The sequence below is a fragment of the Notolepis coatsorum genome (genome assembly GCF_963971535.1).
Source record: "Notolepis coatsorum genome assembly, chromosome: 6".
NCBI classification, from domain to species: Eukaryota; Metazoa; Chordata; class Actinopteri; order Aulopiformes; family Paralepididae; genus Notolepis; species Notolepis coatsorum.
In genome coordinates this window covers 83,654,823-83,726,911 of record NC_140170.1, presented here as the reverse complement: position 1 = coordinate 83,726,911, position 72,089 = coordinate 83,654,823, and the positions used below count along the sequence as shown (strand labels likewise).

Genomic DNA, 72,089 nt, shown 5'->3' with positions numbered 1-72,089 from the left:
GCTGGTGGCCTGGCTGGGCTGTGTGTCTGCTGTCTGCCTGGACTCGGAGCTGACCGGGGGAGTTGCTAGCGGTGGCCGGGCTGGGTGAAGAGCTTACTGCCGATGCATCTTCAGTAACGTTAGAGTCAGTCTACCTTTGCTGCCTGCTGGAACAATGATGTTCTTTTTGGTAGCTTTGCCGTCTCCTGTTCGGCTTTCGCTCTCATCTTGTTTTTCTGAGCACGGCGCTTCCCGCTTTGTTTTGAACGCTGCCCAGCCTGCCAATGAACATTAGTTATCAGCCGGCTAGCCCTATCGCAGGTGAGCAAATAATTATAATGATACACTGTTGTACTACAGCTTACACATAGCAGGGAGGGGGGGGGGGGGGGGGGGGGGCCCGCCCTCTGCGCCCTGTTCCCGCGTTACGAAATCTAAGAGGATAGACTACAGTGGGGGCGGGGCTCCCCCGCACCGCCTCCCCTACGCCACTGGGTTTTATCCAAAGCGCTTTACAACTTGTGCCTCACATTCACCCATTCACTCACACATTTACACACAGACAGCGGAGGCAACCATGCAAGGTGGCAACCCGCTCATCAGGAGCAGTTAGGGCGTTAAGTGTCCTGCTCAAGGACACTTCGACACGCTGCCAGGCGGAACTGGAATCGAACCGGGAACCTTCCGATTACCAGATGACCGCTCTACAGTACCTCCTGAGCCACTGTTGTGGAGCTGTAATTAACACAACACAAGGATTCAATGTCCCCCGTTTCATTTTTGGTGAAGTTCCATTTTAATAGATAAATACAAAAAAAATTTAAGGAGTGTCCACCTGTATTACTCAAACACATACACCTGCAACACTGGCCCTTCATGGCACATTTCAGCCTCATAGGGTGAAAACTGTGGCAGCTTAAAAAAAAGTTATAGCCAAAACGTTCTAGACTCCTACGTGTCACAATTTTTTTTTTTTGTATACCTGATTTGTGCAGGTCAGGTAGACGACAGCAGTATCACTAGAGGTACAGGTGTGCCCAGATGCAGAAAACATTTAGAATTGGTGACCCCTAGAGGCGACTGTGTAGTACTACACCTTTAACCCTGCAGCTAGCATCACGAAACCCACCTTTTGTGTGTTGTGTTGTGTTGTGTGATAAAGACAGAGCAGAGGTCTATGTAATATAGGCCTATAACCAGGGGTCGGTTGCACGAAACACCTTACGTACAAGATTTTCCTTAAAATGTTCACTTAAGTATCTAAGGTTTTCTCCTTAGATACTTAACATAGAGATTGAGTCCTGTGATCAATAGATCACTAAAGCAACACAATAAATGGTTTAGTCTTAAAGCAACATTATAGAGGTTTTGAGTCCTGTGATCAATAGATCACTAAAGCAACACAATAAATGGTTTAGTCTTAAAGCAACATAATAGAGGTTGAGTCCTGTGATCAATAGATCACTAAAGCAACACAATTGGTCCATTCCATTTAGCTTTTTATAGCACTGCACTGTTGCATAATTTTACTGTCTATTATATTCTTTTTTTGTATTTTATTTTTTAATTATTTTTTAAACAAACACATAAACAAACATGACAACACACGATAAGATATACAAGCATTAGTTGACAGTGCACATCCAATGAAATCACCATTTAGTTAATTGTCTTATACAGGATATACCCCTAATACCTGTTATCTAAAAACCTATACACATATGCTCTAGCTCGTACCCCCCCCCTCCCGGACCCCCCATTGGATAATCCAACCATTATAACTTGTTCCTAACCATACACTACCATTATATGCTAGCTTTTATTCTCTCCACCACTTCTAACCACATTGTCATTTTGGATTCATTGAGACCCAAAATTCTTGCTGTAGATATTTCTTGATAAATCACATCGAGATATGTAAGAATCCAGACCTTCCGGCAAATTTTTTCCGGTTGAAACCATCGTGATGCTATCAGCTTTTTAGCCACTGTGATACCAGATAAAACCAATCTCTTTCGCTGTGGATGTTCTGCATACTCAAAAACAGCATTCAGCAGTAATACAGAGGGGTGTACAGGTATATTCAGAATTAAGAGATTTGATAATTGCTGGGTCACTTCTTTCCAGAATATCTTAACTGGTGGGCAGTCCCAGTACATGTGCATAAATGTCCCCTCGTCCCCATTTGTACATAAGGAGCATTTGGAGTCTTGTTTAAGACCCATTCTGTTCAGTCTTATAGGAGTCAAGTATGTCCTATGGATATAGTTAAGATTGATTTGTTGATGGTCCGGGTTCCTTGATGCAAGTCGAACATTTGCCCAGGCTTCTTGCCACTCAAAGTCTATTTCCAGGTCTGGTATATCCCTCCTCCAAATAGAGTCTAGGTGGAGGGTTTCATACGAGGCCGTTAGTAATTGATGATAAAAATCTGATACAAAACCTCTCGATGTCTCTCTTTCATAGATACATTTGTGGTATCTGTGGTGTGCAATTGGTATCGTTAATGGAACACCGTGAGCCTTCAAACATGCCAATAACTGCGCGTAAAAATAATATGTGGACTTGGTGAGATTACATTTTTTGCGTATTTCATCGAAACTACAAAAACCCTGTTTGTTGAAAACGTCTCCTAATGAGTGTATGCCTTGCTTTTCCCATCTAGGGAATCTTATGGGTTGTTTTCAAATCAAGAGTGCATTGTTATTGAATAAAGGAGTATGATTATGCCATTTATGTGGGATAGAATCTTTTTTTTGTGTTTCACGCCATATCCGGATCGCATGAGTGATTATGGGGCCAAATTTCCGTTCGCATCGCATTGATAATTTGGTGTATACTATGTCCTTCAGCCTATATGGAGCTACTATATTTTCTTCTAAATTTCTCCAGGATACTGATGCTTGGGGATCAAACCATGTTGTTAGTGGTCTTAAAGTGTACGCCTTAAAATAGTGGTAGAAATCTGGAAATGCCATACCACCGTCTGCTTTGTTTCTCTGTGCGGTGGATCTTTTTATACGTGGTGGTTTGTAATTCCAAATAAATTTGTATGTGGAGGAGTGTAATTCTTTCCAGTAACCCTTTGGAGGGGGTAACGGTAGCATTGAGCTGAAGAAGTTGATTCTAGGTAGGATGTCCATCTTAACTATTGATATCCGAGCCTGTACTGAGTTTTTAAGTTTTGACCACCTGACAAGGTCGTATTTGATTTTGTTTTGGATTTTTTTTTTTTTTTTTTTTTAACTTAATTTTTTAGCGTTTATCGCTTTTCTGGTCAAGCATGACCGACAGAAACAGGTTGAAATGGGATGTAGAGCAGGGGAAGACATTCTGAGAAATGACGGCGGGTCCGGGAATCGAACTCGTGTCCCCCAGATCCGTGACGAGCACGGTTTTCCCCGACGCAGAAATAGCGCCGAGATATGCGGTGAGCTACGGGAGCTCCCCCTTGTTTTGGATTTTTATGTAATTGTGCTTCACCGTTTGGCTTATGGTAGGAAATATTTCAACTCCCAAACATCTAAAGTGTTTTACCATCGGTATCTTTTCTGGGAGGGTTATATTTCTTTTTGCAGGGGCGTTAAGTGGGAGGAAGGCCGACTTCAGCCAATTTATCCTAAATCCCAACAAATCTCCAAAGTCCTCAATCAACTTGAGAAGATGAGGCAATCCGGTGTTGGGGTTTTGCATGAACAGTATTACGTCGTCCGCATATAAACTAATTTTGTGTTGTGTGCCCTTGATTATGATTGGTTCTATGGATTGGGATTGTCTTATATATTGTGCTAAAGGCTCTAATGATAGATCGAATAGTCCGGGACTAAGAGGGCAACCCTGTCTGGAAGAACGTGATACCGGAAAGATTTCGGAGGTGATTGTGCCTGTTGTAATCATGGCCGATGGGTCTTTGTATAATACTTTAATCATATCAATGAATCCTTTTCCTAACCCCATCCTTTCTAATACTGCCCATAGATACGACCATTCCAACCTGTCAAAAGCTTTCATTGCATCCAGGGACAGCATCGCCTTAGGTGTGTTGTCTTCCTTGTTAGCATCTAGTACGTGTAGTAATCGTCTTATGTTATCAGTGATCAAGCGGCCTCTTATGAAGCCAGTTTGGTCCGGATGAATTAAAGACGTCATATGCTTTTGTAGTCTGATGGCTAATACCTTAGAGTACAGTTTGATATCGGTTCCGAGGAGGCTTAAAGGTCTGTAACTATAATATAATTTAGGACCTGCTCAGAGGTCATCATTCGGCACGCATGCGATGCATGAATGCGATTCGTATCTGCGATTAACCCATCCCGTCGTCCTTCCCCCCCAAGGGCGGCCGGGAGCAGACAGGCGTCAATGTGAGCCGCGCCAGGGGACCAATCCAAGTGCTCCTGTCCGTCTTCGTCAAGGACGCCACAGCGTTAGCGATCTATTGTTGTTGTGCATGTTTTTCCATTGGGTTTATCTTATCGGGGGGGGGAAACCCTTGCGAGCACGGGGAGAACATGCAAACTCCACACAGAAAGGCCTGGGAGATACCCCACCGGGAATTGAACCCTGGACCTTCTTGCTGTGAGGCGACAGTGTTAACCACTACACCACCGGCACTACCTCACTCGGTGGGGTCTTTGTCTTTTTTAAGGAGGACTGTTATGAGTGCAATATTGTCATTCTTATGGAAGTTCCCCTCCTTGACTGAGTATAAAATCATATTTAGTAATAAGGGACCAATTATGTCCCAACAGGAGAGGTACATTTCTGGTGGGATACCGTCTCTTCCAGGAGCCCTGCCACTTTGCATTTCAGATATGGCCTCCCTAAGTTCATCTAGTGTGATCGGTGTTTCTAACTGTTTAGCGTCATCCTCTGAAAGTTTAGGAAGGTTAATTTGATTAAGATATGTGTCCATTTTGTTTTGATCGAAGGTCGTTTCTGATTTGTATAAGTAGGAGTAGAATTCTTTGAATGTCGTGTTTATTTCTTTGGGTTCTGTAACAAGTCCTTGTTGTGCTCTAATGGTAGTTATATCTGCAAATTTTGCGTTGACTCTTAATCGCATAGCTAATAGGTGACTTGGTTTGGAACCTTGGGAGTACTGCTGTTGTCTTGTGCTACGTATTTGCATTTCAGATTGTTGTCTGTATATGGCGTTAATCTCTTTTTTTAGTATATTGACTTGATTTTCCAGTCGAACCGAGTTGTTGTATTGTAAAGAATTAAATAACATTGAGTAAAGCGTTTCCAGTTCACCCAGTTTTGAGTCTATTATATTCTACTATTGTATTGCACTGCACTATTTTACTCTGTCTATTCTTATTTTTATACATTTTTCCATTCTATTTAATTTTGTATTACAGGTTCTAAACTGTTAAACTGTGTGGGTATCAAGCAAGAAATACTGTCAGGCTTTCCCTATAGGAGGACCCTGCTTTTCTTTATCATAAATCGATCAATAGAGACCGTATTAGATCCCCAATTATCATATCATGGGGTATCATTGGAAAGCCACATTCATTGGCTACAACCCTGTGCAAAGATTTTCGAGACCGCCAAATGATTGACGGAGCTAGAGCCCCGGGAGTCGGGGGTGGTAATGTGTACTTTTTCGTACTTTGGGGCACGCCTCACATATCGGCATGTAACTCGAGAACCGCTGAACGGATTTTGTCACCTGAAAGGGCAATCGACAGGCAACAAATAGGGCTTTAATTCAATCTATATATTGTATTAAAAGAAATGCACACCCGAGCCACTAGAGGTCGGCAAAGAATCGTCCACATGTGGGCCCTTGGATGTTAAGAGGTCAATGTTTTTTAATATTTTTTTTGTAGCCAAGAGTAAAGACCATAACCATATCAAAAACAGTAGTCAAAGTGTATATTTTCATTTTTACCGATGTTTTATATGTTTTATCGGAAATACAAATTTATCGGAAAATGCTAATTATCGTAAAAAACGCAAGAAATGACTAAATCCAGATTCAACCCTGCCATTGGAAAGAGGAGCATTTTCCCTATCCATAGATGTATGATTTGGCCATAATAAGGTCAAGGTCAAATATGAATTTATAATTAAAGTCTATTATCATTAATTACTGTATCTACAAATCCTTCCGTTTAATCATCTTCCCGCGGTTCATTTGCTTAGATTTTTTGTACACATGATCTCAATAAGGTGGTGAATGAGCTCAGTGAGCATTTTCTCCTACCCGTATCAATTAATCATAATTAATTTATTCATTACAATTTACTAGTAACAGACACAATATTTCTGACACTGGAAATACATACCCCCAGGTCCCTAGATGTTCCTAGATACCAAGAACATGCAAATTGCAGAAGTGGAGCAATCTTCCATTTACTTAGGCATGTACCTTTAGGCGAAAACGGTCTACAGATTAACAGGTTAAAATGGTAGGAGACCCAGGCCTAGAACTGCACCCTGAGAGGGAGGTTTGCCCTGAGAGGGAGGTTCGAAGGGTCAAAGTGGGTATCAAACAGGAGGGAAGACTGTCAGGTTTTAAACTGTGGATACCAATCAGAAACTATTAAACAGTAATCATTCATACCATTCATACCAATCATTCATACCAGCGGCCATCAGGCTCCACAACAGTGGGCAGCGACTAGCAGCCTCCAGGCCCCACAACAGGGGGCAGCGACAGCGACTGCTACCAGACATTGACCTGGGACTTATAGGAACCCAAGGGGGACAAAGTAGACTACCCTGGTACTTTGATTAATGTATACTCAGTAGATAGTAGACACTGTGAATAATGTGAATATTCCTCAGCTAGTCAGATAGTAAATTATATTGACCATATTGATCAAATTGTTTACACTGCCTGTGTTGTCTTTTACTACCTGTATACTGTGTTGTTTTACTACCTGTACCCCTCCCCCCTCCCCCCCATGCTGCTATGATGCCTGAATTTCCCCAAGGGGATCAATAAAGGAATATCTTATCTTATCTTATCTTATCTTAATCCAGAACTATTTTATTGCACTGTAAAAACTGGGATTTTATATGCCTGCACTGTGCTCCTTTTGTGCCTGTCTTGTTTCTGTTGTGAAGGACTTTGAGCTGCAACTTTTATATAAAAGGTGCTATACAAATAACGTTTATTATTATTATTATCTTGGTCTTAACTCATTGGGCGCCAATAACGAGTATACTCGTGTTTCGCCGCCAACGCTTGAAGACAGATGAGGGCTACCTAACGTTATATGTATTGATCCTGTTCTGATTCAAGACACTTTTGGACTCAAAGTGAGAAATGGAGTACCTCTAAACCAAAGGTAACGTCTATTTTACGTGTACTTTACCGAAACTCCATCATAAAACATGCGTTGTGATCATTATATGATATTCTGTTCCCGCAAAAAGCCAAAGCAAAAGGCTGGCTGTCACAAAATGGTCACATCTAGAGACCTCAAAACGTACTCTAGCGAGGCCTTTAACCTTGAACTGAAGAGCCTGGACTGGTCAGATGAACTCAATGGTACACTGGTTGAAGAAACCTGGCTTGGCTTCAAAACCAAATTCTCAACAATACTAAACAACATGGCCCCCCTAAGAACCACCAGGGTAAAAAATCGCGCTGAGCCGTGGATGCACACTGAAATACTGACCGCTATGAAAGCCAGAGACAAAAAATGCTCTGAATTTCATAAAAGTCAGTCAAAGCTTACCAAAAGCACGAGCAGTGAACTCCAAGCCCACGTGACTGAACTCAAACTAGAAAGAAACAGACTAAGAAATGACGTGAACTCCATGATAAAAACTGCAAAAAAAGATTTCATCAATGACAAAACTGAGGAAAACAAAAATAAACCACGTGAACTTTGGAAATTACTCAATAATCAACTAGGCTGCAGTAAAAAACTTAAAACCAGGTTCTCAAACATAAACATAAAGACGGACAACACGCTCATAACAGACAAACTGGATGTAGCCAATTACTTAAACACTTTCTTCACAAACATAGCCACAACACTGGTAAACAAACTACCCTCCCACTCAGGGCAGTATGGGGTAGAACACATAGTAGCATACTACAAGAACCTAGGCGTCCACAAAGACGATTTCAAACTGGAAATGGTAACTACAGATGAGGTACTCGATAAACTGAGCGCCCTCCAACCGAACAAGGCCACTGGCCATGACAACATCCCCTCCAAATTCCTCAGAGACTCAGCAGCCGCCATCACCCCAGTCATCACACACATAATAAACCTCTCCATAAAACAGGGACACTTCCCCAAGGACTTCAAAATTGCGAGAGTAACACCCCTGCACAAAAAGGGCAGCAAATTAGACCCAGGCAACTACCGCCCTGTTTCTATCCTTACATCCATCTCGAAAGTCATGGAAAAAATAGTATACGAACAGGTCGAAAATTACCTTACGGATAAAAATCTAATCTACGAATTCCAATCTGGCTTCAGAACATCCCACTCCACTGACACATGCCTTCTCTATTTGAACAACCACATCAAGCAAGAGGTGGACGCGGGCAAATACTGCGGCATGGTCATGCTAGACCTACAAAAGGCCTTCGACACTGTCAATCACACCATTCTGATTGACAAGCTAAAAGCAATTGGTTTTGATAGTTTATCAGTGAGCTGGATACAATCCTACCTGGAGGGGAGAGAACAGATGGTGGAGGTAAACGGTACCCTATCCCCCCCCCCTCACAGTGAACTGTGGTGTTCCACAAGGAAGCATACTAGGACCACTACTGTTCCTAATTTATGCAAATGACATGTCGTCAGCTTGTGACTGCAACTTGTTCCTGTTTGCGGACGACTCAGCCCTGCTGGTCTCTGACAAGAACAAGTTACAGGTTGAAAAAACCCTCAGCTCGGAACTAGGCAAAATCTGCATATGGCTCGCCGACAACAAACTATCATTACACATGGGCAAAACAGAGTCCATTCTCTTCGGTTCAAATAACAAACTCAGCAAAACAGACGGCTTCTCAGTTACAGTGGGTGACAATATTGTCACAAGGAAAGATGAAATTACCTACCTGGGTTCCATCCTAGAGGCTAATCTTTCCTGTGACAAAATGGCATCCAATGTAATAAAAAAAGTCAATCAACGAACTCGATTCTTGTACCGGATCTCCTCCCTGGTAAACAAGAATACCCTGAAGACTCTGGCAGGAGCACTCATTCAAGGGTACTACGACTATGCTTGCACCTCATGGTACCAAAGCACCTCAAAGGCACTAAAAACCAAATTACAAACATCTCAAAACAAACTAGTCAGACTACTGCTTGACCTGACTCCTAGAACTCACCTCACCCCTGCACACTTTGCCAACCTAGGATGGCTTAGAGTAGACAACAGAGTACAGCAACTTGCAATGGGCCTGGTCTACAAGATACACTACACGACCAAGGTACCCATGTACATGTCAAAATACTTCCCAAAGGTCAGTGAATACCACGATCACAACACCAGAGGGAGCTCCACAAATCATGTAAAACCCAGATTCGGCTCAAACAAGGGACTAAACACGTTTCGCAATTATGCCACAACAATGTGGAACGCCCTACCCAAAGCTGTAGAGGAATGTAAATCACTACCCACCTTCAAAAACACTCTCAAAGAACACCTACGGGAGACTGCAATTCAAAACTGGCCCCTACAAATGTCCTAACCCAGTTGTACAATAAAGACCAAGCATGGCTTTGTCAGTATTCCAATGTACAGCCCCACCCAACCCCACCTACCCAACCTCCTCCAATGTACAGTTTCCATGTCAAATGTATGTCAGTATTCCAATGTACAGTGTCCCCCCCCCCACCTCCAATGTACAGCCCCACCCCACCTACCCAACCTCCCCCAATGCACAGTTTCTATGTCAAATGTATATACTCTTCTTCTGGATTTTTTTTGTATCACAAACAGTACTGTATTTGAAAATCTGGTATGTCATAAATGTATAGATGTAGCAGTACTGTCTATCTGTATGTCATGTGTGTCATATGATGAATTGAAAATGGGGGACCCTGATGGAAACAAGACGAAAGTCTTTCTCAGGTCTGCATCCTCTTAACAATTGTATGTATCGAGCTGTACTGTACTGTACCCATTCTGCAATCTGTTAATAAACTTTTCAATCAATCGTTTATATGATTGCAGCTTCGGATAAACGACCCCCCCCCCCCCCCCCCCCGACTTTGTGAAGAAACAAGGTCATGTGTTTACCTTTGACCTGGCAATAATATAGGTTTCAAGCAAGCAGCCGCAAGATTTGCGCATACGCTGCACAAAACACACTTTATCTCATGATCTAGAAAACCAGCCTGGATTATTTTGAAATAGGGCAATGTTTATCTTGGGATTGTGAACGAGCGAGGGTATGTAGAAACAAACGCTTTTTTACATGTTGGACTATTAATAGTGTTTGTCAAATGAGCCATATTATTGTTTCCATAACTATAATATAGAATATACAATAGCTCCGCAAAGATCGTGAAATATTGTGAAAATGGTAAAAAAAACTAAAAAACGCTGGTGCCAGGCAGTACAGACAGGGAAAGGGCGTGGCGCTCAATGAGTTAAGGAGTCCCTTAAAATGTGTTAAACCATTACACCATAGCAAAGTAAGACCGAGCTAAGGTGAAATTAATGTCACAATAAAGGTGTTTTGTGCAACCGGCCCCAGGGGTATAACACATGAACAGACTAATGACAAACTTAAATAATACTCTAATTTGAGATGCACAAAGTACCAACAGTACAAAGATTACATTCATGTTGTAGGCCTTACCTTACTCTCTCCACGTGTGAATAGGGCCAGGCCTGCATCCTTAAAACAAGGCTCACAAATGCCACTGCACTTGCTACTTGAGTAATATTTAGTCCAATGTCGGATTCTTCTTTTATTAGTGTTATATTACAGCGGCATTTGATGGGTTCTGCCAGGACATTCTTAAGCAACGCGTGGAGCCCGTGACAGTTTAGCCAAAGCTCCATCATCCCACCTACACTGATTTGACGTCTATTTAAAGACCTCCCCATTCACACGGTGTTAACCTGCAACAAGTAAGGTTCTCACCCGCCGCCACCGCAGCAGTCACCTCTCGAGTCGTCCCCTAGCTGTGGGGGATTCGTTGGTGGAGGTAAACGGTACCCTACCCCCCCCCCCCCCCCCCCCCCCCCCTCACAGTGAGCTGTGGTGTTCCACAAGGAAGCATACTAGGACCGCTACTATTCCTAATTTATGCAAATGACATGTCGTCAGCTTGTGACTGCAACTTGTTCCTGTTTGCGGACGACTCAGCCCTGCTGGTCTCTGACAAGAACAAGTTACAGGTTGAAAAAGCCCTCAGCTCGGAACTAGGCAAAATCTGCATATGGCTCGCCGACAACAAACTATCATTACACATGGGCAAAACAGAGTCCATTCTCTTTGGATCAAATAACAAACTCAGCAAGGCCAACGGCTTCTCTGTTACAGTGGGTGACAATATCGTCACAAGGAAAGATGAAATTACATACCTGCTCCATCCTAGAGGAAAATCTTTCCTGTGACAAAATGGCATCCAATGTAATAAAAAAAAAAAAAGTCAACCAACGAACAAGATTCTTGTACAGGATCTCCTCTCTGGTAAGCAAGAATACCCTGAAGACTAACAGGAGCACTCATTCAAGGGTACTACGACTATGCTTGCACCTCATGGTACCAAAGCACCTCAAAGGCACTAAAAACAAAGACTACAAACATCACAAAACAGTGTTATATTACAGCTGCATTTGATGGGTTCTGCCAGGACATTCTTAAGCAACGCGTGGAGCCCGTGACAGTTTAGCCAAAGCTCCATCATCCCACCTACACTGATTTGACGTCTATTTAAAGACCTCCCCATTCACACGGTGTTAACCTGCAACAAGTAAGGTTCTCACCCGCCGCCACCGCAGCAGTCACCTCTCGAGTCGTCCCCTAGCTGTGGGGGATTCGTTGGTGGAGGTAAACGGTACCCTACCCCCCCCCCCCCCCCCCCTCACAGTGAGCTGTGGTGTTCCACAAGGAAGCATACTAGGACCGCTACTATTCCTAATTTATGCAAATGACATGTCGTCAGCTTGTGACTGCAACTTGTTCCTGTTTGCGGACGACTCAGCCCTGCTGGTCTCTGACAAGAACAAGTTACAGGTTGAAAAAGCCCTCAGCTCGGAACTAGGCAAAATCTGCATATGGCTCGCCGACAACAAACTATCATTACACATGGGCAAAACAGAGTCCATTCTCTTTGGATCAAATAACAAACTCAGCAAGGCCAACGGCTTCTCTGTTACAGTGGGTGACAATATCGTCACAAGGAAAGATGAAATTACATACCTGCTCCATCCTAGAGGAAAATCTTTCCTGTGACGAAATGGCATCCAATGTAATAAAAAAAAAAAAAGTCAACCAACGAACAAGATTCTTGTACAGGATCTCCTCTCTGGTAAGCAAGAATACCCTGAAGACTAACAGGAGCACTCATTCAAGGGTACTACGACTATGCTTGCACCTCATGGTACCAAAGCACCTCAAAGGCACTAAAAACAAAGACTACAAACATCACAAAACAGTGTTATATTACAGCGGCATTTGATGGGTTCTGCCAGGACATTCTTAAGCAACGCGTGGAGCCCGTGACAGTTTAGCCAAAGCTCCATCATCCCACCTACACTGATTTGACGTCTATTTAAAGACCTCCCCATTCACACGGTGTTAACCTGCAACAAGTAAGGTTCTCACCCGCCGCCACCGCAGCAGTCACCTCTCGAGTCGTCCCCTAGCTGTGGGGGATTCGTTGGTGGAGGTAAACGGTACCCTACCCCCCCCCCCCCCCCCCCTCACAGTGAGCTGTGGTGTTCCACAAGGAAGCATACTAGGACCGCTACTATTCCTAATTTATGCAAATGACATGTCGTCAGCTTGTGACTGCAACTTGTTCCTGTTTGCGGACGACTCAGCCCTGCTGGTCTCTGACAAGAACAAGTTACAGGTTGAAAAAGCCCTCAGCTCGGAACTAGGCAAAATCTGCATATGGCTCGCCGACAACAAACTATCATTACACATGGGCAAAACAGAGTCCATTCTCTTTGGATCAAATAACAAACTCAGCAAGGCCAACGGCTTCTCTGTTACAGTGGGTGACAATATCGTCACAAGGAAAGATGAAATTACATACCTGCTCCATCCTAGAGGAAAATCTTTCCTGTGACAAAATGGCATCCAATGTAATAAAAAAAAAAAAAGTCAACCAACGAACAAGATTCTTGTACAGGATCTCCTCTCTGGTAAGCAAGAATACCCTGAAGACTAACAGGAGCACTCATTCAAGGGTACTACGACTATGCTTGCACCTCATGGTACCAAAGCACCTCAAAGGCACTAAAAACAAAGACTACAAACATCACAAAACAAACTGGTCAGACTACTGCTTGACCTTACTCCTAAAACCCACCTCGCCCCTGGCCATTTTGACATCCTAGGATGGCTTAGACTAGACAAGGCCCATTGCAAGCTGCTGTACTCTTTTTACATTTTACATACTTAGTCATTTACAAGATACACTACACCACTAAGATACCCATGTACATGTCAAAATACTTCCCAAAGGTCAGTGAATTCCACGACCACAACACCAGAGGGAGTTCCACAAATCATGTTCAACCCAGATTCGGCTCAAACAAGGGACTAAACACGTTTAGCAATTATGCCACAACAATGTGGAACACCCTACCCGCAGCCGTAAATCCCTACCCACCTTCAAAGAGCACCTACAGGAGGCTACAGGAAACCCCCCACCCAATGTAGTTTCCTCCCCCTCGAATGTATATAATTTCTGTTAGGATCTCTGTTAAACAGTACTGTATATCTGTATGTTGTGTATGTCATAAATGTCATTATGAATTGAAAATGGGGGAGCCTGATGTAAACAAGACGAAAGTATTTCTCTGGTCTGCATCCCCATAACAATTGTGTGTATTAAGCCGTACTGTATTGTACCCATTCTGCAATCTGTTAATACAATTTTCAATCACTCAATCAGACGGGGGTCCCCAGGGCTCGGTCCTTGGAGCCCTTCTCTTCTCCCTCTACACTAAATCTCTCCGTCTAAACGTCTCCGAGCGGATCTCGGCCCGTCTGTCCGACATCTCCGCCTGGATGATGACCAACCACCTCAAACTGAACCTAAGCAAAACAGAATTGCTTCACCTGCCGGCCAAATCCTCCCCCCTGACCGACCTTTCAATCAGTCGAGAATGCAACTCTGACCGCGTCCTTGACCGCCAAGAATCTTGGTGTTGTCCTTGACGACCAGTTGAACTTCTCCGCTCATATCGCAGCAACAACCAGAACCTGCAGCTTCCTCCTGAGCAACATCAGAAGGATCCGCCCCTTCCTGACAAAAGAAGCCACACAACTCCTCGTCCAATCAAGTCATCTCCCGCCTCGACTACTGCAACGCACTGCTTTCTGGCCTTCCGACCACTGCCACAAAGCCTCTTCAACTCATTGAGAACACAGTGGGCCTGATCTCAAACCTACCAAAGTCGGCCCATGTCACCCCACTTCTCAGGGACACTGGCTCCCCATTGCCGCACAAATCCGCTTCAAGGCCCTTGACCTGGCATATCGTGCGGCGAAGGGAACGCCTACCTTCGGTCAATGGTCTCCAACTACACACCCTCAAGACCCCTACGCTCTGCATCTTCTGGCCGCCTCAGACCTACAGCCGAAACCCGTCCAATCTTTCGCCGTCGATTAAGACGTACTTCTTCAATCATTATCTAAAAAATAATAACCCTAACTAACCTTACGGTCATGCACTTGTCCTAATATACTAACCTACACTGTAGCACACAACACTTGAACATCGTTACTCAGCTGATAAGAGTTGTACAAAACATGTAAGTCGCTTTGGATAAAAGCGTCAGCTAAATGTAAATGGATGCTTATTAGCTTTGCGTTTAAAGTATGAAAAAAATTACTAATTCGAAAGCAAATGTACAGAAAATACTGAATAGACAAGATACAGGAACCCAATGGATTGAGAAGGCATGTTTACTATCAGACATAGTAAAGACACAGTCAGTGTTTTGATATGCAGGTCCCATGTCAATTCTGGCTTGATACAAGTTCACCTTTCATCATCTTCAGCCATGTTTACAATTGCATCGTTTGGCAGGTGTTCTTGCAGGCCAGGTGGGGTGAGGACAGTGAAAACCACCCTTCTGGACCAACACTAAATCTCAGCGGAGCCCCAGAGCACAAGTCTTTAGGATGACATCACAAAGGTGTCAGTATAGACCGTTTTACCATTTGTAAACAATGATGGAAGTTTGGGCTTTGCACATCTCCATGGACAGTATGGATGAAAACTCTATACGCAGAGAATTGGATGACATTTCAATGTCAAACTTAATAATTTTTCCTTAATATAAATATAATATTAATCCCCCGCCACCCATATCTTTGAATCTACATTACAAATAGAAACAGAAAAGGATTGAAAAAAGTTAAATAACTTCACTGCGTCCATGGAAAGGACAATGAGTGCAGCAATAAAGGTATGGTTTCCTTACACAGAAAATAACCGGTTTATGTTTCTGATAACTATATCTGCATAACTATGTATACATGAAATTCAAAGTTATGTTTTCTTTTCAAACAAAAATTTGGTTTGTGGAGGTCAGTAATTGTTAGTTATGAAGGCACTTGAAGCAGAACCTCTTCACAGGTGTGTTTGGTTACCGTTGCCTAGTAAAGTGATTTCACCCAGAAGATTTAATGCAGCAGAGAAAGCCATGGAGATTAACCCATCTCAAACCCTGCCCTCTTTTCTTGATCCACCAATCACAATTGTTGCTTGTTGTGATTGGAAGATCAAGAAAAGGGGGCATGGCTTGAGAAAGATGCACACTTGAGTAGAGTTGAGTTTTGCCTACAAGATGACATTGATGGAAAAATTGTCTATACAAAATTACACAATCCATCCCTTCAGCGAGATAAACAAATGTTCTATAAAAAAAACAAAATATATGTAAAGACTTAATTTATAAAGTGAAATCCCATTCCGCAATTCTCTATTCTCCAGTCTCCGCTTCTTCCTCCTGAGGGGTGGCCTCTTCCTCCTGAGGCGTGGCTTCTTCCTCCAGAGGCGTGGCTTCTTCCTCCAGAGGCGTGGCTTCTTCCTCCAGAGGCGTGGCTTCTTCCTCCAGAGCCGTGGCTTCTTCCTCCAGAGCCGTGGCTTCTTCCTCCAGAGGCGTGGCTTCTTCCTCCAGAGGCGTGGCTTCTTCCTCCAGAGGCGTGGCTTCTTCCTCCAGAGGCGTGGCTTCTTCCTCCAGAGGCGTGGCTTCTTCCTCCAGAGGCGTGGCTTCTTCCTCCTGAGCCGTGGCTTCTTCCTCCAGAGCCGTGGCTTCTTCCTCCTGAGGCGTGGCTTCTTCCTCCTGAGGGGTGGCTTCTTCGTGCTGAGGGGTTTGTCTTTTTAAAGGAATAATGTAGAGTCCATTCTTAGCCTCTTTTAGCCTCCACCAACGACCCAGCCTGGAAGAAAAACAAAGAGAAACCAGTCTTAACCCTCTAAAGCAGAGTGTTGCGCCCATGCGACATGTTTTGCACAACATTAACAATTTGGGTGCCAAAAACTACTTAATACGTTTCTGGGCCCCGACCGTAGAGTGCCAAAAGCGTTTTTTTTTTGCGTTTCTGGGTCGTTTACCTTTTTTTCCGATATTTTTATTCATTATCCATCCAGGGAGCCTGGTGTTACCATAGGGAATGAGTCTGAGATAGCCAAAGTGCAATACCGGCCGCATCCAGCTAGACGGCGGTATCAAGCACCCTTTGAAACCTTGTATCTTGGCCTGTGCGTCGATCTAATGTCTCCGGTAGTTTTAAATTTGTTGGGGCAAGGGGAGAAGAATTCTTCGGATTGAGAAGAATCAAATGCTCCCGATGCATGATGTGTGGTGGATTATATTGGCGACACGATGGACATAAATACTTGGAATCGCGATCAGATAATTGGAATATTCTTTTTGGGGTACATCCTAGTCAAGGGAAGGTATATGATATCAATCTTGCGTTGATCCAAACATGTCTTCACCTCGATCCAAACCTGTATGTGTAACATTAGTCCACAACGTATGCCGTTGGGTGACGATCCAAGCATAAAAAAACACGGGTCCAGGCAAGAAACAGCAACTGTTATAGTATAATACACGCATAAGGCTATTCCTCAGCATTTCGGGAATTACCCCAGACCGATCTAAAAACACTTATATTCACCATGGTATAACGCGAAAATGTATGCATGAAAAAATTCTCTTTTTTGCATCTTGACCGGAAGAAAGGCACTGTCAAATTACTATAGTATTGTATCCATAGCTATAATATAGAATATAGTTATAGCTCTACAAACAAGGTGACAGACTCCTATCTTTTAAAGCGTGGCAGTGCATAGATGGGGGCCGAAAAAGGTGCAGCACCCAATGTGTTAAATATCTTTGGACAGTTTGTGACTCGCTTTAACTCATTGAGCGCCAAAAACAAGATCTTGTTTTTAAAAGCCAGCGGTTGAGTGCCAAAAACGAGACATCGTTTCCCCCCCCCTCTTTTTTTGATTTTTATTATTCTAAACAGTCAGACCTTTGTGAGCCTTCCTGGGACCTCTGAGTAACTTAGAATTGAAATGACAATTGAATCCCGATAGGTGGCAGTATCGCCTACCTTTTGAACTGAGCTAGTTTAGTGTGTGTGGGGGGGGGGGGGGGGTTGATCATTCACTGCTGGGCACAATAATAATAATAGTAGCCACTAGCCTGCAAACTGCAATGCAATGGTGAGCGAACTATTGGAGATTATGAAGAAGAAGATAAAACGATCACACTTATGGATGTTAACATGCGTTTTCACCAGACTACATTGGACTCAGCACTTCTGGTAAATCATAAAAATTCTATAGTCAAACCGGCCGAGGAGGTAACCTATTCTGTATATATCTATATATGGTCATGTTTACCTTTGACCAGGAAATAATATAGGTTTCAGGCGAGCAACCTGCACGATTTGCACACAAAACACTCCAGAAAACCAGCCTGGATTATTGTGAAACGGGGCAATTTTTAGCATGGGATAGCGCATGAACGAAGGTATGTAGAAATAAACAGTTTTTCCCTGTTGGAGTATAAATAGTGCCGGTCAAATGAACCATACTATTGTCTCCATAGCTATAATATAGAATTTACGATGGGTCCGCAAACATCATGAAAATGGTCAATAATGCTGGCGCCAGGGAGTACAGATAGAAAAACAGCGTGCCAGTCAATGAGTTACATTTTTCATCTATGTTATTTGGATAAGATGTAGAGAGGGACATTGATAGGAGCCCACAACAGAAAATGAGGAGAGCTATATGATGGAGGGGCCTTTTTGAGTGAGTGTGTGTGTGTGGAGGGGGGGGCGGCAGCGTTTCCATTAGCCGGTAATTACCGGTATTTGACCAGCAAAATCTGTTGAAGTCCGACATATTTAATCTCTCCGGTCTTAATGTCCGGTGAAAATAATTCCCTGAGTCTAAGCACAATTTGATTATTTGAATTGTATTAAAATAGGCTAAAATTAAATAGCCTATGCGATGAACGAAACAATCATTACATTTGTTTCATCGTTGCTTCTAATAATGACAACGACGTTGTCAGCGAGAGCTTAGTGCTGGGTGTGCAAACTTTTGTGAAGCTGCAGAGCCGGAGCAGCAGCAGCACAATGCAGTACTCCAGCAGTACTCCAATTCAGCCATTTTCAATTCAATGTTGGGTGGGGGGCGCTGCTGTGCGGTCCCCAGAAAAGAGCCAATAACAGCTGAATCTGCTGCTCTGCATCGACATACTCTCGCAAATAAGTCATTGGGAGGTGGAGAGAGAGTCGTCACGCAAACCCACGATAATGTTGCCGTCTCTCTGCCAAATTTCTCAGTTCTTCACTTGATATAATTAATACAAATGTCCAATATAACGGAATTCGTTAGCTCATAAAAATGTGATTATAACAGACTGTTGTTTATTAATGTCGGGCGACTGCCCACAGACACAGGTCTATTTGATTTAAAGTCGGCAGCAGCACGAGTCTCGGGACTTATTTTATTTGGAATATAATGACTTTATACGCAAAAGTAGCCTAGTTTTAAGTAAAAATATTATAAATCTACATGCCTTGATGATGTCATTCTTTTGTTTTGTTGTCATTCTTTTGCCTATCAATTGTTTTTAAGCTCAATAAACTCTGACCGGAATTTCTCTCATTTGACCGGTAGATTGAAATCTACCGGACACTGAGGCCGGCAACAATTTTTTCTAACGGAAACCCTGGGGGGCGGGGTAAATAGCAGGGATATATTCGTCCAAATATATGTATTTTCACATTGGCTGTCACTCACTGAGGAAAAGGTGTATTTGCATCATATTCCACATGGAGGTTCAAAACACCTAAAGAGAACTGTCAACAATAATTCCCTGGTAAACTATGGTGCAAAACACAAGGATTTCTCACTGGGCATAATATGTCAAATATTGTATGCTCACACAAAGGTAATGTATGATGGTGAGTGATTTTACACTGCACCAGAAATAAAGGGTAGGTTCCCCTGAATCATAAAAGGTAGGTATAACACTCGATACAGACTAAAAAAATTATATATATATAAAATAACTATGTGCAGGTGAACCATTGTCCATGTAGGCTTTAGAGGGTTAACAAAAAAACAAAGGTTATCCTATAGCCATATGAAATCAGTTTTATTATTTTCCAAATTCCATTTAATTTTTTCCCAAATTCCGTTTTTTTCCCCGTTTTAATATTTCAGAATTCTGTATTTAGCTTTTTATGCTCATTTTACCATCAGAAATAGTGTCCAATAAGTGGGAATGAATAAATGTCCACAATTGAATAAGATATAACAGTCCATTTAATGTTTTTAAGTGCTGCAACTCAGAAATACAGTTCAATTTTACACAATATTTTTCAAATATTATTGTGACAAAAAAAAAAATGCACAAAATAAAAATACACATTTCAAGTAGGGCTGCAACTAATGACTATTTTGGTAGTCGACTAATCTGTCGATTATTTTTTCGATTAGTCGACTAATCGAAAAACAATTATATTTATAAAATAAAATAAAAAAATATTAATTTTTTTACTACCTATCTTTGTGAAAGTGGCTTCTCAGCTCTGGTCCAGCTGAAGACCGAGCAGAGGAACAGATTGGACATTGAGCATGACCTCAGAGTTGTTGTATATTTCCAGAGCTGTATTCCTTGTTGCACCATACAGCATGAACAGGAAGTACTAAATATCTGTTTACAAGCAGAGGTGGTATTGACTGTGCCATCTAGTGGTAAGGTAAAAGTACTGTATTACAACACTCCCACTTAATTTTACAATGGCATTCAAGTCCCTTTAAATAATATTACAACACTCCCACTTAATTTTACAATGGCATTAAGTGCCTTTAAATAATATTACAGAGCCATGCTCTCCTTCATAAAAAGAAACGTCAAGAAAAAATATCTTTAAACAAAAAAAAAAAAACTTTTTCTTTTTACAATGCTTTTACTGGAACTCTTTTTCACATTTTTTCAGACTTGCTTTGACCAGGCAGCGTTCGGCGTTCACCTGTCAAGCACAAATAACCACTCTATTTAAATAGGAAAAAGTCCAATCTCTCCCCTAAGGTACTCAAACTTCTGTTTAGTCAGTGGCTTGATAAAGATGTCTGCTTTCATGTCATTTGTTGGACAATATTGCAGTTCTATTTGCCCATTCTGCACACATTCACGGATGTAGTGGTAGCGAATGTCTATGTGTTTTGTCCTGGAGTGGTTCATGGGATTCTTCGCGATTGCGATGGCTCCTTGGTTGTCTTCCAGGATCACTGTGGACGTAGCCTCCACTCCGAGATCGCTCAGTAGTCGTCTCAGCCAGACACCTTCTTGAGCAGCTTGACTGAGTGCGATGTATTCAGCTTCTGCTGTTGAAAGAGCAACTGTTGCCTGTTTCTTGCTAAGCCAGCTCACCGCTCCCCCACACAGTAGAAAGATGTTGCCTGTTGTTGAGCGGCGGTCATCCTGATCACCAGCCCAGTCAGCATCTGAGAATCCAATCAAAGTTCCAGAGTCTGACTGCTCATACTTGAGAGCAAGGTTCACTGTCCCTTTCAAGTATTGAAGTATCCTCTTCACAGCAGTCAGATGTGAAGCATCTGGATTTGCATTGAACTTTGACACAGCACTCACTGCTTGAGCTATGTCTGGTCGTGTGGCCATTGCAGCATACAGCAGACTTCCTACCATTGACTGATAGGTATGTTGGTGCACTGGCTTACTGACACCATCACTTTTCCTCAATTTGACATTGCCATCAGCAGGAGTTGCTACAGGATTCGCATTATCCATTCGATATTTCTGAAGAATGGTTTCAATGTACTGCTTTTGATGAAGAAATACACTGTTCTTATTTCGGATCACTGAGACGTCCAGGATGAGATCATCAACGTAAACTGCGAGTATTTCAAGCTGTTGTCTTGATCTCACAAACACACAGGGGTCTGATGTGCTCTGTTTGAATCCAATTTCCATCATGAACTGTGTGAAAGCCTTGCTCCAGCAGCGAGGAGACTGCTTCAGTCCATAGATCGATTTATTCAGTTTGCATACCAGGTGTTCCTCCCCTGGTTTGATGTAGCCCTCTGGTTGCTCCATGTAGATTTCCTCTTCCAGGTGTCCATTAAGGAATGCAGTTACGACGTCCATCTGGTGCACCTGTAGATTGTTTTGAATAGCAAAGGACAGTAGTGTACGAATAGAGCTGAATCGTACCACAGGTGAAAACGTTTCATCATAGTCAGCACCATACAACTGTGAGTAGCCCTTGGCGACGAGTCTGCATTTGTATCTCTCCACTCGTCCATCACTGTGATGCTTGACTTTTAACACCCATCTTGAGCCTACCGTCTTTCTTTCTCTTGGTAAATCCACTAAGTCCCATGTCTCATTTTCCAGCAGCGACTCATATTCCAAATCAGCCACCTCCTGCCATTCCTTTGCATTAGGACTCACCATTGCTTCTTTCAGTGTGATTGGCTCTGTCACACGACGCATATTGGCATGATGATCAACAGTCACTGTATCAGCAAAGTCATCATATCCATATCTCCTTGGAGCATTTCTGATTCTGCCGCTTGTTCTGACAGTGCTATCGACCTCATCATCTTGTGTTTCACACTCCTCTGTTTTAATGGTTATTTCGTTCTTCACTTCTCGTGTTTCACTCTCACCTGTTTTAATCGTCATCTCGCTCTTTACTTCCTGTTTACAGTTGAAGTTTGATTCATCAAAGATGACATCTCGACGGATTAGAATTCTCCTTTTCTCTTCATCATACAGGCGATAACCCTTGGCATTGTTTGCATATCCCACAAAACGAAGCTTCACAGCCTTTTTGTCCAGTTTCCTTCTCTCTGAATCTGGGATATGTGCATAAGCAACACAGCCAAACACCTTCATGTGACTCATGTCAGGTTTCTTTCCATACCATCTCTCATAGGGAGTCTCTTGCTTCAGGACAGATGTGGGCAGCCTGTTCTGTATGTAAGCTGCGGTGGCTACAGCCTCTGCCCAGTGCATCTTCTGCAACTTAGCATGTGACGGCATGCTTCTAGCTGCTTCAACTAATGTCCTATTTTTTCTTTCTGCAACACCATTTTGCTGTGGTGAGTGAGGTACAGTCATTTCATGGTGGATGCCTTGAGCTTTCAAATATTCTTGAAACTCCTTTGATGTGTACTCGCCACCATTGTCTGTTCTCAGCCTCATGACACTCTGCCCACACTCATTTGAGAATGTTTTCTCAAATTCCTTGAATTTGTGTAACACCTCATTCTTCTGTTTCAGAAAGTATACCTTGCAGCATCTAGAGTAATCATCAATGAAAGTCACAAAATATTTTGCTCCACTTACAGATTCAGTCTGCATGGGACCACAGACATCACTGTGAATCAGCTGCATCTTGCGTTTGGAACGGATTCCTCCAATCGACTTGTATGGCTTTTTAGCCAGCTTGCCTTCCACACATCCTTCACAGAAGGGAACCTCTTTCTCTGCAGAGAAGTCCACTCCATTCACCAGATACTTTAGTTCCTTCAGCTTGTTGGTGTGACCAAGGCGCTGGTGCCACAGGCTGGCTGCTACTGATGCACTATGACAGACAGATGAACTTCCTTCAACATCCAGCTGATAAGAGCCCGTCAGCTCTTTGTGTTCCCATTCCATGAAGAGTTCTATCTTTTCCACGTATGTAGCAGCGAGACTTCCTGAACTGCACTGTATTTCCTTTCTTGGTAGCAGCTCCCACTGAGAATAGATTCCCAGATAGCTTTGGAACATACAGCACGTCATACATTGTGACATTTTTTACATCAGTTGATTTAAAAGTCATTTTCATGTTGACATGTCCAATTCCTAGGGCTTCAACCACCCTGTCGTCACAGTCTCACAGACTGTGCTTTTGAGAATTGCTGGTATCCTTGAAGAACTTTTTTATCACATGTCATGTGCTTTGATGCTCCAGAATCAATTAACCACTCAGCATGTTGTGGTCCGTCAGTCGGGGTTGCCTCTCTGGCGACAAAGGCACTTTCAGATTAATCTTCATCATCGTAATACATCATGTTTTTGGCCTTGTGGGTTTTCTTCTTCGTTTTGTATTTCAAGCTTGGACAGTCACGCTTAATATGTCCTTCTTTTCCACACTTGTAGCATCTCCATGCGTTTGCTCTTTCTACTCCCATTGACTGACCACCACTGGAGTTATTCTGCACATTTCCTCGAAATCGTGAAGACATGGCTGATGCACCATCTGATGTAGCACTACTTGAGTTAACATTAGCATTCACTTGCTTTTGCTCTTCATTTGTTAATGATTGCTGAACAAACTGCAGTGTCAGACTGTCAATCTTTGTTTCTAGTGCAGTGACAATTGTAGCATAACATGGTGGCAAACTACCCAAAAGTGTTACAATTTGGTCTTCCTCTTCAATTACAGCTCCTATTGCCGATAGCTGGTCAGTCAGCTCCTTCATCCGTTTTAAATGTTCAGTTAAACCATCTCCTTCCTTCATTTCACATCGAAAATACTTTTTCTTCAGAAACAGTTTATTTGCCAAAGTATCTCTCTCAAAATGGCCTTTCAGCGTGGTCCACGCCTCTTTGGGAGTCTGGCAGCTTGTTATCAGGTACAACTGGGGTGTACTTACATTCAGCACTAACATAGAGAATGCCTTCTCTCTCCGTTTATCAAACTCAGCCCGTGCTTGAGCATTAGCATCTGCAGCTAATGTATCCGTCTCAATTAGCATACCCCATAGTCCTTTAGCTTTTAGCAAGTGCTCCATCTGAAACGTCCATGTTGCCCAGTTCTCTGGTCCGCTCAGCCGGTCAATAAACAGCTCGTCATCCATTGTGAAATCCCACAACACTGTTCATCTCACACACAACTCTGTGTAGCTTCTTAGCGATGTTCTGGGCCCATAACCTGTTGTATATTTCCAGAGCTTTATTCCTTGTTGCACCATACACCATACTGAGACACAACATACAGCATGAACAGGAAGTACTAAATATCTGTTTACAAGCAGAGGTGGTATTGACTGTGCCATCTAGTGGTAAGGTAAAAGTACTGTATTACAACAAGAGTTGCTTTGAGACTCTTGTCAGGACCAAACAACATCCCCAGTTATCCCATTAGTTCCCCCAAACTTACTGTCGGTCTGTTATGTTAAGCTAAGAAGTCTTCAGCTGGCTGGACCAGAGCTGAGAAGCCACTTTCACAAAGATAGGTAGTGCAAAAAGAAAATATATATATATATATATATATATATATATATTAGAGGTGGGCATAGATTATTTTTTTTAATCTAGATTAATCTATCTGCAATCCTGGATTTAATCTAGATTAATATAGATTAAAATGGCTCAAAAAAAAAAAAAAAAAAAAAAAAAAAAAACTGCCGAAGGCATTCAAAATATGTGTGTTCTACCCAAATAATGACCAGAAGTAAGTCCTTACTTTTTCTTTCCTCCTTATGTTTCTCAGGCCAGGTGGCCCATTACACCATGAGCCCATCTCACGTTTCCAAAATGCATTACAGACTGTTTGAAAAAGCTGTTTTGCTATGATAATTGGTAATGAAATATCAAAATAATGTTCAATAATATGTACTTGTGTTTAATAAGTTGTTTTATTCAGAAGTTAACACAAATAAATAATATTACCAGTACAGTACAGTATCTAGCACACTCTCAGGAGCAAAACAGAAAGAATCATTTCAAACTTGAACTATGTGACATGGCTTGAATCAACTGCTCCAGTGGAGTTGCTCAGTGGCCAATGGTGTCAACTGTGGTTGTACTGGGCAGCTCCCAGGTGTGAATGGAACTGTATGAATGTGAAGCAGGGCGTTCCTGAAAAAGAGCATCTGTGCTCAGCGAACCTACCCTGGGTAAATAAAAGTAAAAAAAAAAAAATCTAAAATATTTTTTTAGATTAATGCGTTAATTATATTATCGCGCGATACTAGTATAGCGTTAACGCAGCACGTTAACGCCGTTAACGGCCCAGCTCTAATATATATATATATTAAGGCTGTCAAATATATCGCGTTAATATCGCGTTAACTCCCGATTCTATTAATGCCACTAATTTTTTTAACTCAAGATTAACTAAAAAAAAAAAAAAAAAATTTTTTTTTACTATGAATGAATGAATGAATGAATGAATGAATGAAAACTTTATTTAACAGATTGCAGAATGGGTACAATACAGTACGGCTCAATACATACAATTGTTAAGGGGATGCAGACCTGAGAAAGACGTTTGTCTTGTTTCCATCAGGGTCCCCCATTTTCAATTCATATAGACATTTATGACATACACAACATACATGACATTTATGGCATAGGGACATATAGGTATTTAGTACGGATACATTTGTGACATAACGGTATTCAAATATACAGTACTGTTACCCCTAGATCCTGACAGAGTATATACATATGATGGGGAGGGGACTGTACATTAGGAGGGGGTGGGTGGGTGGGAGGGAAATATACATACGGCGGGGAGGGAATATATACATGCGGTGGTGAGGAGACTGTCTATTAGGAGGTGGTGGGGGTTTTGGGCATTTACGGTGGCCAGTTTAGAATTGCAGCCTCCCGTAGGTGCTCTTTAAGAGCGGTTTTGAATGTGGGCAGGGATTCACATTCCTTTACAGCTTTGGGTAGGGCGTTCCACATTGTTGTGGCATAATTGCGAAACGTGTTTAGTCCCTTGTTTGAGCCGAATCTGGGTTTAACATGATTTGTTGAGCTTCCTCTGGTGTAGTGGTTGTGGTATTCACTGACCTTTGGGAAGTATTTTGACATGTACATGGGCACCCCGGTCGTATAGTGTATCTTGTAGACCAGGCCCATTGCAAGTTGCTGTACTCTGTCGTCTACTCTAAGCCATCCTAGGTTGGCAAAGTGGGCAGGGGTGAGGTGGGTTCTGGGGTTCAGGTCAAGTAGTAGTCTGACCTGAGTAGACTTCACTCAGGTGTATTATTGATGCTCTCATTGATACTATGTTTGTTTCTGAAGTGTGTGTGTGTGTGTGTGTGTGTGTGTGAGATATAGAGAGAGAGGGGGGTGAGAGAGATGAGGAAGGGGCAAAAGAGAAAAAGAGCTGAGAGAGTGTGTGTGTGAGGGAGAGAGGGGTGTGTGATTAATCAGCCCTTGTGTGTGTGAATGTAACAAGTTCCTAACGTTTTCTTTCCCCTATTATTTCATGCACACTTTATTCATTGTTTTAAATTATTATTTTCTTTTAAGTTATTTTGTGCATCACTCTGTTTTGAATTTGATGCAAATTTGCAATGCATGAGGGTCATCCTTTTGTGTTAAATGGCTGCACAAAGCAAGCATTTGTTGACTCGCATGTTGATAAGAGTATTAAAACTTGGAACTTGAAAAAGATCTGTTTAAGGTAAAAAATAAAAATAAAAATTCGATTAATTTGCGATTAATCGCGAGTTAACTATGGACAATCATGCGATTAATCGAGTTAAATATTTTAATCGTTTGACAGCACTAATATATATATATATATAATAATAATTTTTTAATGACTAATCGACGCAACAATATCTCGTCGGCGATTTTTCATAATCCATTATGCGACTAATCGTTGCAGCCCTAATTTCAAGTGTAAACAATAGATACAGCTACTACTGACATTATCACAATGACAATGTCAGTAGCCTAGCTATATCTATTATATTGTGATGAAATATAGTAGTGCATAATTTAGGCACCTTTAGTTTAGTTTATTTCGTTTATAAAGGACAGTGTGTACTGACAATCATTTGCATTAAACAAATGGATGGGTGCACTAGATTTAGCTAGAAGCTATCATTTCCATCTATAGTCCTATGTACTGTAACGTTACATAGCCATTTAATCACAATAGTGTCGCACGTGTTTTTGCGGGTCCAGTCCATGGAACGTTGACATAATTAGCAAAACACCTTATCGCCGGAGGCATAAAAGTCATTAGGATACTGCTCTGCTCTGAATTTAGGGCTTATTGCGGAATTTCTTAGCTTCTTGACGGCGCTAACACCGAAGCAGCGAGACGCTTGGACACTGCTGTGTTGTGTGTAACACGCAGCGGTCCCCGCCTCCCCGGTCATGTTTGCTTTGCAACAAACGTTCCACCCAAAAACGGAATTTCAGTCCAGATTAGGCCAAATTCTGCAATATTCCACGTTTTGCAGTTGATTCCATTTTTATTGGTCAATTCAGTGAACGCGGATTTCATATGGCTCTACCTATAACCCTATTTATATGATTACTCGCAAAGCATCTTGCTTCGCCTATTGGACAATACTTGCACCTGTGCGTGCTTGTTGAAATAATGTTTCATGCACCCATCATTCACCTAGCCACACCCACATAGGGATGGGAATTGATAGGATTTTATCGATACGATCCCATTATCGATTCTGCTTATCGATTCGATTCTTTATCGATTCTCTTATCGATACCTGATCAATTTATAATTTAAATAAATAAATTGGAAATGCAACAGAACTAAGCTGGTTAGAATAACAACATGCAACTTGACATTTCTGATTGTCATTTATTGTTGAGCCCCCATGTCAGGGGCGACAGTGGCTCGGGAGGTAGAGCAGTCGTCTGGCAATCCGGAGGTTCCCGGTTCGATTCCCGCTCCTCCCGGGCAGCGTGTCGATGTGTCCTTGAGCAAGACACTTAACCCCTAACTGCTCCCGATGAGCAGGTTGGCACCTTGCATGGTTGCCTGCGCCGTCGTTGTGTGAATGTGTGAGTGATTGGGTAAAATGTAAGGAACAAATTGTAAAGCGCTTTGGATAAAAGCGCTATATAAAAAAGCAGCCATTTACCATGTCAGAAAAATACAAAAACTGTAAAAAATAAAACATTAACTATAGCCTACACTTAAATAAAATAATGTATTTGAGATTCTCTTAAAATGTATTTATTTTTTTATTCTTAAACTAATTTAATCTATTGAATAACAGTCGTTATTCCTCTGACTTCTGTCTCAGACACACACACACAGACACACAGAGCTCCCTCCCCGGGCCCCTGTCCTGTAGGTATTGGCTTGTGTTGCTACACGGACACATTTGTATGTTGCACCATGGTACTTCCTGTCTGACGGACTTAGTAAATAAACAATCCGGCTCTTATTATATGTGAACTAAAGAGTACAATGTTTACAGAACAGTCCCCACCCGCTGTTTTATTGTATTTGTACCTGTACTATCCGCTGTCAGCTGTTTATCTCTCTTTGTGAGCTTGATTAAATAGCGTTAGCTCACGTTAGCTAGCGATAGCTCCGCGGCTAATTTTAGCTCACCCTAAACTAAATCAATGAAAGCATTCAAGTAGTTTTCACTGCACATAGAAGTAGCCAAACAGCGGGAGCATTTCGGGAGCATATGACCAAAAGCCAGGCAATTTCGAGCCCTTAAGGAATCAAATAGAGTCTGCCATGGCTACATGCTAACGCGCGCAACTGTAGGAAAAACCTGGCAGCGTTAAGGGAATCGAAAGTCACAGGAGCCACACGGTTCCAGGCATCGGCCAATTAGGAACCGGTTCCCAACGGGAACCGGTTTTCGATTCCCATCCCTACACCCACACCCCTAGTATATAACCGAATGGAACGTATGTTTGAGTCTTTCATCTCTCTTCAGAGAGGAGGACACACCAGGGTAGTGAGACGGCATCTTTAACTGGTTCTGCGCCAAAAACCAGTTTACTCGTTATTAGAGCTGCCGCGATTACCGCATTACCGCGGTATCGCTGTTACATCACGGCCACCGCAGAGTAGGCTGAATACCGCATCACCGCTGTTTTTTATAATAATAATAATAATAAAGTACCCTCCTCTCGTTGGGCTTGCGGCTCTGCAGATATACCCTACTCCTCTATCGAGGTTCCAAGCGACCCTATTGGGTACCAGAAAAGTCACGTGAAACATTGCAGACCACTGATTGGTCAGAAGAGAGACGCGTCACACGTTCATCACAATACGGCTAATAACGTTAGCTTTAGCTCCCCGCCGGAGTGGACTACCATCGCTCCTCAGGAGTACTAAACGAGACATAATGATTTTACTGTCTGCAACGAATGTTATAATAAAAGCCCTTCATTCTATACACTTGTCTGATTGAAAACTTTATTAACAGACCGCAGAATGGGACAACTCAGCACGCTCTGAGCAAAGAAAGGAACTGAGATATGTATTGCTTGCCTTGCTATGGTCCGGTAAATACGCTGATGTTATTGAACGTATAACTATATAATGTTAATGCCACAAAACGAATGCCTTTATTATAAAGTAGTAACTTTATAGTAATAATAATAAGAAAGGGTCGGGGGGGTAACCACCCCTGCCCGCGACACCGAGTGAACGGCGCACGACCAGAGGGGAAACTTCGAATCCGTGTTTCACTTTCAATAACTAATGCGTGCTTGCCGAATCCCAAACAATATTCATGCTGCAAAGTCATCCTCTAAAGATAGACATTTAGACTAGAGGCAGGCTATATGCTATAAAGAGTAGACTACTACTAAAAAAAAAAAATGCATTCAAACTTTTATTTTTTATTTTGTGTGCGTGCGGTAATAACCGCGGCGGTAGGAAATATTTAGCAAATTTGTGCGGTAAGGAAAACATCAATACCGCGGCAGCTCTACTCGTTATTGCCCGCCAATCTAATAACGCCAACAACGAGTAAACTCGTTTTTATGATCGTTATTTCTTTTATTCGCTATTGGCATTCATAATTCATCCAGGAAGGCTCCGTGAGCCAGCTGGACCCTGTCTGATATTGCAACGCCTCAATACCTCCGCCTGGTGGATTTCGGGCGAGTTACACTCCACTCTAAACCGGAAGTGGCGATCGGGGAAAAAGCTCCGCCAAAGCTATCTTGTAACGTGGATCAATATACACACCTCGAGTGCATGGGATCGCTTTCGAGACGCAAGAATCAATATGCTTTCGGCGTTTATTGCGTCATACAAACGGAAAATGGATCTAGCAGATCAACATCAAATAATTGGAAAACATTTTCTCCAGACGCATCGGCCAGAGGTAAGAGGAATCTAACGTTATTTCCAGCTCCATTTATTTCATTGCAATCCATCTGATCAACGTACGGTGTCTTACTAAAGAAAGCCGTTACTGACAATCAAGGAATCATAAACGACCCCCCCCCCCCTTTCCTTCACGCATGATTGAGCATAATGTATAGCGATCATATGCATTAGACATTTTTAATATAGCGCGTATAGGGACGAAACGCCAATTGATAATGTATAATACGCATCGTGGCCTATAACGCGCGTTCTAGGAATTACTGCTATACAGTCTAAAAACACTTATATTCTCGACGGTACTAACACGACAATGTATGAATGGAAAAATATAACGTTCCCACATCCGGAACGATAGATACCCGATGTTGAATGGGCCATAGTAATGTCGATATAGCTATAATATTTAAAAAGTTATAGCCCTGCAAAGAAGGTGAGACACTCCATAGGGTTACAGCACTGGCAGAGTGGTATAAGATGGGCAAACTGCATGGCACAGAATGTGTTAAAGATGCCTTTGAGCCAAAGTTCCACTGCAATTCGCTTTCAGAGAGCACAGTTCCTTGTGAGATACCAGATGATCTTCAGTTCATTTCACTTTTATATAATACATTTTCTCAAAAGTCCAATTTAATAAATTATTTAAATAAAATTGATAAACCCCACATTGGACGTTTTGAATATCCATATTTTCAGAAAATGTGCCTAAAAATACATCTTCTACAAGGACCATTTGCATGTTCTTGGTATTTAGGGACATCTATATATATATATATATATATTTTTTTTTTTATCTTTGATGGTGAATAACACCATGCTAACATTGACCAAAAGTGAAGAATTGCCACCGAGCTCATTCAGCACCTTCTTGAGATCAAGTACACAAATTCTTTTGTCATTATGCCAAATCCCTTCCTGGTCGTTGCGCGCATTTCCCCCTACTTGCCGGCCTAGGGAGTTTGAAGACTATCACATGTCTCCTCCGATACATGTGGAGTCAGCCAGCCGCTTCTTTTCACCTGACAGCGAGGACTCTCACTGGGGGAGTGTAACGCGTGGGAGGATCACACTACCTCCCCTAGATCCCTTCCCTGCTGAACAGGCGCCCCGACCGACCAGTAGGAGTCACTGTTTACAACGACCAGGATACATACCCCACCGGCTTCCCACCTGCTAACACTGCCAATTGTGTTAGTAGGGACGACTTACCAAGCCGGAGGTACCGCCGACAGCTGGATTCGAACCCAGTGTCTCTGCGGTGGTAGGCGAGCGCTTAGTCTGCTGCGCTACCCAGCCGCCCGATTTTTTTGTAGATACAGTACAGAATTTTGCCATCCGGATACGCAATATGAATATAGAATATCAGGCCTATAAATGACCTTATTATGGCCAAGTCATAAATCTATGCATTGGCCCAAATCTCCTCTTTTCATTGGCAGAGTGCATGAGACATGAGTGCATGCTTACCAACTGTCCCGTCTGCAACACTACTATCACCGACATCTAAGAAGGGAGATCCCCCCTTGAATGGCCCTTCTAAGGTTTCTCTCCTCCACACTGCCTGTGGTGCATTTTTTCCTATTGCTAGGTTTTAGTGAGTTTTTCCTTACCTTCGCGTGGGGTATGTCTGGGAGAGTTTGCATTCATTCATTTATTTTGCATTTATTTTAAATTTGTTGGACCTTATGGTAGGGCTGACCTTCAAAGCTTTTTTTGGCAATCGAAGCTTCGGGGCCGAGCTTCGATTTTAATCCGAAGCTTCGTATAAAAAAAAATTAAAAAAAATTATGTTGTGGGACTTGTACAGCACTTGGTAAACTTTGTTGTTTTTAAATGTGCTCTATAAATAAAGTGGATTGGATTAATTAATTAAGTAGCCCCTTTCGTGACTGACGCAGCCAACAAGGTTTCACACGCTGTGTGATTTAATTCAAGGTGGATCGCTGTTGTCGTTTGAACAACTTCAGATTTCATGGGAACTACCAATCCCCCAAATCAAGAATGTTTAAGATGAATGAAGTAAGATTTTGATTATTTGAAATATGGCCTGTGTAGACTAAACTATGCACAGAATTATGTCAGTCTACAAGGTCCGGATTCTACATGGTCCGGCAATGTAGACCTTGTAGACTCCACTACAGACCAATTATCAGTGAATGTTCATGAATTTTTAAGAAGGGCTACTTCTAAAAAACAAAGAACTCACCAAAACATCTCAGTAGCACCTTATCTAAATGTTCCATTTCATATATGGAGATTCATATTTATTTATGTATTGCATGCATTTCTACATTTTATTTCCTATTTTGTTTATTCATCCCAGTATATTTCTTTCTTATGTGTGGAATTCTACAAGGCATGTAGGTGTATACCGTAATTCCTCTAATAGTAACCGGGTCTCAAATACAAGCCGGGTCTCTATTAATGGCCGGGTGCGCTCTTGAGCTAAGCAATTATAAGCCGGCCTCCTAATACAAGCCGGGTTACTAATATACTGAGCTGCATACTGAGCTAGTTACTTGATTTCACTTTGAAAACGTTGAAATGACCAATGACCACCTGTAATTGCACTGTTTACTATTTCATACAGTACTTGGTTTCAATAAATGAACCCAGTACATTTTACTGGGTTCAAACTGACACAAAATGTTGATTTATTCATTATGATCCGTTTGAAAATTTGAAATATAGGCCTCCCTCTTATACAGGCCTCCTCCTAATACAAGCCTGGTACCCGCTACAGTTGAAACAAATACAAGCCGGGGTTACTATTAGAGGAATTACGGTATGTGTTTGAGGATAATATCCTTCAAACAGGCAATAGTGATGATATAATTTGGGCAGTGCTGAGCTGGGTTACTTTCCTCCAGTGGATTTGTCCCCCGGCACCACCCAATGGCCCCATGCGCGCGCATTTTTTTATTTTTTTTTTAACATCGATTGTTTTTTTAATGTTCGAAGCTTGTGCCATCGAACGAAGCTTCGAAGCTTCAAAGTATTTAAGACAGCCCTACCTTATGGTGTTCTTGTTTTGTTCTTGACTTATTGTTATGTTTCTTCGTGACTTGTTTAAAGAAGACGTGTCCGTGGACAGCGACTCCTACAGGTCGGTTGGTGCGCCTGCGCAGTAGAATCAGGAAGTGTCGGGGGCAGCGTGAGCCTCCCACGAGTTACTCCTTGCCACTGAGAGATCGAGCTGCGCAGGTGAAAAGATGCAACTGCTGTTACCTCAAGTACCGGAGAAGACTTGTGCTATGTATGACTTAGTCCACATTGCAGCCGGCTTGTGGGAGGCAAGAAACAGCGTCCGTGACAGGGGAGGGTTGAATTGGATGATACGAAATTGGGATGGGAGAAAATATAGAAAATGGGAGAAAAAGTGGATAAAAAAAAAAATAAAAAAAAAAAGAAGACGTGTCCGGCCCATGGGGACATTAACGTGTGTTGCCGGGCCTTACAAATAAATTTGATTTGATTCAGAGTTAAATCTGGATTTTGTACCACCACCAGGCGCCCAGTACAGGGCAGCAAAGACCGTGAATTAAATCTACTGTAAGTACAGATTGCGAAGCAGTTTTTTCCTAGACGTTCACAGAAAGGTAAAGAAACAATTATTTATTTATATTAAGGTTGTATTTTATGGCAATAATGTTGAGGTTTGTTCGGCCAGTGAGATATAATCACGACATTCACGCCAATATTTGTAAAAGAAAAATAGTTAGGCTTCCTATGTCTGCAGCTGGTGTGATATGGGTAGTGTAGTTTTATGACATTTCGACATCCATCGAAAGCCCTGGGTCTCCTCTTTCTTAGGACTACAACGATTTCATGACTGCGTCATGTCCTTGCGTCTAAATCATCCGGTTTCCGATACAATGCGCAGAGAGGTTTATGAGCTCATATTTAGCTAATAACACTTAAAATCATTGCTAAACAAACGTAGTGCTGAAAATATACACTTTGACTGCCGTTTTGATTTGATAGGGTTAGGGTCTTTTACTCGACTACATTTGAAAAATAAACACATCACTTAATACGTATTGATCCGATTTGTGACGTGAAAATCCCGGCGTGGTACCATCGGTCAAAAAACTAAAAATGTATTACTCTGTCTATAGACCCATAGATTTCTCTGAAAAGTGGGACCAGCGGCACATCACCAAACTGAGCGGGACAGCGGAGCTCTATGGTCCTGCCTGGGGAGCATCCGGCTAAGTTTGTTTGGTTGAATTTCACTTTTATTTATTAATTTCAGACATCAGACTCAAGGCAACGGCAGCAGCCTCTCCGCATCTCCATGAGCTTTGTAGTAGTCATCAGATTTAGATATCTTCCTGGTGGCGTGGACTACAATGTTAATGCAATGTGAAGGGGTACTAAAACCCACTGCAAGCACATTGGCCTTAAACCCTATTGCCTTAAAACTATACTGCCACCAGACGCCCCCTGCCCGCCTTTAGACCTCTGGGGGGAAATTGCAAATGAGAGTCACACAGACCACATCTACATGTCGGCTGTAATAGGATTATATCTGCCCTGCCCAATGAAAAGTGGCGAGTGTCAAGCCAGTGGGAATCGGCTTTGGGCACAATATGCAGTCCTGTCTTTTGATTGCCAGGCGCTAGACTACTTACTATTAATTGGTGCATGAATGCAACCTCTGCAGTGGAGCACAACCGCTGGTGATGGGCTTCCATTACAAACTTTATGTCTATCGAGACAACTAATCAGCATAAACTATTGTGATTTTAGTAAGCTAGCTATGCAGATTATCAATGATTAAAAAGGGGAAATAGAATTTACATTAATACTATTCCAATGATCTTGGATAGTTAACCCTTTCTCCGCCGATGACGTGTTAAGACGTCATTCCTCGCCATGCGTAATCTGCCAATGATGTTTTACAGCGTCTTTGAGATCAATATTTCAAATTTCTGTCATGGTATTCATATTTCACCCACGGATCCTTGACTGGTGCTGTAGGACTCCGCTCAACTCTCCAACGCTTCAATACCGCCACCTGGTGGCCAATCGGCGAGTTGCAACCGGATGTTGATAATTGTGACGCCGGTGTGTCTCCCTATTCCCTCCGGCCACTCGCTATCGCTTGCGGGACTCAATCTTGACACACTAGATAATCGATCCGTTGCCATAACTCAATAAACAACATTATTTGGACGTATATAGTACGGTATTATACAACCTGGAAATGGATCGCATAGATCAACATCCCATAATAGCAATCTTTTTGCTCCACGCTCATCACCCAGCGGTAAGAGGAGACTGGGGTGAGTTTCAGCGTTTTTGATTATTATTATCCATACAAACTGTTCTGATCTATATATCACCCATACTACATGAATGATTTAACGTCGGCCACGGACTTATAAACGACCCCCCCCCCCCCCCCCCCTCCGGTCAACCGCGCATGATGAGTCATAACGTCTGGGACCTTTTTTAATCTGGCGTCAATTGGTATCAAACTGCATTTGATGATCTAATATAGCATTTATGGCTATAACTCACGTTCTATGAAATACTGCAGAAAACGATAAAAACATATTTATACTCTAGACCGTATTTTTGTATGAATGTGTGAATGAAAAAGTTAAACGTTCCTACATCCTGAACGATAGCTAATCGATGTTGAATGGACCATAGTAATGTCAATTTAGCAATACAATTTAAAAAGTTATAGCCCTGCAAAGTAGGTGAACATCTCCATAGACAAATAGAGCTGGCAGACTGGCTACAAGGATGGATATAAGCGTGGCAGAGAAAGGGTGAAGGTAGAATCTGTAATTCTGTCAAACAGCGACCTCTAGGAAAAACAGCCCTGCTTGGTATCGCACTTTTGTTTTAGTCTGATGTCTGGAGTTTAGCAACTTCTTATACTGTGAACTCTTGGTAGAGCCTGAGGTGTGGCCAGCAGTAGCAACCCCTACCCTACACCCACTGAAATCAAATATCAGACAAAAACTACATATTTAAACAAAGCGCAGTATCTACCTGTTAAGTGAATATCTAGAAACCTAGACAACAGGCTCCCTAAGCTGGAAATCAGAGCATCAAGACATTAATTTGTTACGCTACCTCCGCAAACCCAGCCACCACAACCAGCACGGCTACAACAGTTAGCCTGGCTAACGCAACCATGGCTAGCCCATCTTTTTTGGGGGGTGCCAATATCTTATCTTGGCAATTATTTTTAGTTTCTTAGTTGAAAGTTATATTCTACGATGTTGAGAATCAGAATAACAAAGCTGGGAAGATTAAAAGAAAATGCAGTGTATATTTATTTGTATATATATACATAGACAATGGTTGGAGATCAAGGTTTTAAACTCTGTTGTACATGTTTTAATTGATTGTTATCCTTACCCGTCTTATTGTTGTGATTTTATATGCCGTGCGATATTAACTCTGTATGTACACTTGACGTGACTGTAAATGAGGGAAACCTCAGTTGCCTTTCGAGTTGAAATAAAGGTTTGAAATGTATATATAAAAAATAAAAACATAACACAACTGTCCAGCACTGTAATCTAGAACGTATATAGTCTACCATGAAAAAGGTTCATGTTTTCATTCTAGTGGAATAGCAAGTAGGAGCACAGATCAATGATGCCATCTAGTGGGTTTCCTCAATTACTGGAGTCAGAGTGTGGAGGGAGGTCATCAATCATTAAAGGCCACGTCACACTCATGCCATGCTCTCTCTCTCTCTTTCTCTCTCTCTCCAACGTATGAGCACTGAGCAGAGCACACTGCATGAATTTCATTTATTTAAACTCGAAAGGCAACTGAGGGTTCCCTCGTTTACGGTCATGTCGAGTGTACATACAGAAATTTGTTTGCTATCGGAGCATCAACTTTGCGAATTGAAACGTTAAAATAGCACAGCGTAAAAAAAAAAACACATAATGTGCCGTGACAGGTGTGCAACATAATGCGCCAGAAAGCAGCAAACCGAAGAAGCGATGAGGTCGAAATGATAATATAATAATAATAGATAAGAGTAATAGATATAAAACCTGGATTTAGGCTACTGGAGCTGAGCTGAATGTGTTAAAATAGACAAACATTTATTATGTGCTGGTGCACCTAAATGAAAAAGTTAGGCGCACTGGTGCAACCAATGTAAAAAGTTAGTCTGGAGCCCTGAAGTCTGTTGCGTCGAGTGCAATTTACCTGTGCTCTTGTCCCACTCCTGCTACAAGAAACTGTCCGGCACTAGAAAACTTCAGGCTGTTGATGAACCCCGTCTACAGACAGACAAGACGGAGACAAAACAGAGGCTTTTAATTTTACCCAGTCTGAATGGAAACTGTGGCTGTAAACCCCCAAACACGATCCAAATTGAATGTTCTGGATGTCAAGACTAGAGAACAAATTGGCCCCCAGTGTGTGCAGATCGTTACCCAGTAAGTACTTCCCTTCTGAGTGGAGACAGGGTAGGACACACACGCTCCTGACTTGAACCAATTAAGCACAGAGTTGCCACCTCAGTGACCTTTTCAATTTCAGTACGCTCCGACAGGGACGTGACAAACTAGGAGAATAACTATGGCTACATGTCAACCTGAGGATGGCCTACTTAGGAGTGATCATGATGAGATTAACATTTGAAATACATTCAGCCACAGTCTATTCATACCACAAATTCTACGTGATCCAAGGTGAAATTACCTGCTTCGATGTCTTTCATAAAAAACATCCTCTTAGCAAAGAGAAAAACAGTGCGTTTTTAGACTTGTGGACAAGGCCATTGGTTATGACGTTAAGTGTTTTCCATAAACTCTGTTTTAGCTGTGTTTGGTATAGTTTGGCAAAACATTTAAAAAAAATCTACACCTTGGAAGGTGAAAAGCTCCATTTTCAGTGACCTATAACTAACATTTTCGAGGAGGCCAAAATGCAGAGTAAATACTGTGTGTGGGACAGAGAGTGTAGCAGGTTGAGGCTCACCACTGGCACACTGAAGAGACGCTGTAGGCCGCGGTACCCCTGGCCACACTTCCACAGCTGCACCTTAGAGTCGTGGGAACCTGTGTAGAGGAAAGAGCATTAAGCTTTAGTTCATCGTAGACCTCTTTTTCAGCTGGCGATGTTTCAGCAAAGTACTCAGTTTAGTTTCTTGCAAGTTTTTCCTAGCACCAACCAGTTAGGTACAAGCCAACATTATCGGAAATGCACTTACCGCCTTCTCCAGAATCAGACAAGAAGATAGATACCAATTTCCTCTATCCGGCTACAAACTAACCTAGCTTAGCACAAATGAATGGAAACATATACCTCTCCCAGAGTTTTAAGCTAGGCTAGCTGATCCGCATTTGCTTCCATTCGTTTGTGCTAAGCTAGGGTAGCTTGCACCCGGATAGCTTTCTACTGAACGCATAAAGGGGAAATTTGTATCCCTCTTCTTGTCTGCCTCTGGAGAAGACGATAGGTGCATTTCCCATAATTGTGGGCGTGTTCCTTTAAACAGGTCTGCGCTTCTTATCGCAACTCTTGCCCACAGTGAGTATTCAAAGTGTTTAGAGAAGCTGCCGAAGAGGTTTCTCACAGCTGGAGGCACCTGAGGCGACGGTGTCAGAGTTCTGAAGCGCGGCTACAGACGAGATCCAGTGAGGCTGCTCCAACCCAGGGTCGCCATGGCAACCGTGAGCCTTCTTCACCGTACTCATGGGCTTCTTCTTGTTGACACTCCAGAGGCACACGGAGCTGAGACAGAGGGAGTTTAGAGAACAAAAAAAAGAGAAAATAATCTATGAACAAAAAGAGCAGGTGTGGCAGTGGATGAGTAAAAGTACAAGGCGTCTTTGAGTGAAGACAGCCCAGCTGTCGTCTTACCCGTCATCAGCTCCTGTGACCATGTGCTCCTCGTTAATAAGCTGGACACAGTCGATGGAGCCCCTAGAGATTACCAGAAAAAACAACAAACTGTTACAATAGCCAACAGGCCAGTTAGAAGACACAGGAAGAAGCATGCACTCTTCTTGGAGACTGGATACACATAAATCATCAACAAGGTGCACACAGTGTAGATGAATAGTTTATCATGACGTTAAAAAGGCGAAGGCTACTATGATGTCTTCACGACTGTCTAGACTGTGCAAAGGCAGGCTTGTGCAAGGCAATCCAGTAGTGTTGGCTGCATTTCAGCTGAAATCAGAATTCAATCCCAAACATTCCAAATCCTTCACCCATAAACATAAAACAGCTTCACAAGCACAGTGTTGTGTAAACCAAGATATTCACTTGGGGGAAAAAGATATTTTCATCCATATATTGATCAAGGTACTGGCATTACAACTGGAGTTGTACCCCGGCCACTGCACTATGAGTGGCTGCCCAGTGCCCACTGTTCCTAAAATAGTTAGAATGGGTCAAATGTAGAGGTAGGGCTGGGCGATTAATCGATATTTCGATTAATTCGATTTTTGCTGTTTGGTGAAAGTTAGATTTGCACTTTATTAATCCCAATAGGGACATTCATCTTTGTTTGATCAAGAGTAACCTTTTATATTATATATATATATATATATATATATATATATATATATATATATATATATATAGCCCTATGTAGAGGATGAATTTCCCCAATGGGACTAAATAAAGGTTCAACTTCACACTTTTGTAAGCTCCTATCCAGCGCAGCAATTGCTTGAATGCATTGATCTGATCTTAAAGGGGAACTCCAACATTTTGGGTAATTAGCTTATTTAACATCTTCCCTGGAGTTAGACAAGAAGATACATACCTTTTTTGTCTCTGTGCGTGCATTTTAGCTTTGGGAATAGACGCTCCGTTAGCATAGCTTAGCTTCATCACTGGAAGTGAGGCAGGACAGTAGCCTTACAGTGCCTTACAGTGTATTGCAAGGTCTGACATTGACCAAATTTGATATGCATGACATTGGTGGGCTCTAGGTCAACTCCTGAAAAGGGGGTCAATGTCAGACCTTGCAATCAAAAGTTAGGGGGCGCACTGAAATTATGGCAAGGGTTATTAGCCCCCTAACTTTTGATTGCAAAGTCTGACATTGACCCCCTTTTCAGGAGTTGACCTAGAGCCCACCAAGGTCATGCATATCAAGTTTGGTCAATGTCAGACCTTGCAATACACTGTAAGGCACTGTAAGGCTACTGTCCTGCCTCACTTCCAGTGATGAAGCTAAGCTATGCTAACGGAGCGTCTATTCCCAAAGCTAAAATGCACGCACAGAGACAAAAAAGGTATGTATCTTCTTGTCTAACTCCAGGGAAGATGTTAAATAAGCTAATTTCCCAAAATGTTGGAGTTCCCCTTTAACACAAAGTGAAATGCCTGTGAGCAGAGTGACTAACCCAGACTTGAATTGATGGATAGAGTGAGCTAGTGACAATGTGACATTGTTCGTTTATGGGGTGCTTTGCATCTAAAACGCAGGGCAGTGCGTGGAAATCGGCGTAGTATGGTGAAAAAGCTGTAGTATGGTGAAAAATCTGTAGTATGGTGAAACATCTGAGTAGTATAACTGACTGAATATGTGATGGACAGAGTGAGTTAGTGACATTTTTAAAATTGTAAAAGAAAATCTGCGCAGTGTGGTTGTGACGGAGTGGCTCTGTCACAGACTCCGAGCAGCACGCACGCACACCAAACATTCATCATTGGACTAAAATCAGATTGGAGACTGGATCAGATTGGACTGAGAACATTAATTTCATATTATCACATATACCTTCAGACATTATCATATACACCTTCATATACATTATCATTAGGGATGGGTACCGAATTCGTTAAGGGTACCGACCGAAACACGTCGGTACTACCGTGTATCGATTCACGTGAGATCCAACGGTGCCCATTTCGTGTATGGCAACAAAAAAAAGGCTATAAAACGCTGCGACGCCATTTTTTATTTTTTTATTTCTCTTATTATATCGATCCCATAAAACTGCATTTTATTGGCTATTTGAGCGCAGTTATTGTGTCTACCTTCTGTGAACGTTTAGCAACAATCAGAGTTGAAAAACCGATCCAAAATGGCGGAGCAATGTCCATAATTAACTTTATTATTTACAGATTCATTCACGGTTCTTGTGATACTAAATCCAGATTGAACTCTACCATTGGAAAGAGTAGATTTGGCCCGATCCATAGATATGCAACATGGCTATAATAAGATTATTATAATTTTTTTTTTTATACAACCGAGGTAGGTCGATTACATTTTTTTTTGACTAAAGTACAGAAAAAAGGTACCGTTGGGTACCGGTATCGATTCACAGGTACCGGTTCAAATGTGAAAGGTACCCATCCCTAATTATCATACATACATACATTCATCTCATCATACATACATACACTCATTATCATATATATACATTCAGATGTATAATCAAACATGCATACATATTCATTAATCTTATCATACATGCATTCATATATTACCATACATACAAAACATATATTTATTTATTGGGTTATGTTTATATATTTATTTATTTATTTATTGGGTTGTTGTTGTGGGGGTATTGGTGTTGCGGGTTGTTTGGTATAATGTGTGTAGGAAACGGCTAATTAATTGATGTGTAGCACCCGTTTAGTCTTGTTAATTAACACTTTGATCGCCATGGTTCAAATTCATAATTTACCATCCCTAGCCAGCTCTATTTGTCTATGGAGAAGTTCCCCTTCTTTGCAGGGCTATAACTTTTTAAATTCTATTGCTAAATTGCCATTATTATGGCCCATTCAATGTCCTATATCCATTGTTCAGGGTGTAGCAACGATATACTTTTTCATTCACATATTCATACTAAAATATGGTCTACTCTAAAGTATAAGTATGTTTTTATCGTTTTCTGCAGCTTTCTCCAGAACTTGATTTATAGCTCCAAATGCATTATATTGATGATCAAATACAGTTTGGTAGCGATCGTTGCCAGAGGAAAAATTTCAACTGGAGGTACTTCTAGAAGTTACTACGTATCATCTGATATTGACCGGATGGGCGAGGGGGCGTTCATAATTCCGTGGGCAACGTTATACCATTCATCTAGTGTGGGTCATATGATCATCAGATCAGTTAGTATAGAATAAGTTAGAAAATAACGCTGGATCTTACCGTATGTTCCTCGCGCCGTTGGACGATCAGCGTGGAGTAGACAGTTTTCGATTATGGGATGTTGATCCTGATGAACCATTTCCAGGTTGTATAATACTATATACGTCCAAATAACGTTGTTTATTGAGTTAGGGCGAGCGATTGATTATCCAGTGTGTTGAGATGGAGTCCGGCTACCGATCGCGAGTGCCCGGACGGATTATGGATGAGCACTTCCTGTTTGGCGCGCCAATCTGAGTAGTACTTTGAAAAACCAGTGTAGTATGGTGAGACTCACTCATGGCCATGGAAGACCAGTTGGGACTCCTCCGCTATCTTCCACACCCTCACGCTGCCATCTCTCCCTCCCACAGACACACAGCGCTCGCGGCTCAGGCAGTCCAGCCCCATGATCCGGTCCTGATGCCCAAACCTGAAGACAGTCAATGATGTTAAAAAAGAAGAAAGAAAACATGCAAGCGTTTCAAGTAACTTGAATTCTAGTCAGTTTACTCACAGAGTTTCCACATAAGCGTTCTCATCCACGTTCCACACCTTGATGGAACGATCGTGTGAGGCACTGTATAGGTCATGAGTTCCCCTCCTGAAGGAAAGACCCTAGGGGACAACGTAAGAGATGTTTGTTACGACTGCTGAGAGTAACCCTAACTAAATCCTACGCAAGACAGTAATGTGGTATGGTATGGTTTATTTCTTAATCCCAGAGGGGAAACATGGTTTGCCACCAGAGCGAATACAAATATACAAACATGAAAGAAAGTTACATGATACAATACAGGATACACAACACAGTAGTAGAGCCTCTCAACACAGTGCTAATGGTGTTTAACCGCAGCAGGAACAAAGGACCTTCTCAATCGCTCAGTAGAGCATTGAGGCATCAACAACCTATCACTGAATGAGCTTCACAAAAATACTGAACAGTGGGTGGCCTTCAAAGGATAAAATGGTGTTCAGTTTAGTTCTACTTCGCTTGGCTATGATGATCTCCAGGGAATCAGGAGGGAGGCCAATCACAGCCAGCCTTTTTAATGATTTTATTTATACGTTTTTTGTCAGAAACTGTGATGCTGTCCCCCCAACAGAGAACAGCATTAAACAGGACACTAGCCAGGATACCTTGGTAGAACATATAAAGAAGTGACCTGCTGATGTCTAAGGATCTAAGCTTCTTCAAATTAAAATTGTATTGAAGGCGCTAGAAAAATCAAAGAACATTTCCCTAACAGAGCTGGCAGGCGATTCAAGGTGGCTATACATATGGTGCAACATAAATCAGTGCATCGTCGACTCCTACACTCTTCCTGTATGCAAATTGCAAGGGGTCTAAATAAGGTGCCACCTGCTCCCTGAGGTGGCCCAGCACAACGCTTTCAAAACATTTCATGATGTGGCATGTCAGAGCAATAGGTCTCAGGTTAGTGAGGCTATTATGCAATGTATGTCAGTGGGACAAATACCGATAGGACTTTACATCTAGAGCTTCTTTTAAAAGAGCAAAACTGAATTTGTGAATCTTGTTGTGTGCTCATCACTTTCCTAACAACTGATTAATGACCAAAACATGTGGATTAAATTAAATGAGACCCTAACAGCTGATTAATGACCAAAACATGTGGATTAAATAGAGAGAGGGAATTCATATACTCATATGAAAAAGTATACAGTAGCGAATAAATTATTCTCATATGAAGGGAGTACAGGGAAGGGAATAAATTATTCTCATATGAAGGGAGTACAGAGAAGGGAATACATTATTCTCATATAGTATAGGGAGGGTGTGGGGGGGGCTTGTAGACCATCTTACCGACACTGGGCCTCTGTGTCCTGTGAACTTGTACAGGTGTTTACACGTCTCTGCCTCCCAAATCATTATCAACTTGTTCATGTCTCCAGTTGCCTAGAAGTGTAGAGATAAAGTCAGGTTGAACACAGCTACAAATGTCAAGAGTTCTTCAAGTGTAATAGACAGCAGAAGTGATGCAATACCTGGCCTTGTCCCACATTTAAAAAAGGTCCCATGTTTTGCTATTCCTTTCACTATTTGGGAAATGTTACACAATTCCTGTGAGTCTATGGAACACATCTGTAAGTAATTTTTTTTCAAAAGAATTAATTGTTTTGTATTTCTAATCAAGTACTCTGAAGCAGCATTTTTCCACTTGAATATTTCAAGCCGTTTTGGGCTGGGCTCCGGCCATACTCGCAAATCGCTTTGAGTGACAGTCACCCACAGTCTGCACTGGCAGACAGAGAGAGACAGAGAGATAGAAGGGAGACTAATTAATTTCACTGTGGAGGGGCATAATCCCACAGGACAATGCAATGGTAACTTGTTTCAAATGAGAATATATACCCCTGTGAATATTATTGCACGGATCGGAATAGGCGTGAGTGTGCGTTATGATATTTTGCAACAGGTTGACGTGACGCAAGTGCCGACAAGAGAGCAGAGAACGAGAGAGGGAAATCTGGGAGAAATAGTGTGAACCTCTGTACGCGTTACGTTCCCCCAGTGAAACTCCTCGCTGTCAGGTGAAAAGAAGCGGCTTGCGACTCCACATATATCGTAGGAGGCATGTGGTAGTTCTACACCCTCCCCAGGCCGACAGTGGGGCAATGCCCGCAATGACCAGGAAGGGAATTGGCATAACGACTAAATTGGGATGGGTGAAAAATACAGAAAGCCCAAAAATAAATAAAAGAAATAAAAGGAACTTGAAAAGATGTGAAATATAAGTGAGACACATTTGAAGGGGTTATTTTACTATGAGACCCAATAAATGCACATCAGAACACTATAGAACCTCTAATACAGGGGTGGCCAACCAGTCAGAGACTTAAAGCCACAAAAATTACTGTGGTACCACAAAGAGCCACACCATTTATACGAGCGTTTCTCAACCTTTTTTTTCAGTCACGGCACCCTTCATGTGTTTGGACGCCATAAATCCATCTCTACAGAATGTATGAATTAATGTTGCATTTTCTTTTCAAATGTAGCCAAGAGTAAAGACCCTAACCCTGTCAAAACAGCAGTCAAAGTGTATATTTTCAGCATCTCCCCCTTCCGCCCCCACACTAACCAAGCTCCTGACCGATGGACTAGATTCTTCTGTGTGTTTATGTTGTGCTGTGATGTTGTACTGTATTACCGTAATTCCTCTAATAGTAACCCCGGCTTGTATTTGTTTCAACTGTAGCGGGTACCATGCTTGTATTAGGAGGAGGCCTGTATAAGAGGGAGGCCTATATTTCAAATTTTCAAACGGATCATAATGAATAAATCAACATTTTGTGTCAGTTTGAACCCAGTAAAATGTACTGGGTTCATTTATTGAAACCAAGTACTGTATGAAATAGTAAACAGTGCAATTACAGGTGGTCACTGGTCATTTCAACGTTTTCAAAGTGAAATCAAGTAACTAGCTCAGTATGCAGCTCAGTATATTAGTAACCCGGCTTGTATTAGGAGGCCGGCTTATAATTGCTTAGCTCAAGAACGCACCCGGCCATTAATAGAGATCCGGCTTGTATTTGAGACCCGGTTACTATTAGAGGAATTACGGTATGTATCCACCCTGGCCTGTACCGATCAAGAATACCACCAACCTGGTTGTGTGGCAATAAAGGAAACTTGAATTTGGGATAACGTTTGTTTACCAATGATTTTAACGGTCATTAGTGAAATATAAGATTATAGAAATCTCAGGGCATTGAGTCGGAAACCGGTGCATATTGACGGGAGGAAGTGGCACAGCCAAAAGTGAGTGTAGTCTTTTGGAGGAAGAGACTGAGGGCTTTCGATGGGCTTTTGAATTTCGAAAAACAACACTACCCAGCTCACGCCAGCCCATGTCAATCATCTGACTTCTGGATTAACTTTTTTTTTATTTCTCTTATTTTTTCGGGATTATCTCCCACAAACCTGAACGTTATTGCCTAAAACAGAACGCACATAGTTTCTCTACCTTTCTGTGAACGTCTAGCAAAAAACGGCGTTGCAATCTGATGAAAAATGGTGGAGAAATATACATTATAAAAAGTAACTGTACTTACAGTAGATTTCATTCACGGTTTGTGAATCACGCCTGGTGATACAAATCCAGATTGATCTCTGCGATTGGAAATGGGAGATTTGGCCCGATCCATAGATGTGCGACTTGGCCGTAATAAGGTAATTTATAGGCCTAATATTCTATATTATATAATCACATTTCAAATTGCATGTGTCCAGATGGCAGAATTCAGTACTGTATCTACAAAACCTTCTATTTAATCATCTTCCCTTTATTAATTTGCTTAGATTTTTCAGGTCTGGTAAATTTTTGCATGGTGTTATTCACAGTCAAAGAAGAAAAAGAAATAATGAATAGAATTGCTATTCTCCTTTGTTCATTACAATTTACTCAAGCCTAGTAACAGACAATTATTTCTGACACTGGGAATACATTCCCTGAGATCCATAGATGACCCTAGAATTAGATACCAAGAACATGCAAATATACCATTTAAAAATAGTCTGTAAATGTTTATTCTACGTTCTTATGGAATGAATGACATTTATATAAAAGAAAAAGAATATAATTTTTTTTTCTTTTTTACCAATGGATGGAGGAGCCGCACATTGACGGGCAAAGAGCAGCATGTGGCTAGCGAACCGCGGGTTGGCCACCCCTGCTCTAATACATTTGGCCTAAATGTTTCCAACCCATGGGGTTGGACTGAAAAGGTTTGGGAACCACTGCTGTAGGGTCAGTAGTATTCCCAGACATTCACCTCATGTTAAATTGAAAGCATTTTGAGCCAGCAGGGGGCACCAACACTTTTGTCATCTATTGAACTGTGACGATAAAAATCTAACTCAATCGTACATATACATGCTAAACATAATATAGGTCCATGTACACCGCAATTCTCCAGCAGGGATGTGTAAACGGGCACAGAGATTTAGTAGAAGACTACTGACCAGGTATTTGCCATCCGATGATATGGACATACAAAGAATGTGGGCTGTGTGTCCAACATGGCGGTCCTCTGTGCCTTTCCTCCCACCAGCTATCGTGTGCAGCTTCTTACCAGTCGCCACATTCCCTGAAAATATAGGAAATAATGCACTTCACATTACAGCCTACACAGTCCATTTCTTTCAACTAAGGACATTTTCATCCATGTTTTATTATCGTCACTTTCCTAAGAAAATGAACTTAGGGCATCGCTGTGTGACGAGGTTGAGACTTGGGGCTCAACAGATATCTTGGTCAGCCAATACCAGCATATCATGACATGAAACCCAAGAGATGTTGGGGAATCTATAGATACCAGCGAATTGGTCATGCTAGCTCACCGGCAAAGCGGGTAGATATCGCTCCAACGACGAGCTAAACTGTGATGAGGAGGAAATGGGCATGGTCATTTTCAAAGGGGTCCCTTGACCTCAAGATGTCTCAATGGAAATGGGCTCATTGGAACCTCTTCACTGCCATGCCCAATTCATGCTAGTCCCATGCCGATTCAGGCCCAAACCATGCAGTTTTTTTGGAATTGTCTTACTCCCAGATATTGGTACCACTACCAGTGACAAAAATCCAGTAGCGGTCAGACTCAAGCTGAAACCCTGCAGTAGTTGGCCCTCAAGTTTATGCTCACTCACTTTGCTACCTGTATTGGCTCATTTTCAGGTGGCCAACCTGATAACACTGGAATTAATCTTCCATGATCACGTGACGTGTAGTGAGTTCAGAGGGGTGAATGTTACAATGTTAAAACCACATAGTAGCGACCCTGTAATGTAAACTCACTCCTAACTTAAATACCCCTGCTTCGCTATCCATATTGGTATTAAATAGGGATGCACCAATACTGGTGAGATACCAGGCTAAAAGGGACCCCCCCCCCCCCCCCCCCCCACCCAATGCCAGAACCATGTGTAACATACCAGAAACCGAAGCAAAGTGACTTGGTGCATGTTCCATCTCTCTAATGGAGAATAATGGAGTATGTCAGTTATTTACGTATATCCAATTACCCCTAATTGATGATCTAAATCTATAATGTTCTGTAAAAGCCACAGATCAGATCAGTATTTGATATCTGCAGTGAAAAAGTGGTATCGTTGCTAGTAGCCAGTGTGTGCCATATGTGCATACTAACATTTGATAATGGAGCAGTCTTTAGCAGCAGAAAAGATGCATTTGTCGTCGGGGGTGATGACCAGACAGGTGACTGGAAGTTTGTGTCCTCTAAAGAAACGGATCTCAGAAGCGTCTGGCGGCAGCAGCTGCAAACCAGAAACACAAGACAACATTAAAGAAGCACATCATCTCACTGTACGAAACATCGCTTTTAAACCCAGACACCCAAGCATGAAATGGAAACGTAGGATATGACAAAACACTCACGTCTTTGGCAATAAGGCGTTGGAGCTTTCCTTTCTGCTCCAGCTATAGGGAATAAAGTATAGGGAGATAAACAACATGTATGGGTTCCAGCCATGTACAATAACACTGTATATACATCTAGAGATGTTCCGATACAGAGTACTGATCCGATACCAGTGCATAATATTTTTTTTTAAATGATATTATATAAATTATAAAACATTATAAAATATATATATATATATTTTTTTTACAGCTACAGATACTGTTTTACATATTGTTTTTTAGTAATAACTAGAAAGTAATGGTATTTATTCAACAGGTGATTGTATAGATTAGTATCATTAATTGACAACTGTGCTCAATGAGTTAGGGCATTTGCCATGTATGGCAAAACACACAGAACTGTTGTTGGGACATTGGTTCCGCACGGACGCTATACATTGTTGCACTTGCTATCCTGTCGGCTCCGGTTCAGTTAGCACTGTTACGTGTATGGTTTTCGATGCACAATAAATATTCAACATTCTCTTTTGAGACTCCGCCTTGACTCTTATCCTTTGGCACTAAAAGCTAAACATTGTCACCGGTATGGCTGTCCGCAACATGTCATTAATTGCGTGCATGTGTGCGAGAGGTCGGTCAGTGATGACTTAGGTTAGCCAGTTAATGTGAGCTAGATGGAAAGACAATGTAACGTTACTGGTGAAAAGGTGATTTACCTTGGAATACTCCTGTGCCAACTTGCTGTACTTTTGCAGGTCTGCAGCGATTATTGCTGGATTATGAATAGCCCCAACTTTAGCCAAGGTAACGTTAAAACGGATGTTGTTCCAACGAGCTAGCTCTTCAACTAATTCTAAAAATAACACCAGCAAGTGGAACAGATTGCAGCTCCCTGTCACACCGCTCTGTCGGGAGGATGGCATTTAAGAAAGTGTATCTGCTGTTAAAATGACAAGCAGCATTGACACTTTAATTCACGGTTGATTAAAAATAGGGATGCCCCGATCGATCGGCCACCGATCGTTATCGGCCGATAATCAGTATAAATATGCGATCGGTGATAATGCTTTATTTTCGCCGATCGTCAAAACCGATCTCACTCGCTCGTCTCGCTGAGTTCTGTCTCAGACACCGGGAGCTGGAAGCATCTCGAGCTGTGCGGCGTCTGCTCCTCCCTCCAGACCCTCCCACGCGCATGTAAACACGGGTCTGTCTAGTCTAGTGGGACGGGAGGACGGCGTCTCCCTTAGCTACCGTTACAAAATGACCCAGTCAACCATTCACTTCCAGTCCAATACATGATGAGGCATTGTCTAACCGAACGGTATCTAGCCGGCCAGCTACCAATAGCTCCTGACATCAACAAACGCTCCAGCAAGTCTAGTAGAGACGTGTATCAGGGTTAGAAATTAAAAAAAAATCCAACGGCTTTTTTTGCCCCCCTTAATTGATTTTCGGGGGCACAACATTTTTATAATGAAAATTAACATAAAGATTATAAAACATTGTTGACACTTTTTTACAGTCTTCGTCCCTATGTTTGATAACGTAATGTTAATGTCTCCATATATAGGGATCTACGCTAACCTTTTTCCCAAGGAGCACATGTGCTCCTAAATAAAATTTTAATAAATAAAATCTAAATACAAATTTAGGAGCACACAAAGAAATCTAGCAGCACAGTGACAATTGTTCAAGTAACACACACACACACGATGTGTGACATGGCTTGGTTTCATGTTTTGAGGTACCTTCAATTATCTGTAAATAATACATACATACTCTAAATAGATTAAATATGATTGTCCCTGAGGGCAAGTTGTGTTGTTGTCTTGATATATCTACAAATAGCAGACGAATAGCCGGTTGCCTCTGGATCAATGAATGTCTAATATTGAATAATATTATTAGCCATTTTATTTTTAACATCCCTAATTCCAACAGTCAAGAGGCTTGTTTCAAATTGAATGAAAAACCCCACACACGCAACAACATCCATCTCAAACACAACAAAAGAACAGAGCATCTCATGAACTTATGTCATGGACTCTATGGACTGTCAGCTGAACTCGCACCAATGCATAGGGAAATAGTCAGACATGTTTTGAATGGACGTTTGGATTAAAATCATCCCGAAGACAGCACTGGAACGTTTGTGAGTATAGGCTCTGGCCAGATCTATCAATGAAATACGTTGCACGCTCAGCGCTGTGGAATGAAGGAAATGCGCATCGGGATCGGATTTGGATGTTATTCTTTGAAGTTGTGTTACAAATGGAACGGTCTTTCCCCCGCCGAACACAAGTTACTTAACGTTACACAGGTCGCGCTATGCAGATGCTTAGCTTGCTAACGTTAAGATAGCAGTGTAACTTAATGTTACACTATGCATGCTTGATGAAAGCAGAGCTCTCCGTCTGTCTGCGTTCGCACCTCTCAAGTACCTGTAAGACGCAGCGGGCCCCGCCTCCCTCCCTCCTTGCAACAAACATTCCACCCAAAAACTGAATTTCAGTCCAGTTTCTGAACTATTAACAGCGGAGCTGTTTTGTAATCTTCACTCGTCTCGCACACTGCAAGTAAATGATTTTTCCGGTTCGCGCACACACATTATTAGGGGCAAATACGAGGGAAATGCTCGCACTGTAGAGCATATATATAATTAGTAAACTGTCGGGGGCTTTTCTTGCCCCCCTTAACTGATTTGAGGGCATTTGGTCAATTTTCGAGGGCATTTTTGCCCCAAGCCCCCGTTAATTTCGAACCCTGACATGTATGATACCTCAGCTAGCTCATGTTAGCTGACGCCAGCTCACTGTTCAAAACGAAATGTCCCACTGAACTAAATAGTTCACAGAGGCGCTGTATCAACGTTATATAGCCGGCCAGCAGTAGCCACAGATAGCTCCTGATATCAATGTTTTATAACACTCATTCGATGCGTATTCGAGCTGAGGGCATGTTGTTGAATATGATCAATAGGGTTTAGCTGCAGCTCCGGAGAATCCTGGCTGTAGCTGCAGGCTACTCGAGTATAGGGTCCAGCTGCAGCTCCGGAGAATCCTGGCCGTAGCTGGAGGCTACTAGAGTACACACAGACAGTGGAGCTTGTTGTGTGGTGGCGATGTCTCGCAGATAATACAAGTACAAGTCTAATTATATAATATATATATTTTATATAAAAAAATAAAAATTATATAAAATAATTAAAAAAAATTTTTTTTTATCAAAACGATCGGTATCGGATCGGTATTGGCCGATATGGCTCACGACGATCGGTGATCGGTATCGGTGGCAAAAAACGTGATCGGGGCATCCCTAATTAAAAACATGTTTGTTTTATAATGCTCACTCTCAGCAGGAGGATACTGCACGTGTTGATAAATTACGTCATATGGGATCGGAGCATAGATTTGATGCGTACTCGCCAATACCATCGGAGGCATTTCCGATACTGGTATCGGTATCGGAACAACTCTATATACATCTATATCAGTATGAATATATCTGTATATTCCCGTTTACATACCCACTCTGCACTGTACATGCTGTATATAGACTAGGGCTGACCCCTATTAGTCAACTAATCGGTCGAAAGGAGGCGTAATCGACTGCCAACCTCTTAGTCGAATACAAAAAAAATAATACATTTTTTTTTTTTTATCATTCTTTCCAAAAGAAAAGAGGCCTAGAAGCGTGGCTAACGCTAATGGAACGCATACCAGAAGCTAACTGCCTAAGAAAACAGGCACAGAGGCACTGAAAGAGGATTTCACCCATCTAATGAACACACTAGACTAGACAAATATCAAGATGTATCCATCAGTGGACCAATTGCATGCTTTTGCAGAGGACAAGAAGCCTTCAGTCGACTCCTTCAGACATTAAGCACCCCCCACAGCCAGTGTTGCGATGCTCATATCAACACTGGTTGCACGCACGCTAATGACGCCACGTGCACGCGCATAAATGTTCCCTCGCATAAGGACAGACTAAAAAGAGTGCCTAATTGCCTCTACGAATGGAATGCAACACCTGATGACCGGCGCTATTGATATGCAAAGTAGCCAGGTGGGTACTGCGAGTTGGCGCATCAGTAGAGTGCAGCGCATTCCTGTGTGTGTGCGTGCACGCGCTTCTGCTCACAAAACGTTGGTTGCACGGAGTGCAACCTCGTCCCATGAGCAACGCATCACTGCCCACAGCCCAAATGGAATGATAAAAAAATATATATATATATAACGGCATATTTTGGCCAATCATAGTCGACTATCCAAATCCTTAGTCGGGGACAGCCCTAATATAGACTAATATCTCCTATACCTACTCTAGTTATACCACTGGCCAGTATGGCTTACAGTTACTACCATATTATATTTATACTTGTATCACTGTGCATACATCGGATTAACATATTTACTCAGTAGCTTTTATATATATATTCCATCTTTTATATATATATTCCATTTAATCACTTGTTGTTACACTGTATATTACACACCTGTCATGTTGTGCATTTTACTGTTGCCTTGAACTCTGGTTAGATTCCAACTTATTTTTGTTGTACCGTATTGTGCTGTACGATGACAGTCAATTTAAATCTAATATAATATTATCAATGTGCAAAAGAGTACGACAGCATCAAACACACCGACTTTCTATTGAAACGGAAAGGTGTACATACAACTTCATCTTGAAGTCTTCCGGCGATCAGGTCCGTCTCAAAGGACTCTTCCTCTGCTTTCTTCTCCTCTGACAAAACACAAAAGATACCACAGGATAATAAGTAATGCATTACTCACTGCAATACGGACATTCAGATGTGCTAACTTTACCCCGTGAACGTCATGTATATTCATACAACCATGAGTTCTGATCAGGGAACTTGATTGACCGAAGGACGGCGAGGACTTCTAAAGACCAAAATATGAATACAAAGCCCACTTTTGAGAAATTCACCAACGTCTCCATCTCAAACTTTCCTCAGAGAGCCTGCGTGAGGTGTTAAGCGCATGCACATTGTTTTTGGTCCACGTTCAAACACCTGACCAAGAAGAAATACTGCAACAGGTCGCACAGATCTTCTGAGGTAAGTTTGAAATAGAGACATCCGACAATTGCTCAACCTCTCACCCCAACCACAAACGGTTTGCCCTTCTCCCCCCTGGGAGGCACTACAGGAATCGCAGTTCCAGGACCAGCAGGCTCAGGTACAGCTTCTTCCCTTCAGCAGTCACCTTGCTGAACTCTTCAATGACAATATATTGACTTTAACGTAACTCTAAAAAAGTAGACTTCTCATTTCTTATTATGGGTGTTGAACTCCCATTCCCACGACCATTATGGTGAATAAGTTACGAGGATTGTATTTACAGTCTACACTTGGTGAGTAACAAAATTGTGCAGTACTTCAGTTAAAGTTTTGCCAGAAAGAAAAAGGTTGAAAAAAACAATAGAAGGTTCACGGCACGCAAGTGTAAATGTTAGCTAGTATAATACAGGGCTAGCCAAGGCCATGATCCTACCGTCGTCCCGCAACTGTGCAAGGTAACGTTTTGCAAGTCGAAGTTTCTTCTCCTGTGGCGTCTCATCATTGTCATCCTCTTCAACAGACGTCCTTTTCCTGTGCGCTGTGGGGCTGTTGGGTTAAAAGGAGTAAGGGATCAATTAGCTTGGGAATCACTAGCACGTTCTTCTATTCTATGACATGAGAGTAGCGGTCGGTGCATCATTCAACTAATGTGATGATCTCACCTATCTGGCTCTGAATCACTGGAAATCTCTTCGTTGAATTTTGAGGTGCGCTTCTTCGCGTGTCCTTTCATGTTACTTCCTGGCCCCCCATCACTCTGCACCAACATTTGCAATATGAATGAATGAAAACTTTATTTAACAGATTGCAGAATGGGTACAGTACAGCTCAATACACACAATTGTTAAGGCGATGCAGACCAGAGAAAGACGTTTGTCTTGTTTACATCAGGGTCCCATTTTCAATTCATAGTGACATTTATGACATACACATGAACATACATGACATTTATATAATATTTATATATATTTATATAATATAATTCTAATTTATTTATATAATTAATTATATAATATACGTTATTTACAATATAACGTGCAGTGTGGACAGAACATAATTTTGGTCAACTGCTGACATGTAATGACGTTAACTTCGTGGAATTTAGACATTTTGGTGACAACCTGACATGACGCGAGCTAACGTGAACTCTGCACCGCTAAGTATATATTCCCCCTTCTTACCTTTCGTTTTGTCGCTGTTGAACTGCTTTCCTTTTTGGAAAACTTTGGGTTTTCTTTCTTCTTTATGAAGAAAGACGAAGACATGCTGAAAACGTTTCAAAGTAAATGTGTTGCTAGATAAACGTTACAGTAGAACGCAAGCAAGTCAACATAAATCCCCACATGGGTTTTCCTCAACCAAACTATGAAGGCGATGAGCACGAGTATGACACAACGGGAGGTGATGATTGGATGATATCCACGGAGTTTTTACACCCGCCCACCAAAAGTCTAAATTCTGAAATATCATTGGCTTAGACGAGGAGTCTAGTTTAGCCGGAAACTCGTACAGATGCAAAATCCTTCCCTGGAATATTAAGTTTCCATATATGTGTTCCGTTCATAATTGGGAAGATGAAAATAACACGACACATCCACCCAATGTGATAGTTATCACATATACGGTGAAAGATAAATAAAGGGGCAGTATTTTACGAATATTTTGCGCAGGAACATCTCGTGCACATCCCTAAATGTCGATGTAATTACAGCAGGATCTATGTACTGCAATACTGCAGTAGTACTACTACTTCCTTTACTACGCAGTATTTCCTGTTATATACCCTCTCTGGTATTTCCATGTACTGCGCGTACATTTTTTTTCTTCAGTCGGCATCGTTACATAGCACTCTCGAAAGCGAGTTGAACAGTCAGGTGAGCATGTGTTAAGAACCAGACAATTGCCAAAAGGTCGTATTCATTTTATTTTATTTATTAACGTTAGTCAGTTTTTAGAGAGCAAGCTGAGCCAGACGGAGGAGGGGGTGGCTTCTGGTGGGGGCGGGCGGGGGGGGGGGGGAGGGTGCTATTAAATTAACCCATCTTTCATGTGAACGCAGTCCCGAGTTTTTACACATTTACACAAGAAAGAAAAAGTTAATTCAAAAGTTTAATTTCACACCATGAATTAAGTAATTACTGTCTTTTATGAACCCTTCTCCTCACCCCCACACCCCATTCACAGATTGTTTTTAACACCCATGCCACTCAAGAGAGCGCCCTCCTCGCCAACAACACAGCAGCGACCAGTCAAGATGCTGAAAATGGGCATCGAAACACACGACTTTGATGATGAGCCAGTGGATCATGAGATATCTGATCATCCCTCATATTCACATTATGTACATCAAGAGGTGAAAGACATGAGCTGATTAGCTCGTTTTATTTCAACTATGTGCCTTAGCTGAAAATGTATCAGAGCAGCTCTTGACTTTTTTAATTGTTTTTATTTTGTTTTTATTTTTGCAGAATGCACCTGTTGACTTTGAAGAAAATGATCCAAGTCTTGGGATTAGGACAGACACAATAAGCCTTCTAATGAAAATAGAACAGCTACAAGCACAACTAAAATATGAACGTAGGTGTAGAATTCTGGCTGAGAGAGAATTGAGAGACTTGAAAGGTGAGCTATGTCAAATTGAGCCAATTGTCAAAAGTTATATTGAATCAATTTGTTGAAGCCATCTCATTTCTGAGTAGTTTATTTATTGTTTTATTTACTTTTGCCTTTGCAGAAATGAACAACCTCATGGTCCAGATGAGGCACACGGCAAATGAACTGAAAGTAACTCTGGACCACGTTCGAAAGGGGGCCGAGGCGGCAGTAGCATTACAGTGCAACGACGGTGAAGCCGTGTCTTATATCAGTGAACCTGACAATGCAGTGAGGTCGACATCGCCACAGCCAAACTCAGAGGTTAGACATAAAGGTTTCTGATCAGACCAGAAGAACTGATCACGGTTCACTGTTCAGCTCACAGACGTATAGACACTTCACTATAACTTCAAAAGAGCCAAGCTGGTCCCGGATCAGCGATCCTATCCTGTATGTAAACAAATTCGGACATAGGAAGACTTTCCCCCGAAACGTTGAAGGTGCTGTTGGAAGTGTAGCTTTTCAAAGCAGCTGTATGCTCAGCTTAATCCTCATCTTATTTCAATACACCAGTAGTCCTCAAACTTTTTCATGTCAAGAACCCCCAAATTGATACACACCAGGCTGCAGACCCCCGTTTGATAAAAATGTAATGTCGCAGACACCTTAAACAACAAACAAATGGGTCTAAAGACGGATATTAGAAAAACCTTAATTTTGATACCTTTTTTAAAATAAGATTAGATAAACCTTTATTAATCCCAGAAGGGAAATACCTGTGTCAAAGCAGCAACAGGAAAAAGAATGAAGCACATGAGAGGTACGGGTGAGAATAACAAGCCAGGATGATAAGAATAAAAACATTATAAAATAAAGATAAAGTAAAAACTCTAGGATAATTAGAATACAAATATAATAAAGATAAAGTAAACAAGCTAGGATAATAAGAATAAAAATATAACAACATATAATAAAGGATCATTAGAATACAAATATAATAAAAATTAAGATAAAGTAAACATGCTAGGATAAAAATATTAAGCTACATTTGTGTTACGTTAGCTTGTTACCTTGGCTGCTAACATCTGCATCTAGTCTCCAAAGTGTCAGTCACACGCGCATTCTCTTCTCCCTAGAGTCCGTTGTCCCCCACTGGCAAGTAGACAGCTAACATTCTTCAACATGTTTGCTGGGCACTCATTTTCATCACATAAAGATAATTAATAGCTTCAAAAGGAAACTGCCCGATTTCAGAATTCATACATGTCATTCCTCTGGTCTAAGACAGTATATCAAGAAGCAGGGTAGCCGGACCAGCACTCGCAGGTTCAATGTTTTTTTAATGGCAGTCTGAATAAAAAGCAGACATGTTTCGGACAATGTCCTTCTTCAGTGAAATTAGCTAGCCATTTCACTGAAGAAGGACATTGTCCGAAACATGTCTGCTTTTTATTCAGGCTGCCATTAAAAAAACATTGAACCTGTGAGTGCTGGTCCGGCTACCCTGCTTCTTGATATACTGAACTTTATGGGATTACAGCACCCAGTGTGAGAACTTGTGAGCGCGGTCTAACTTGATTATTCTGGTCTAAGACAAAAATATTAGTGAAAATGAGTGACTCTCTCAAATCTAAAAGCTAGAGTACTAAACCTCCAACATGTGATGTCATCAAGAATAAAGTCTGAAGCTGCTCCATAGACAATCATTTGGGAAAGATATTATAGATGACAATGAGAGCACCCATGGGAATGTTCTGAGTTCATAGGTACATTTTCTGTTTCAGAACTGAGATCACTAATGAAGCAATAGCTCACGACAGGCCATGGTATATGGTTATTATATCACAGCTAAGGGGCGTAGTTCGGCCAGATGCGAAGCGGAGGTCTGACTTAGCTGTGATATAATAACCATATGCCATGGCCTGAAGTGAGCCATTGCTTTTATAAAACGGTTACCAAGTGCTATGGCAATAGGAAAGTAAGACACACTTCAATTTAAATGCAGCCCTCCTGGCAAGGTGGTTGCTATGCAACACACACGCGGAGTGATACTGACTTGTGAAAAGGAATTAGAATCATAGCTATATAGATATAAGCTCATTATACCATGGCTATGAACCAATCAGATTGCTCGATTTGAGCTACCTGTTTTATAATATAGAATTGAGCTCATTTGGATATACAAAAAAAAAGAATTCTGTGGGTCCTACAAAGTCTCCCATTCATTGTCAATGGAGCAGCTCCAGACGTAATAATTGATGACATCACAAGTTTGATTCCTTCTTCTCTGGTTTCTGGCTTCGGGAGAGAGAGCAGCTCACGTTCACAGATATCGATCGCACCGTCTTAGGGCGTGGAAATAACACATTAGACGTTTTAATCTGAGTGGTTTCATGTCATGTTTTTGTGAACAGATTCGACATGTTTCATTATTATCTCTTTGTTCCCAAGGATGAGGACAGCTTCCTGTATCTCGCAGAGGGTTTGAGAGTCCCACGGAACCTCTACGAGCGCATCTCGGCGATCACAGACTATAAGAAGTACACGTCGGCTCTGCTGATGATGCTGTTCGACAGAGAGACCCTGGGAACACACTCCCTGCAAGGCCGCAGGACTAACGTCACCGGAGACGACTGCCCAAAGCCCCAGCTCCCCCCCGACATCCTGGGCAGCATCATCGGTAGATAGTAGGGATGTCCCGATCGCCTGAATACTTTCCACAACAAATTTGTGTTTCCTCGTCTCTGATTGGCCACGCGCGTTTCTGGTCATGTGACATGTACGCCCAATCGTGGGACCGCAAGTTTTTGGATGGTTAAGCTTAGGCGCTCTTTCGAAGTTGGTTAAGGTTAGAGTTTGTCTTAGAGCAGGGGTCTCAAACTCGCGGCCCGCGGGCCAATTGCGGCCCGCGGGATGATATTTTGCGGCCCCCTACTGGACATCAACGTTTAGTGTTAATGCGGCCCGCGCGCAACTGTTTGCCGAGTCGTTGCGCGAGAGTTGGAAGTTTTATTTATTTTATCACTTGTATGCTACCATAGCGCAGGCTCATGACAGCAACGTTATGTTAGTGACTTGGTTGAAACGTGATTCCAGAGTGATATCAAGTAAAGTGGAAGCAAATGCATCCTCGCTATCTCTCTCCTCTGCGAGCAGTGCTCTGCATGTCCGGCAGCACTGCCACTGTCTGTCTGTGTGTACGGGTCTGGTCCAATCACATACGCGTCCCGTCAGCGTTTTTCCCCCTCACCCACAGTCTGCGAATCAGAGGCAGAGTAGGGGAGTAGGGCGGGTCTTCACGGACTGCATGTCGTCTCTCTCTTTCAGTTCAAGTCGGAGCAGAGTTGAAAGCGCATCTACAGTAAACTCGCTCCCAGTTTTATCTCTGTGAGATAAATGTAGCTATTAGCCTATTTACGCCAGCAGGCAGCCAGCAGAAAAATATGGCATTTTCAAAGATGGTCAGTAAAAGAAAAGTCGACTGCAATTCAAAGGTAAATGGACGGAAAAATATGCGTTCATCCTGAGTCCCAGCCAGGGGCGTAGCTGGAGATTCTGGGCCCCATGAAATAATCAATTTGTGGGCCCCCAATCTATAAAAAAATGTGGGGCCCCCAATCTATAAAAAAAATTGGGGCATTTATTTATTGATAAATGCATAATATGGTTTTTACCTATATATATTCTTTTTTATAATACAGGCAATTATACTTTTGAGTCATCTACATTAACTTACTTTAGGATAATAATAAAACCATATTAATAAAAAGATAATAATAGTGTTCTCTGGCCCCCCCCCCCCCCAGTGCTGGGCCCTTGGAATCATCCTAACCCCCCCCCCCCAGCTACTCCCCTGGTCCCAGCACCAAACCAATTATGTGACTATATGCCAAGAAACGGTAGCTATTTGAAAATAATGTATGACTGAAGTGATGGAGACCATGTTTGAAGGCAAACAAAAGCAAATCCCCCTCAGATCGCACAGCAACCAGAATAACTGAAATACTGGCTGGTGATTTGATTAAACAGCTTTGTGATAGAATAAAAAAAATGCACAGTGCATTTCCATAGCTGTGGATGAGTCCACTGACACCACTGAGAAGCCTGAAGAACCGTTCATGTTCTGAAGAACTGTTCATGTTCTGAAATGTTATTGCTAAAGATTGAGAAGATTGGATCAGTTTTACTTTTTTTTTTAATACTTGAAACCCTTTTTTTGTGGAATATTTGATGCGGCCCAGCCTCACCCAGACTCTGCCTCCAGCGGCCCCCAGGTAAATTGAGTTTGAGACCCCTGTCTTAGAGCATGGCGATAGAACGCCTGCCCTGATTCCAATCTCTAACCTTAACCAACTGCGAAAGAGTCGCCTAAGCTTAACCAGTGATAAACTAGGCGTTAGGTAGTTTGCAGGCTGTTAGACCCGGAAATAGGCGCAGAACTTGCCGTCCCACAATTGGCGCTCACACATGTCACATGACCAGAAACGTGCGTGGCCAATCATAGCGCAAAACTCGAACGCGGAAACACGAATTTGTTGTGGAAAGCATAGACGTGTCCCGATCACATTGTTTAACTCCCGATCCAATCCCGATCATGTGATTTTGAGTATCTGCCGATACAGATTTTTCGGCAATGCATTAAGAAAAAAGAAAAGAAAAAAATGCAATCAAGTTGACCCTTAACACATTGGGCACCAGACCCATTTCTTGGGTTAACTCACCAGCGGGTTGAGTGCCAGACCCGAGATTTCTCAGGGTTTTGGTATTTTTTTCTTTTATTCGATTTTTGTATTCATTACAGGTTCACATACCTCGGTGTTACCATAGGAAATCATTCTGAGATCCCAAAAGTGCAATACTGGCCGCATCCTGCTAGGTGGCAGTATCACCCACCCTTTGAAACCTTATTTCACACTGTGGGCTAGATCCACAAAGAATGGATTGCACGGAGCAAGTTGCACCCTTACTTACAATTCATTATGAATTGAAAATGGGGAACCATGATGTAAACAAAACGAAAGTCTTTCTCTGGTCTGCATCCCCTTAACAATTGTGTGTATTGAGCCGTACTGTATTGTACCCATTCTGCAATCTGTTAATAAAACTTTCATTCAATCAATCAATCTGCACGGTGATTGATTGAAGGAAAATTGTAAGATTGCAGAATGGGTACAATACAGTACGGCTCAATACACACAATTGTTAAGGGGATGCAGACCAGAGAAAGACTTTCGTCTCATTTACATCATTGTCCGCCATTTTCAATTCATAATGAATTGTAAGTAAGGGTGCAACTTGCTCCGTGCAATCCATTCTTTGTGGATCTAGCCCTGTGTGTCACATCTAATTTCGTCTGGGTGGAGAATTTAGGCTAACCCAAGTAAATCGCTTCATCCGACCACTTCGAAACGCGTTCAGCACACTTGAGGCATATCTTGTGCCACTTCATGTCAGGGACCCGATCGACATCAATACTGGAAATCGCGATCAGACAATTGGAATATTCTTTTTGGGATACCTCCTAGTAAAGGTAAGGACTATATGACATCAATCCTACTTTGATCCAACAATGATTTCACATCGATCGCAACGATCATCTAACGTACTCAAACGTATGCCGTTGCTGACGATCAAAGCATCAGAAAACGACCCCCCCCCCCCCCCCTTTCATGCATTCATGATGAAAGATATACCTTTGAATTGGAAATAGTAGCGTGGCCAGGCGAGCACTGCGAAAGCTTTTAGCAAAATTCACGTATTGCTCCATAACACAGTTACCAGGAATTAGCCAGGATCACTTTGAAACTATACAATATTCACCACGGTATAACACGCGAATGTATACTGAAAAAAATTATTATTTTTCACATGTTGAACGATGGATAGTTAATGTCAAATGAGCCATAGTATTGTCTCCATAGCTATAATATATAATATAGATATAGCCCTGCAAACACTGCGACGCACAGTGAAAATCCCTATCCTTTACAGTGGTGGCACACTGAGTACAAAGATGGCTAAAGCGGCTGGTGCCCAAAGTGTTAAGGTTGTTTTTTTATTTAACAGTATCCAACTATCCATTATATCCAACATGGATATGGCTTTTTTTAACAGTATATCCATTATATCCAACATGGATATATAGCTTCTTCTTTTTTCACGCAGCATTGGATACAAATGCAAAACAAAATAAAAATAAAGCTTATCAGTGGTGCACCACAAAATAACCATGTAAACTAAAACAAATGATGTGCAGAATAGTGCAATAACAGGTAGTGCAGTAACAGAGGTAGCTTGACTAGCTTCACAAGTTCAGTTACATTCAGTCATAAATAATAAAATTGGCTTAGTGCAGAATAATTCTAGACTATGAACTAGTCTAGTAAAAAAAAAAAAACCACTTTGAGAACCACTTGTTTAAACAACATTCAAATGACAGACATTACTGATATAGAGTGTTTGGTCAGTAACACAGGTCTCCCAGTCCCTCAGCTCTGCAGTAAACACAAAATAAATTTTCTGGTATCCCTTCCCACTTTATCCAATCAGGACAGAGAACCCTAGATATATTTACGTATTTCAAGAAATCTTGCCAAGCCAAATGTGCTTACTGCACTGGTAGATTATTTTACTTGTTTCAAGGACACATTGAAATTAGCTAGTTTTTATTTCTTATTTCTGCAGTGTGGAGTTCTCTCTCCTGATTGGATAAAGTGGGAAGGCTTTACCAGAAAATTTATTTTCTGTTTACTGCAGAGCGGAGGGACTGGGAGACCCGTGTTACTGACCAAACACTCTATATAAGTGATGACTGTTGGGAGTGTTGTAGAGCTATTACTTTAACATGTAGACAGCTCATTTTAACAAACAAAGAAATACCACTTACAACACCTTTAAGATAAGATTAGATACACCTTTATACTTGATGATGTGTTTTATTTTGTGTGTGTGTTTTTCTTTTTCTTTCTTCAGATCACGTGGGCATGAAGTTCGGGGTGGACATCACCCACATCAAAACCGCCATCAGGACAAAACTGAACAACGAGGATAAACTGCTGAAGAAAAGAATGGGAGTCGTTAAAATGGAAAACAAAGCTATGGATATTGACCAAAGCCCCGGTGACCTGGAGATGGCGTTATAGGAGAAAAAACGACGGGGTGTCATGTCATTCATGTTTGACGCTGATTTGAGATTTTTATTTTTTCTTCTATACTATCTTATTGGTTAGCATTATTTCACGGCAGGTAGAGTGTTTTTTTATATTGAGAAGTTAAAAGTACTTGAATCTAATGACGGGTCTCGTCTCAGTTCGACTTGCTTTTTGTAGTAATTAACAGTTAACGATTAACAGTGTGGCAGTGGCCACGAGGGAACCACATGATTCAGCAAAGAGAAAAACAATAAAAAAACAATAATAATAAATGTGTATAACATTATCGGCTACATCGGACGTGGCGCGGTCCGTCTGCGCTGTACCTTTCCTCGCCGTCTTGTCCACAGCAGCAGGACCCCTGATGTTGACCTTCGGTGCAAGCGAGGTCGTCGGTCGACCATCACCCCACATGGTGACTCGATACGCACGTGCCTCTTACTGTTACCGTTGCAACTAGCTAGCTACCATGAGTGAGATAAACTTCAGGTGGCGAGAGATGGTAGAGGCAGAGATAGAGGTTAGGGGATATGAAAAAAGGCCTACGGATGATAACGCAGAGACCGCAGACTTCCACCACCTCTCGTCTTGTTGCAGGGAAACGAGCGCAGGGCTCTGGTGAGTTGCGATGTTTTTATACGTAAGAAAATATGCACTGTGTGTTTAATATCCAAACGTTTGACCTACTTATGTGTTATTATAATATTGACTTATAAACCGAACCCATATTCCGGTCGTGATAACCCCCCCACCCGACCGTCGGCCGGTCCGCAGGAATATTGTCAATAAGAAATTGGAAAGGGGTTGGTGACCCCTGACCTGAGGGACATCGGCGAGGACGGTAAACCCACACAGCGGTGCCACACGGAGGAAAGATTTCAGTTTTCATGACCATGGGACCACGCCGAACCATTATGTATCTTCTTGTCTCTCTCTGGAGAAGACGATTAGCTAATTTCCCAAAATGTTGGCGTGTTCTTAAGAGCGTACCGTAAAATATATTTAAAAACAAATAATTCAATGCTTGAAAATCCCTGGGAAAATCAACCGTTTTCCCCCTCTCAATTACAGGAACGTTGATTTCTTGGGTGTGATACTACTGGGGAGTTTTTATTTTTTTATTTTCCATAATAATGACAGTATTTTGTTCACAAGCAACGTGTGTGTATAAGCCATGTGGATCTATGTAGCCATTAGTTAAAGCAGTAGGTCTCTTAATAGGTCCAGGTCGCCCTCGAAAGACAGATCCTTGGTCTCAGTGGGATGTTACCTGGTTCAAGAAAGGTACAGAAAAACCTAGCGATGGGCCACAATGATGAAATAATGTTATTTTGATGAAAAGGGATGTAGCTTATATACCCTGTAGTTCACAGCCATTTTGTGCATTATTTATTCACCAAGTGCTACTCTTAACCTGGAATATTTTCTCTTTATTTTTTTGCATTTACAAAATGTAGACTTCCTTTTTAGACAGTTCACTTTGCTTCTCTGTGTAGTGTTCTGTATAGGCTACGGCTGGGCAAATAAACTCTTACCGTTCTAGATTGCTCCACTATCCTCTGTACGCCGTCTTAATGTCTACTTGTTCTTCTGCACGTTTGAGTTGGTTTTCTGTTTCCCCAACAGGTGTCAGTGCAGAGGCCAAGCAGACTGACCCGCTCACTAACAAGCAGGCTGACCCGCTCACAAACATTAGATTACATTCAACTGTGTTGTCGTCGTGCAGCACGAGTACAGTACAACTAAAATAAGTTGGCATTAACCAGAGTGCAAGGTAACAGTGAAGTGCATAGCAATGTACAGTGTAAAGTGATTATATGGAATATATATAATGAAGCTACTGAGTGTATATATATATATATATGCTAATCTAATGTACAGTAATATGTACAGTGATACTAGTATAAATACACTATGTTAGTAAGCCATACTAGCCGATCGTATAACTAATAAGAGTAGATATGGGATATATATACAGATATAGATAAAGTATATATATACAGAGTGGGTATGTACAGATATGTAAACAGGATATGTAAATATGTAAACAGGATATGTAAACAGGAATATAAAGATATATTCATACCAATATAGATAAATATATATATACAGTATTGTATATGGCTATCATACAGTTATATGGGTAGACTATAGGTTGCGGTAGGTAGTTATGATTACAGTGTAAGGCAGTTGTAGACAGTGAAGGCGGAAGAAGATGGGTATATATTGTGTTATGATTAGCCTAATTAGCTTGTATCATTTCTTATATTCAAGACATAATGGAACATAATCATGTGTAAGCAAACGTTTATTACTTAACAAGGCAGCTACATTTGCTTTGGCAATCTAACCAAAAAAGAGCATTACAAAGTGTCAGAAGTTGACAAAAGAATTGAGCAATTCAATCTAGTTCTGAAAATCCATGTTTTCTTTATTAAATAAAAAACTAAAATAGTGAATGCTTATTTTCTTAGGGCCCAGGGGGGCATCCAGAGACACAGGAGAACAGAGGAGTGTGTGTTTGAGGGTGTAGTAGTAGTAGTAGTAGTAGACAGATGCATTTAGTACAATGTGTGACAGTCACAGCCACACACTGATAGATGAAAGAGAATAGTGTGTGTGTGTAAGTAGGAGGGGCTTAGGGAGAGGGTGTGGCTTCATAAGAGTCATCCACTTGCTTCATGATGCCTGGTTTGAACAATGACCAGGGGCTTGGCTCCTCCCTTCCCCCTTGCCCAGCTGTGCTGTCAGTGGTCCTCACAACACAACACCTTTCTCTCTGTGCCGAGACCATCCTCTACCCAGAGTTCCTTCTACCCCGGCTCATCCATCTGTTCACAAGGGGGGTGTCCGGGTCTTCGTCATAGAGGCTGCCATAGGCAACATCATCCACCCCCAGTGTAATTTGCGACCCTGGCCCCTGGATAGAGCTCTGTAGAGGAGCGGACACCTGTAGACTGCTATACCAAGGGAGCAGTGGCACCTGGACTTTAATGCTTGGGAAGAGTTCATATGTGTGTGGGGGGGAAAAAGGCAAACAACACACTGGAAGTATTCAAATCTTCAAGACTTTTCTTTGGAAATAATCAACCCTTCAAGACTTTTCTTTGGAAGTATTCAACCCTTCCAGACTTTGATTTGGAAGTAATCAACCCTTCAATACTTTGCTTTGGAGGTATTCAGCCCTTCCAGACTTTGCTTTGGAAGTATTCAACCCTTCCCAGACTTTGCTTTGGAAGTATTCAACCCTTCAAGACTCTTGGAGAGAAACCCTTTTGGGAGGAGCTACGGTAGAATTTTAAAACACTACTGAACTTGTCGGGTAAGTTTTGGATGTTGACTGATGCATTTAGTGAGGTTAAGTGTTTATGGAGTAACAAGACACACCTAATCTTCTATGGCTATCTTTGACGCCAGTCAACTCTTGATTTCATGCAGTTCGTTCAGTTAGTTTCAAATTATTATTGTTATTCATTTATTTATTTTCAGAAACCATACATTTTTTCTCCAAAAGAAGATCATAAGTAGCTGCACAAATACTGTATTTAATAATTGAATATCTCATGAGCCAAGGTATTATTCTAAGTGTAACTCAGTAATGTTACACATAGTTTTCAAAGTAGGTTATTTTCACTTACCGTAACTGGAATTTTCATTTCTCTGTCTGTTGTAAAGAGGACGTCTGAGGTCTGAGATTGAGAAGTAGCCTATTATTGTAGCAGACATATTAGTATTATGTAGTAACATTACAGTAAAGCACATTATATGTCAACAAATGACTTGAAGCAAATTATTTTAGTGTGTAGTGGGGTAGGGGATGATGTCTGGAACATATACTACAAATGTCAACAGTAAGAACCACCAGATATTAATTTGAAAGGCAGTTTTACAACATGTAACTATATCTTCTCTGCATGAACACATAGGAGACATAGTATGTTGAATCTCCCCCTCATGTGTACGATCCCACGTACTGGGATTCAAATCTTGAGATTTGAACATTCTGATGATGACATTGCCATGGCTGCTGGCCATTGAAAGCTAGAGTATGTAGGATTCTAAATCAGAATTCTGTGAAAAGATTCCAAAACGATTTACACCTGAAAGGAGCAGAGGAGTGAGTGGTTTGGGGGAACAATATCAATCACTCGTATACTGTAAAAAAAAAATTAAGACACATGTACTTGTAATACCTGGGAAACCGTTACACGTTCAGAATGGCCCTGAATGGCCCTCGTCGCGGGCAAGACCAGCCGCATTTCATTGTATACCTGTATGCCGTGACAATTAAAACTCTTGACTTGACTTGACTTGACTTGAATGAAACTACGACAATCCTGGAACTCACAATCTGAAATTGTAGACAATGATGCAGAACATCAACCATGGATGTCGTGGTTCATGTTAACGGTGTTCCGCCAACCTCTCTCATCAGCAGGGCGGGTGGGTCTAATGTTGCTGTGTGTGTCCTGCTCCAGGACAGTACAGGGTCCGCAGCACGGTTCTGTTCAAAAGTGGAGTTTCTTGCATTCCACAATATCTTTGCTGAAAATACACGATGTGGGTCTTGTGCTCTCTGGGAGTGGAGTAAGACTTACTGTATGTATGATGAGGCCATTTACATAAACAAATAAGAATAAACATACCTGGCTACTGTGCAAGGAGAGATGAGAACTTTTATTAGACCTTTCTACACTCTTTCACTTCAAATGTAAGATAAACACGTGTCCCAGATCAATGTCACTCATGTGTTCTTCGTCTGTCAGATCAATGTCACGCATGTGTTCTTCGTCTGTCAGTTCTTACATTTTGGTTTGGACTGTAACACGCCAACATGGGGGGTGACGTATGACACTGTTTCCTCGACGGAAATACCAAACGTGACCATTAACCCTTTCACTATACCACACTACGAAATGGTTAACCCTTTCACTGCGACAATACAGAAGGTTAACCCTTTCACTGCCTTGCGACAAAGGGTTAACCCTTTCACCACCACACTACAGAAGGTTAACCCTTTCACTACCACACTACAGACGGTTAGCCAAATGTTTGATTACAAGATCTGTCTTCATCTATAGCATAACATGGATGGTATCACTGGAATGCTTGGAATCTCAAGTGTTATTCGATAACATTAAGATTGAATGAGTGACAATGGAGGCTGCAGACGGGTGGGATCCTCAGTGAGTCCAGGGTCCACTGGGCAGGATTGGGCCATGGATTACTGGGTTACAGAAATCAGTTACAGTTACTGAGAAAAACAGTAATCAGATTGTAGATACTTTTGAAAAACAAGTAATTACTTGGGGATTACTCAGAAGCATGTTTAAAAGTGGGGGAAATACATTCTGATGGTGAGATTAAGAACACAAAAGTCATTATACTTGAAATAGTAATGTGTAGACAATGGGCCTCATTCAACAACACTCTCTTATTATTTTTCTTATATTCTTGCTTACCTGCATAAGAGAACAATAAGAAAAGCCATTGCCACATTCATCAAGACGTTCTTAACACTTTCAGTGCCCAGCAGGGGGCGCACATTTAGTGCTTGAATGCCCACCATCCACTGCAATGTTAGCATTAATATCGCCTAATCTATGTTTTAAATTATGGCTATGTGTCTAATCTGCCCGTTGCATTATCAATGACTCAGTTCCAGTCAACATTGTCGAAGTGGATTGTTTTTTTATCGGTTCATTTCCGTTTTATAGCATTTTGAAAAGCCCTCGTTTTCACGGAAAAATAAAAGATTCCATGATAATCGCCCTGTACTGTAATATTCTAGAACGTTGTCATTTTTCAGCCTATTTATGAATCGTTTTCAAATAAACGCTAGATTATCGATAGTATATGTGTACGTGTGCACGCTGGTGCCGCGCGCAGAAAATCTATTCTCTCAGTTCCTGATCGATCTTACAGTCAAACAGCCATATCACATATAGGGGAAAAGCTTATATCTCTGTGAAAACGGGTCTGATTATCCTAAGACTGGTCAAATAGATTCCTTACCTGAGATCAGATGGTATCCAAATGGATTATTCCAATTCCTGATCGCCATTCCAAAAATCGATCCTTTTATTGATCCCACGCGTATACTGTAAAACACATATTACACACTGTGCTGAGGGTCCAGAATGAATCTGATCGGCTCCAGTTACATGCGTGAGAAGTAAAATGTGGATTCCGGAGTATTTTTTTCTCATCCATTTTCATCGAGTCCAATCCAAAATGGTGCATTGCCATCTGGGAGACGATAGGGGGCGCTTTTTTCACATCTGAGCGCCTGGCGGCGCAGGATTACCAACGGTAGACTCGGTTGATGAAATATGAATTCAGATCGCTAATAAAAAAAATATCCGAGAAATCTCGTGATGGGCATTCAATGTGTTAACATCCAAATCTGTGTTTACCCAGGTGTATTGTATGATGAATCCCACTCATTCTTAAACGCAAATGCACGTTCACGCTCAATTCATTTGCATACAGACACGCCCGCCATCTCCTTATAAGGCGAATGAGACATGCGTAAAACAGCCGTGGTTCGGCATCTGAACCCTGTCTGATCCATTCAACAGGAAGCGATTTGCGACTGATCTAAAAAAAATGACACACACGCACACACACGTCTCACGACTCGCGACTCAGTGCATCATATGTGTGTGTGTGTTACTGTGGGTCGCTCGCCATGCATGTGTGTGTGTGTGTTAATCGATGACAAATAAAGACTTATATTTGTACTTATACGACGGTATACGTACTGTATAGTGTGAAATAAATCGTTCCTTCCAGCAAAGTATAGGCTTTGTCAATACTGAACGACTGCACGCTTGTCAAGAACCAATTGCGCAGTAGGTTCGGAAATAGGAGGAGAGAGGAGAGGAGAGGAGAGGAGAAGTTGTAAATTATGCGTTATATGCGTACGGCCTGGGCAGGCAGCATCTAACTGTTCTAACAGAAATATATTATCCATTTCAGAAGCAGAACACACGCAATAAGTTATAATAATAATAATAATAATAATAATAATAATAATAATAATAATAATAATAATAATAATAATAATAATAATAACAATTAATAATAATAATAATAATAATAATAATAATAATAATAATAATAATAATAATAATAATAATAATAATAATAATAATAATAATAATAATAATAATAATAATAATAATAATAATAATTATTATTATTATTATTATTATTATTATTATTATTGAAAAGTTCTGGGTTTCTAAAGTTGTATTTGGGGTATTTGGGGGCAATTGACCAATGGTTTTCTTTCAACCCATGAACTCCTTCCTCTCTTTTTTATATATTGTTTTATTTTATCTACTAAACTGTATTGTATTATATTGTTTGTTTTGTAAAGTGTCTTTGTTTGAGCATTAGGAAAAGCGCTATATAAATCTGATGTATTATTATTATTATGAATGGTAGGCTTTAAAAAAAAAAAAAATCTCATCTGGGTAAGAGTGCTCTCGACCACTCTTAGAATTTGGTCTTGCCTGAGAGAAAAGCAACAATAAGAAAACATTGCTGAATCCCAGGTAAGAACAAAATAAGAGGAAATGCTAGTTAAGAACGAAATCTGTTCTTATATCGCTTCATGAATGTGGCCCAATGATACTAACGTTCGGTTTTACCCTCCAATTATATACCTTTAAGAGGCAAAGTAATCTTAAAGTATAATTAAACATAATAAGGTTATGCTACTGTGTTGGAGTTATAGATTACATTACATTACAGCAAGAAGGTCCAGGGTTCGATTCCCGCTTGGGGACCTTATCAACTTGACGTACGCACAGATATGTGCTTAAGCCGTGCGTACGATCATTTCTAAGCAAAGTGTGGGATTTATCTATTTGAACTTGTGCTTGACTTTGTGCGTATATTTAAGCACAGGTCGGACCATGCGTAGTTGGCGCCCGGTGGTAGAATATTTTTACAACGCGGAAATAAGCACTGACTGCGCTCCGCGTAACTCAACTCG

The 72,089-nt window shown here is 41.6% G+C and overlaps 2 protein-coding genes across 3 annotated transcripts; one reads left to right on the top strand and one right to left on the bottom strand.

Moving 5' to 3' along the window:
• Positions 1-15,055: 15,055 nt before the first annotated feature.
• On the bottom strand, positions 15,056-55,684 carry rrp9 (ribosomal RNA processing 9, U3 small nucleolar RNA binding protein). 2 transcript variants are annotated; one of them, XM_084316325.1, is made up of 15 exons: positions 55,520-55,684; positions 55,001-55,095; positions 54,772-54,884; positions 53,931-53,998; positions 49,262-49,303; positions 49,014-49,140; positions 47,830-47,954; positions 44,668-44,760; positions 43,357-43,457; positions 43,138-43,272; positions 39,593-39,655; positions 39,306-39,463; positions 38,708-38,787; positions 37,931-38,004; positions 15,056-16,543 (listed from the first exon to the last, which is right to left on the bottom strand). In XM_084316325.1, the coding sequence occupies exons 1-15, from the start codon at positions 55,601-55,603 to the stop codon at positions 16,084-16,086; spliced, it is 1,818 nt and encodes a 605-aa protein (XP_084172451.1). In that variant the 5' UTR covers positions 55,604-55,684; the 3' UTR covers positions 15,056-16,083. The 2 variants fall into 2 exon arrangements, with proteins under 2 accessions (XP_084172451.1, XP_084172452.1); XM_084316326.1 differs by having other exon boundaries at positions 39,318-39,463.
• Positions 55,685-56,126: 442 nt separating this feature from the next.
• Positions 56,127-65,626, top strand: LOC311231146 (uncharacterized protein). The gene is made up of 6 exons (XM_084317650.1): positions 56,127-56,212; positions 56,523-56,691; positions 56,807-56,960; positions 57,073-57,254; positions 59,385-59,613; positions 63,906-65,626. Exons 2-6 carry the CDS (start codon positions 56,539-56,541, stop codon positions 64,073-64,075), a joined length of 888 nt encoding a protein of 295 aa, XP_084173776.1. The 5' UTR covers positions 56,127-56,212; positions 56,523-56,538; the 3' UTR covers positions 64,076-65,626.
• The last annotated feature ends 6,463 nt before the right edge of the window (positions 65,627-72,089 follow it).

Bases quoted from the DNA above. Each gene is read 5' to 3' on its own strand.
- rrp9 (XM_084316325.1), bottom strand. From the start codon at position 55,603: ATGTCTTCGTCTTTCTTCATAAAGAAGAAAGAAAACCCAAAGTTTTCC. The intron at 39,656-43,137 runs GTGAGTCTCACC...GGTAATCTCTAG, and splicing joins CTGGTCTTCCATGGCCATGA to GGGCTCCATCGACTGTGTCC. The intron at 16,544-37,930 runs GTAAATTGCACT...TTTTTCTTCCAG, and splicing joins GGAGTGGGACAAGAGCACAG to GCTGGGTCGTTGGTGGAGGC.
- LOC311231146 (XM_084317650.1), top strand. From the start codon at position 56,539: ATGCCACTCAAGAGAGCGCCCTCCTCGCCAACAACACAGCAGCGACCA. The intron at 56,692-56,806 runs GTGAAAGACATG...TTATTTTTGCAG, and splicing joins CACATTATGTACATCAAGAG to AATGCACCTGTTGACTTTGA. The intron at 59,614-63,905 runs GTAGATAGTAGG...TTCTTTCTTCAG, and splicing joins CATCCTGGGCAGCATCATCG to ATCACGTGGGCATGAAGTTC.